This window comes from Condylostylus longicornis, unplaced genomic scaffold (genome assembly GCF_029603195.1).
Source record: "Condylostylus longicornis isolate FDR11 unplaced genomic scaffold, ASM2960319v2 ptg000084l, whole genome shotgun sequence".
Taxonomy (NCBI): Eukaryota; Metazoa; Arthropoda; class Insecta; order Diptera; family Dolichopodidae; genus Condylostylus; species Condylostylus longicornis.
The window spans coordinates 4,960,255-5,032,343 of NW_026578052.1; the positions used below are offsets into that span (position 1 = coordinate 4,960,255).

General features: G+C 23.7%; 1 protein-coding gene across 1 annotated transcript; it reads left to right on the forward strand.

The window, feature by feature from the left end:
* Positions 1–2,738: 2,738 nt before the first annotated feature.
* LOC129613592 (probable serine/threonine-protein kinase fhkB) lies at positions 2,739–56,195 on the forward strand. The gene is made up of 4 exons (XM_055527723.1): positions 2,739–3,448; positions 3,509–4,253; positions 52,412–52,692; positions 56,126–56,195. Exons 1-4 carry the CDS (start codon positions 2,739–2,741, stop codon positions 56,193–56,195), a joined length of 1,806 nt encoding a protein of 601 aa, XP_055383698.1.
* Positions 56,196–72,089: the final 15,894 nt, after the last annotated feature.

The window sequence follows — 72,089 nt, forward strand, 5'->3', positions numbered from 1 at the left end:
CGATCTATAATTTTTTTGTTAAAATACGCACAGTATACATATATGTACATATAGTAAAGTTAATTTGCAAATATATTTGTATTACAAAGACATTTTGATTTTATATTCTGAGTTATAATTCATAATTACTTTCTATGCACGATAATAAAATTACAAGTCTAATGAAATCTATTCAAAATTTTTTTGTGATTATCTGTGATTTCATGTGATTACTCAGATTTTTGATAAATTTTCAATAATTTAATTTCCATGTTCATAATTTAGCACCTATTTGAGCCCGAGAAGCTTAATCAAACTAATTTTCTGAAAACATTTTGAAGCTAACTAGTAAAGTTTCACCTTCGTAACTACTTAAAATATATGCCGTTTAGGAGTATTCAATACCTTTTTAGTACTTATTTTAGAACATAAAATTTTTCTCAATTTTAAGTGTATTCTTAGTAGTTACAATGATATTACAATATTTAGGAATGTTTCATTCAGCAAAAACTATTTTGGACGCGGGAATTAGAATTGTTTTTGGAATCGCCTCAATAAAAACTTCCAAACGAATTCTCTTTTAAGATTTGTATAGATTTGTATCTTTCATTCCACTTTCATAGCCAGCAGGGAAAAACTTATATTTCGTTTTTAATTCCTAAAAAAAAATGTATGTTAGTTTGCAATTCGTTAAATATATTTCGAAAAAAAGAAAGAAAAAATTGTTTTCTTTTTTAAAGTTTCTGTTTTAAATTTTCTATTTTGTGAAAGAAAATTAAAAAAATTTCTTATGTTTCTGCATCCTTCTCACTTACAAAAATTTAATGCGATGTTAAACACATTCTTACAAGAAATAAACTTATTGTTTCTCAATATTTTTGCAAGACTTAGGAATTGTATTTTGTTGAATTAAATGCTTAGTTTCTAGATTAGTGTCTAAGATTTTTCTTTTTTCCTTTTTTTTAAAATTGTGAAGACTTTATACATATTGCTTATTTATATGAGAATAGTTTTTTGTAAAGAGAAGATTTTATCTACTTATAAAACACAAATATATAGTGAGCACAGGAATTATAAGGATTTACTCTTACTTATTTCAAGAACTTGAGAATGAAAATGTAAATGTGCGGATGTATTGTTTTTAATACTATTGATTTAACATAAATTTACAATACATAAATTTTTTTATAAAATTTTTTGATATGAAGAAAGTAAAAGTGAAATTTGTATAATTACGGTAAAGATCGGTATACGGTAAAGATAGGTATACTTCGCTTCAAGATATCCCAAGTCATATTGAAATTAATATGTTAGATATCCCTATTTTTTTATTCACTTCTACCTTTATTAATATTACAAATTTTTGTTTTATTTTTTTCTACTTTTTTGATGACATAACCTTGTCATAATTCTGTTAATTTGCAATATTCTAAAGTTACCTAGTACTCATGTTATATTGTCATGTTAAATATCTTGTATTTACATTCTTTACATACAGTATTTATGTGAAAAAAAAATTTAAAATATATTTTAACTTTATTGAAAAATGATAGATTAGTTTGAATTGACAACATGTTGAATGAGTACATGACGTAATTTAAGTATCTTGTTAAAACAACTTTAATACATTTAGCAGAGTAGGTATAGAAGATTTACTACAGAGCTTTGAAAAATTGAAGAAAATAAAGTAATAAATTATCATAAGTTCACATATTACCAGAATATTCCATTCATATTACAACAAGCGCTCTCTAAATTGACGCTTAAACAAAAATCCACTACAAACATGTTGCACACCTTTCGTTACTAGCACATTTTCATTGAAATAATATTTGACTTGTAAGATCGTAAAAATCTACATAACCATCGTTGAGCTTTTCAAGGATACGATAAAAAAAAAAAATAAAAATTTAAATAAACTTAACGGAAATCAAATAGAAATTTATTTTACACTATTATAGAACGCCTAGCGGAAAATTATTTAAACTTTATATGAAACAAACTTAATTATTTAGAAAAGCTTAATTTTATTTTTAAAAGCTTTTATATTTTGAAGCTTTACATATGAAAGCTTTCATTTAATGTTTCAAAAAATTGCACATGCTCTGGAATATAAAAATATGAAATGTCAAAATATATATTTGTAGTTATGTAGTATTATTTTCTACAAAACAAAACAAAAAAGTTTACTGGAACAAAATTTTCCAACCGACTGATGCTGTGCAGCATCTATCAACCATCCAATAAAAGGAAGATAAGAGAAATTTCCAATCAGTGTTTCATTTTCCATTTGTTTCCCATGTTATCATTCCTTTAAGGATGTTTTCAAAAAATTTAGTTCATGTTTCACCTTTTTGTTACAAAGTAATCAAGAACGGTCGTGCCCACATTTTAAAATACGATAATGGATTTTTTTGTTTTTTCTTTTTTCGATTTTGAACTATGCGCGATCTTAATGGTAATTTAATTTTCATTGAAATTATGATGAAAATGAAGTGAAAGGGAGTTTTGAAATTTTTTTTAATATTTATAAGAAGAAAGTTTTGTAATATCAAAAGTAAATAAAAAATTAAAAATGTCAACAAAATGTAAAGAGTTTATATGATAAGAGAAAAAGATTAATTTTCAATTTTTACAAAATATTTTAATTTTAATAAGTGTAAAATTATACGTATAATCCATTAGAGAAAAGTGAAAATATCAATAAAATTAGATTAAGATTTCATAGCTTATAGGAATATTAAAAACAAAATTTCAAAATGAATATTCAACCTTTAGATATCTTCGAAGCCGAAGATTTAATTAAATATGAAATGTTTGGTTTATCAAACGCTACTATGGTACCAGTTATGATTACAATGACCCCAGCTGGTATTACACCATTGACGCCGCAACCGGCTTCATCAGCTTCAATCGGTAATCAATCAGTAACAGTATCAACACCATCAGTAGCTAGTATTGGTAATCCTATATTAAATACATTAACTGGTACCTCAATGGAAACACAATATGACGCCAGCACAAATACGATTAGTAATAATTTAGGAAGTCTTGTTAGCAATTTCAATGATCAAACTTTAACACAAACAGCACCATCATCAACAGCATCAACACCTTTACAATTACAACAACAACAACAAATTCATCAATTTCATACTTTACAATTACATCCCCCAGGGAATACAACTCCATTAGGGGTGCAACCCCAATTAATACCACCCGGGAGTATCATAGTTCCGGCATCACAAACAGCAAAATTAACACCTGAACAATTACAGCAACTTGAGTTGGCAGCAGCAAATGGTCTAATAGGTAGTGGTATTGTTTATCAAACATTACCATTACCGGCAATAACACCACCCCAACAACAACCACCTCCAATATTTTCTACAACACAACAATCACAATTAACCCAAACCCCAGTTGAATCACAACAATTCATAGATGAGCAATCCCAAGAACAACAACAGCAACAACAACAACAATTCGAAAAACAAATACAACAACAATATAATACAAATTGTCCTAGGCATTGTCATATTTTACAAACGCAACAACAACAAAATAATATAAGTACAGCAACAAAAATAACCCAGACTACAAAACCAGTAACAACAAAAAATGCTGCCACTATAACAACAGCTACAATGACAATATTAGAAGATGAAAATGAAAATGAAGATGAAGATGATGGTGAAGCAGATGATTTAGATGATGATGATAATGATGATGATGATATGGAATCAAATCATGGAAACGATTCATATACAACATCATGTATTCCAAAGAATTTCTCAATGAATGGAAGAAATAATAATAATTTTGTAACAAATTTTGGACGGATAACAGCTGGTGATTTTTTTAGTAGTCAATATGAACCTGGCTGTAATGTTGGTTGTAATGCTCTTATGATAATGGGTATTGGAAGTAGCAGTAGTAGCGGGAATCGTAATGGGAATATTGAAATGAATGGTAATACATTATTAACAAATCGTAATAGAAGACAATCACAACAACAGCAATTGCAACAACAGCAGCAACAATATTCAGAGCTACAACGGCAAAGTTCTATAATTGGAAATCCAATTGGAAATTTATTAGATAATAATATTGTAACATCTGGAATATGTAGTAATGGTATTGGAAGCGATATAATAGGTGATGATAATGGAACATATAAAAATGAAACAAATAACACGAACAATGACCAAGTGAAACAGCAGTTACCTTGCAATTGCACTTATATGAGCTTTGATAACTTTACGGATTATCAAGTAATTATTTTTAATTCATCCTTTTTTTTTATAAATTATTTACCTGCTAGACACAATTTATTCTACGTTAATTTTCAATTGAGTTAAATGATAAGGACCTATAAAAAGTGTGAAATATTGTGTTAGAAATATTTTATGGTTATTTAAACGTTAGGATCATAAAATAAAATTATTTAAGTATGTATCTCTGATTTAATGAACAATTCAAGCTACCATTCTAACCATGTTTTTTAAATTTGGCCATAAAAATTCAAATATTTTCTACAGAAATTGCAAAGAAAGCACTTAACGTGAATATTTTTTAATCGTAAAATTTTTTGAATGTTGTTTAATACTATATTATTGTCATAATTAATTAATTTCATTTTGATGATGGAACTTTTAGGTCGTAAAGTTTAAATTGATTTCTCTCTAAAACAATTTTCACCATTACTGCATATTCTAAAAGAATTCTTGTTATCTTTTTATTACGCCTTTAATTTTATAATCTTATGAAATGAGATTTTAAAAATATCATTGTTTGTAGTTAAATCTAAGAACCTTTTAATTCTGTGAATTTTAGCATAATTTAAAAAACAAATTTAAACAAGAAAATTTCTAAATTTTCTTTCATGTTTATCAGAATTTTTTCACGTTAAATTTGAACTATACACTCTTAACATATCAGTCGAAAAATAAAATTTCTTTTGATACTTTTAAAGCAATTCATGAAAATACTTAGATTATTTTCATGTAATTAACTTTACTTCCATGTAAATTGGAAATTTTATGACAATCTACGACACTAGCACATACACAAATTCTTGCAAAAGTTATTGTATAAGAAATTTTAAATTATAAATTGTAAATAAAATATAAAAACAATAAAATATCTTGAAATTGGAGGAAAAGAAGCTTCTATTTACAAGCTGCTTTTAATTATAAGCCAATTAAGAAATGAATTTTCAAGAAAATACATTTGATATTATCGTATTCCGAAGAATACCGATGAAAATAATTGTTTTAAAAAATAATATCAATGGGATATTTTAACCATTACAGAGTAAAGTGCTATTATAAATGCATAAAATGCCAAAATTATTAATTTTTCCAGGAGAACATATTACAGTCTTTTGTATTAAACTATGATTAGCAGAATTTTTAACAGTTGATATTCCTCCATTTACCTGTACCTGTCAAACTCTTCCAAGAGCTAAATTAGCATTATGTAGTATTCTTTATGAATGCAGAAACGTTACTATAATTTAATCCAATAAAAATCTAAAAAAAAAAATCATAACATAGAAAACTTTACAAATTACTCCATTAAAGGAAATTTTGTATTTTTTTCACTCTCGGTCTGAAAAAAAAATCTTAAGAAACTAAATATCCTGGAGATTTTATTTAAATTATTATTGGAATATCATTTGTTATTGGAAAATTTTGTAAAATTGAATTTTTTTGTAGAGAAAATACCTAATTTTTAATTTAAATTCCAAAAGGTCAATTTTATAGCATTAGAATTGAACGTATTTCTTTTTTTCCATTTAGCTTTGTTACTTTGTTTCTATTCTTCGTTTTATCACATTAGTTTTCTATTTATTTTCTAATATAACTTTTTTCTTTTTCTAAATTTTCAATACTCTATCCATGTGACATTACACAGAATAAGGCAACATTTTTTACATTCCTTAAACATACGGTTTTAAGTGACAGAATTTTACTCCAATATTTTAAGGATGCTATGTACAAATCGGCTCGTGACCAAAAACCGTAACAGACTAACTAAACCGTAATAAGAATTTTTCATTGTAACATTCAGTGTAGCAATTCTATGAAGTTTAATACAGCACAGGAATTTGGACTATTATTTTCATTCTACTAAATCGAAAAATAACAGAATTACACAAACTGGTTCTTAAGTCTAAAGTTTTTCATAAGGCTGGAATCTTTTGTTCCGCAAATTATCAACAACAGATTACATTATTTAAGATTATTTACACTAGCTGACACCACTCACTACAACTCCTGATGTCATGAATCCGACTCTGAATAGTAATAAAATTTGAATATAAATGAATGATTTTTATTTTTTACTTCTCCTTTTTTTGTAATTCTCATGTCTATATTACAGATATATGCGTATTTGCTCAATAACATTAAATTCAAAATATTTCGGATGTTATATCTAAAAAACATAAACATAAATATGTGATAAAAACTCATTAAAAAAAAATTCATTTAAAAAACAGTTTAAAAAAACTCCGAAAAATAAAAAACTATAAAATAAAAACATAAATGAAAATAAAATTTTATAATCCTTAAAATCAGTAAAATAAAAGAGACATGTGTAAAAAATGTTTCTCTCTTATTTTATAATAAGTTTTTGAAATTAAAGATGGACAAGGGACTTCATTGATTATATATTTGGGGCAACTATACAACAACTTGAATTTTTGTGAGCAAAATAATAAAATAATTGTATTAGAAAATGATCATTGTAAATGAATGGGATGGAGGCAAATTAATTTTGAAAATTTTATAATTGAATTGAAAGTTTATTGGTTTCGTAATGGGAATTAGGAACCCAAATTAAAACCAATGGGTAAAAAATTTTTTATTTTCTGAATTTTTTTATTTAAATGTATTTATTTGAGGTTTTAACATATTCTCTTAAAGTAAAAAAGGGCTCAAAAACTCTGAATTAAAATGTTTCTTTAACTTTGTATTAAAAGTAAATTTCTTAAAAGAATATTTCAAATTTATTAAATTAAATATTTAAAATAATTATAAAACATATATATTACAGGTTCAATTCTAAATTATTTTCATTACCGTAGAGCATTAAAGGGTCTCCGTAAGCCTAAAATACATCATACCACAATGAAATAAAATTAAATTGAATAAATTCTTAGAATTTTTAAAATGTTCAATAAAATTTGGAATGTAAATAAGTTTATAAACGGCTACATTGAATTATTTTAAAATTTCAAAGGAAAAATAAAAAAATACATACAATATAGATATAGAGTATTTTTAATTCAACGTTACAAGTACATACTTTGCAAAAATTCAAACATAACACTCATACCACTCGTACATTTTATTAATAATTTTTATACAAAATGGCTCCAGCTTTATTTTAGGTCGTAATAATTAATTTAATTCCCGTTTTTTTTTATTATTAATTCTTTTATAAATTTTCATTTCTCATAATTGATTCATCCGCTTCATTGACTTAATGTTATTAATATTTCATTTGGAACTTAATAATGTTAATGGCCTGTTGAACTTAATACCATTCAAAAATCATTTAAGAACCATAGGGCCAATAAAATATTTTTTTATAGTCTGCTATTTTAACAAAAAAATTAAGTGGAAATTTTTATTTCTTTTTTATTTTTTCTATTTTTAATTTTTAATTTCTCTAACCAAAAATCAATAAAAACTTAAGAGCAAATATTTACAATCATTTAGGTTGAAAAGAAAAGTGATTTTATAATTACTATCTTAGTCAATTATAGGATACGCGAACAAAACTGTAATGAAAACTGCATGGTGGCTAATTTATAAAATAACTTGGATTGTTACATCATAATTTCCTTAAACAGAGTGAATTTAATCGACTCGAATTAGAAGATAAAGTTTAAAACTTTTTCACATCCTAGCTTCAACATGTATTTTTGAAAGTAACGTTTTAGGCGGCAAAATAGCTAAAAAAATTTAATGCATATTTAAAAAACCAGTGAGAAACGGTTGTATAATCACCGGTTTTGGACGCCAAAATATTTTTGGTTTTTGATATTTGGTATCATCTAAGAGAGTCCAACATATTACTCTACACATAGAATTCGTTAAATTCATTTTTAATTTATTTCACTTATAGTGTTATAAATTTAATATTAGAATTTTATTAAATCTTCAAATTTAAAAGTATTTCGTAGAAAACCGAATGGAAAATTTCTTTTTCTTTCAATATGAATATATTATTTTTGCTTTAAATATCCTTATTATCCTCATTCAAAAAAGAGAAAAAAAACAAGAATCTTATGGCCTCTTTTGATACGAAAAAATCTATTTAAAAAAATAAAAAAAAAAAATTCAATGTGTACATTCGCTTAAATAAAATTGTGTGGGTACAATAGGGCGAGCCATTTAATTTTTTTTTTTTTTTTTTTGCATTTATAATTATTGCGAAGACCTTGAGATTTTTTTTATGTGGAAATTCTTTGAAAACAGCTGGTATTTTTGTTTAATTCTCTTAACTTAAAATTTTATTTGATTTCACTTGGCTTTACTATTCAAATCATTAAAATTGATAACAACTTGCTCAAAACTACTAAAATATTGAACTGATCGCTCCAAATCAAATAAATTTTCATAAGAAGTTTTCGCAACTATAATCTTTTACTACTTTTACTACTGAAATATAATATTTTGCAGAAAGCAAAAAGTTTATGAACAATAAATTGTTAGAGTCAGTTGCGAATTGTAGAAAGGCTGTAAATATATTCTTCAAAATTTTCAAATTACTTTAATTTCACATCACACCAAGATTATTATAAGGAGTGAGAGTGATAGGAAATGTACAATGAGGCGTATCATTCGTTATAGACCTATTTATCCCCAATTGTTAATCTTTTTTATGTGCTTCACATATTGAACCGTAAAATACTGCGAAGACTCTCTTCTTTACTCCTAAAGTCTTAAAATTTGGATACTAAAATAAAATTACAAAATTAATTAATTCACATTCAAATTGGTGATAATTTTAGTAATATCAAAATATATATTACTTAAAATAAATTTTTTTTAAGGCTGACACTTTAATACAAGTCGATCTAAAAATTTAATTAAGTATGTCCGCTATTATGCTCTATTAATTTCAATAGTAAAAATTGATTTTTAAGTAGGAAGGCTGACCAATAGGATTTCCAAAAACAATACATATTCCTACAAAAATTCGTAAATTTTCTAACGATCCATCCTAATAAAATACTTATACATTCTGCGCCTATTTCTTGTATTACACATAAAGTACAATAAAGGAGGCGAAAACATACAAAAAGAAGTCAAAAAGAAAAATACAATACAAAAAATAAAAAAAATAAGGGAAGAAAACACCAAAATAACCCAACAAATTGCACAACATTATGCTTGTCTTGTCGTCATATCATTATGACAATAACATTTCAAAGGACTCTTGGCGCAAATAACATTTTTGTTTCGTACTTTTTATTTTATTTTCATTTATGTTTTCTTGTTTTTTTTTTTTACATTTTTATTTTGTTTTTATTAATATAATTTTTATGTTTTTATATTATTTTCTATCATAAAAAAAATAAGAATGGATTCTGAATGGTAGTTTGCGTTCTCTTAAAAAGTTCGAACAATAACAAAATTTTAATCATAATAACGTATATAGTCACCATTTTATAAAATATATAATAAGTCTATATACGCAACGATAATAATGAATAAAAAATATTGCAATAACAAAATTTCAAGACTAAAAAGTAATATTAAAGAATAAAGGACATTACCCATTTGATATTATAATATGAGCTCTTGTATATTTTTCATAATTTTTCTTATTATTATTATTATTTTTCGTTTCGATCTTTTTTTCTTAAGCTCTATGTATGTTTACTCATAAGTTCATAGTATGTACTTTCATAACACATATAAGACAACAATATAGAGATTCGAAATTCAAGGATAATAATTTATAGGGTATTCACACCCGATTGATATCTCATTTTTGCTTCGTAGACATGTTATTCCAGCTTGAACTTATCTTAAAAAAAGTTAAAAAGTTAGCTATTTCTAATTGAATAAAAAACGTTTAAAAGTTTTGAAAATTATTTTGAAAATTTCATCTACACACTTAGAATTCGCAAACTAAAAAAATATTTGATACCGATAATTCTTGGCTAAAAGGAAAAAAATTATAAGCTGCAAAACAAGTACATACATCAAGTTAGTTTTGTCCCCCATATTTCCCAAATTATAACAAAGATTGAAAAAGCAAAAGGTTTTCAAGAAACACCAATTCAGTGTTTTTATAACTTGGGAAGGAAGGTCGGCCTACTTCGGGAACACAATCAAGTCTAGTACACTTTGTATCCATAATATTAATATTATATACAGAGAAAATCGGAAAACATTTTTGAATAAAACAATGAATATTATAATTATATTATCATTTTATACTTACATGTACATGTATATAATATTATATATGTACGTATATAAAATAGTTAAGAGGAAATGTTCAATTATATTATATGAATATATATTATATGAATGGTATTGATACTGAATTAGTCGTTATTATGAATACTCTCCAATTAGGTTACAATTATTAAAGGTCCCTTTTAAATTTATGTTATCGATATTGTCTTTCGCATATTAAAGATTAAAGAAAAATTAAGTTTTGTATATTTGATAGAAGAAACTGTGAGACAGAGTCAGGGTAGAGAGAAAAAGAAAGTAGGATATATTTATGTATAAAATAGGCTTGTATTTAGTTAAATCTTTTGAATTTCCTTTTAATATTAATTCGTGTATGTTCAATAAGCATACATATATATAAATATTATACTTAGAAAAGAATATAAAAATATAAACTGTAATAAAGAAAACATTTTAAATACATAAGAATATTAAAAAAAAATGTTAAAACATGTTGGAGTACTGTTGATATTGTCTATAAGGTACCGAAGAGGGATGTTTTGTTATATCGTTTGCATTAAAATATCCGCACCTAAAATTTTGTATAAAAGTTTTATGAACAATTTTTTATTATTGTTTTTGTTTTTAAGTACTATCGTTTCAACTAATTTTTATTTCATTATATTGGGTACCTATTATCAGGTTTAGCTTTTAACTTGCTACTTTTGCTTATTCTTCTATAATAATATTATACATCCTATATATCAACTTATTTTAGAGTAATTTTCATAATGATGAAGGAGTCATCATCATCATCATCTAGCTAGGGTAATTTTTTTTTTTATTAAAGTACGTGAGTTGGATTTTGAATTGATTTTGTAATAAAATATACAAATATATTTTAGTAAATGTGTAATAGTATATATTTATAGTTATATATGCGACAATATACATTCACGTAAATATATAAAAGCAAAAATATTTATACATATCTAAATATATAGGATGAAAATGAATATACGCATATTTTGTGAAACAATTCAATAATTCTTGAATCTGTTGTTATCATTTTTTTATATTCATATCCACGATATAAGGACAAAAAATAAAATAAAAAATATCATGAAATTTTATTGTAAGGATATTAAGTTGAGTTGAGAGCCAAAAAAATAACAATAAGAGGAAAAAAATTTGAAAAGATTTCTGGATGGGCACGTAGATTTGATTTAAAAATACTTTTGAAATCTGTCATATAATCATTTTTTTGTTTTTGTTTTATTATTTTTCTTTTTTGTCATTCTTTTTGATTAAAATAATATTTTCATTTCTCTAAAAAAATAAAACAAGACAAAAAAGAAACAAAATAATAGTAAAATCACAAAAATCAATAATGATAATAATTTTGTCGTGTGTCGGAGGACAATTTCCTCTCAAAAATATTTTAATATTATCTTTACATATGTATTATCATTGTTCACACAAACATACTTATTCGAAAATTATTATAAAATCTGATATAAAAAAAAGGATTTATTTTACACTTTGAAAATATATAAAATGAAATAAATTTTAAAAAGGATATTTTTATTGATTGATTTCAAAAAAATGTATAAAAATGGAATTATGGTTACCATTTTATATTTTCGATTTGATTGTATTGAAATTTTAAAAAGTACATGGAGCTCTTAATAAGGATTAAATATTAATTTTTAAAGCTTGCAACATATTGGAAAATTTTCTAGCAAAAAAGGATTCATATAACCTTTAAAAATAACTTCAATAAATTTGAAATTAGGAACACAAAAAGTGTAAAAGCATTATGAAAAATATTTTCTTTTTCATTTTTAATTTTAATGAATATTTAGAAATTTTAAATTGAAAATTGGATTTAGAATTTGTAATAAATTTCGTAATTCTATAATTTAATAAAAATATTGAAAATCGATTCTGGGTATTAAATAACATTGATAATTATATAAACGTATTTATGTTGCGAACAGATTTTTTAATTAAAATTGCAAAGAAAAAATTTTTAATCTTTTTTTTTGCTAATTAAACAAAATAAATTGCTACAAATTTGTAAAATATGTTACTGTCGTAAATTATTACTCTTAGTCCTTTTTGTAAAGAATATCTTTTTGGGTAACTTGTTGTATTAGCACTACATATTATCGGTAATGTAATTTAAAGGAAAAATTCCAATTTCATTTTAGCATACATTATAGTTTTTGAAAAGACAATAAAATTATTCGAATTATGAGATGATCCGTTAAATGAGACAAAGTTGCTTTTTCTTCCGGACTCTGGTCTGGATTTGAACTCAAAATTCAAAATTAAAAACAAGAAATTTGTTCTTTATGTGAACAGAGTTTAATTTTAAAATTATTAAAATGTCAATTAAAATATTATAAACAAAGCTTTATTTCGTAGACCCTTTGTTTGGATCAGAGAAATCAAGATATAAATGTATATTAGTCGTGTTTATCTGAAATTCTATAGTTCTTTTTAATTTTAGAACAGAACAGAAATTACAAAAAAAATATCCTTAATAAGCTTAACAAGCAAATAAAATATACTTAATAAGCATTGGGTCGAGCTTTAAAATAAAAATTCTCAATTAGAAAACTAGTTTTCGCCATATTTTGCAATATTTTAAATAATATTAACAAAAACAACTTTTTCATAAAAAAAATAATCACTTAGGACCTTCAGATGTAAGATGAAATATTTTTTAACTGCAATGTTTGAAGGCACATACATATTTCTGGATATTATAAATTATAATGCTACGAAACTACTTTATCGCTGTTCTATAGAAACAGAAATCCAAATAACATTGGAAAAATAATTACTATAAATAATTTATATCAACTGTTCTAACATTTAAAAAAAAAATATTAACTTAGAATTAAATTTTTAGCTTAAAATAAAACTTTACTTACTTACGTTACATTAAAAAAATCTGCCCAGAATTTAAGCGATCTTATTTTTGGTTGAGTTGATATTAAAATTTGCCTATTTTTCTCGACACACCAATGATATTAAGAATGTCCTTCCCTAAAATTATGCAATATATTAACAAAATTTCTTTAATTAAATATGTATGTATATTCAATAGTACTGTAATGAAACTTATGTAAAAATGAATAAATATTTTTTAGTGTAAACATACGAAAAAATATAATGGAATCAAGATAACCCTAATGAAAGTTTACTCGTAGCTCAATTTTATATTTAAATATTTTTGGTTTCTTTCCTTCATCTTTGAAAAATTTATTTCGTCTAATTTACCTGAAAGTTTTCCTTTTTTTTTTGCTCGTCTTTTTTTTCATTTATTTCCGCAAACATAATTTACCATTATTCACATTTCTTAAAATTACAATTTTTTTTTTAGCGCTTTGAATAAATTTTATTTTAACCCACGATTTTTTCATTTTCGTTAAGGGGATTTCCTATACATTTTGTGTTTAGAATATTTAAATTCATCTATCAAAAGAAAGAAAATGAAAAAAAAAAATCTATGTACACTTAGTTGGTATTAAAATATACCTACATTATGTATATGTATATGCATATAGTTAAAATATGTATATTGTTCGATAATTTGTATGACATAGAATACATGAAAAGTGTGTCGTGAGACGAGAGTATGTTTACAAAAGTGTGAGGTATAAAATATGTATAAAGGTTTGCTAGTATGTGTTATTATTTAGGAAAAAGTTGAAGCAGGGTAGAACAAGCAAAATATATACAAAAAAATAACTTCAATCAGAAGTAAGGATTGAGTTTATTTTGAGAATGTATAACAATTCAAACCTATGACAGTCACAATTTATACCAATTTTCACTTTTAATTACATAATATCGCATATTATAAAGTATTTTAGAATACCTCCTAAAAGTATGCATATTTGTTCAGATAGATTGCTTTATCCTTTTGCATTCAAAATACATGTCAGTTCTTCAATATTTTAATTATTACATTTATGACAAGACATTTACAAAAAAAAAAAATATTTCATTAAAAGAGGATAAAAAATATTAAAATATTTCATTCCCTACAATAACCCTTAGAAGTAGGGTGTGTAATTCAAAAAATTTAACTCAATTATTTGAAACATTTTGTTTCTTAAATCAAACTAATATCAGAAAAATGTTGTTTTTAACGTCAACCCAATTTCAAAAAGGGAAACTTAAAACTGAAGAAAAATTGGAAAACAAAATATAAAAAGAAAGCAACAGCAACAAAAAAAAAAAGAAGAATTAGAAAAAAAACTCATTTTACATCATATTAACAGAAATTCCATCAATTTTACCAAAATTTTTGAATTTCTTCTAAAATAGATGTATGTATATACTTATATTCAGAAAAGATGAATGAAATTTATTCAAGCTCATCATTATATTACACAAAATTTTAAACACATTCAAATATACATACATATATATATATTTAGTAATATTGTATTAAATATATATGTACACATTTACACTAACAAAATATCATTATGAACAATGCATAGTATATTTTCTATCACATAGGATTAATATCAGTTTATTCCATGGGAATTCATATAGAAAAAAAAAAGTAAAATAAATAATATATTCTCTTTGGGAGAGAAAAGGAGACAGAATCATGATTACTTTTAAATATTTTTTTTTTTTTGTTATAGTAGTAGAAATTTGTAAAAAGGAAAAAAATTCTTTGCTCTTATTTTTTAGTTTTTTTTTTTTTTGTATTTTGAATCTTATTAAAGATTAATAAAGATTGGTAAAGAGGGAATGAAATGGGATGTATAGTATTTTCTTTTTCATCTCTTTTTCGACACAAATACAAAAATATTTTTCGATTAGGGAAAATGTTCCTCGTTTTGAATATTTTTTGATAGCAGATGGAAAGAATTTCTATTTTTTTCAAATTCAGAAGAAGAGAAGAAATTTTTTTTTTGCAATTTTACAAGGATCTTTAATTTGAATTTTTTTCTTTTTTATAAAAAAAAAATAACATGTATGTAACATACTATCAATATATATATCATAACATATATATGTAAGTTATATATGTAAAAAAAAATGCTACTTAAAGATCATTATTCTGATATAGAGTAAAGTGTTCTTTTTATGTTGTCAAAATCTTATTTTAGCATATTATTAGGCGATATATTTTCAATGTTAAAACTTCCACAGAAACTGTTTTATTATTCTGAAAATAAGGTTTTAAATTAATTTGGTTTATTTAATTTATTACAATGTTATCGAAATTTTCTTTTTTCATTTCTTTGATGATCCGCCTTTAATTTTTTAGAAAATTTTCAGAAAAAAAAAAAAATAGCAACAAAAGAAAGTGGAATATAAATGAATTGTTAATGAGTTTTTAGAATTTTCTCTAAATAAATAAATTATTTAAAATGCTCAATAATTCAAAGTCAATATTTTTGTAAATATATCATGTAGTTAGTTGCTAACTTATTATCAGTTAAATTCTATCAAATTATTTTTGCTCTTTATTATTATTGGGTTACTGCTACTGCTTTTTGTATATGTTCATTATATTCAAATGAGGGATTTAATGAAATAATTTTGTATGTACAAGGATAATAAAATTTACAAATAAAAATTTATATTAATGGGTTTCTATATAGTATAATTTTTGTTTGTTACTTAAAATATGGGAAACTGAAATAAAATGATATACACAATTATAATAATCAGATTATTTACCATGGTATTACCTAAAATTTTCTATTTTCTTACTATCAATGTAAAGTCTTTTTCGAGTTTAAATTAGATAGCAGAAATTTATTAAAGAGCATTGTTTGCTTTTTGGGTTAATCTTTATAAAATTAAGATGAATTATTTTTGAAAAATAGTTATTCTTGTATTACAAAATTCAATTCTGTTCCAAATTCAAAAAAATTCAAAAAAAAATTTATGCAAATATGAATTCAAAATGCTTTATACGACCCTATAACAAAAATGTTTCATGATGGGGTGTTATAGGTTCATTTTTATGAGTTGTAAAAATATTAAGTACTAATGACGTACAAATTTAAATTAACTAACCTGATCTTAAAAGCTTAATCTGGTTTCGCTTTTTTGTAAACAAAATTTCAATAACAATCCCAACATATTGTATGTTCCAACATTCCGCAACTTCCAGCATTTTCAATGCGACTTGAGCAAAATTGTATACGTTAATTCATTTCATTTTAAGAAACAAAAGGAAAACTTATTTCTTTGCATTCCAAAAGTAATAAATCCTCTTTTGAATTTCGGTAATACTAAAAAGTTAAAAGAACTTGATTAAATCTACAGATCATTTTTGTTTGCAATACAATTTTAAAAATAGATTTATTTATAATATTTTAAAATTATACATATGAATTTCAAAGATTTTATCATCTGAACTAAAATAAAAATCTACATAAACTAGATTTCCATATTATAAAATATAATTAAGTACACAAATGATAAAAATTGTGTTATGTAGAAGACAATCTACTCTTACAAATACCCTTTTTTAGAAATACAAAATCACTGTGTGAAACCAAAACAAAAGATTGAAAATAAAAAAAAAGTTCTCAAAATAAAATATTTTCTTTGATGTCTTATTTTAATTATTTTTTCATTATAATTTTATATAATAAAATTAAAATTAAATTTAATAAATTCTCCTCACCAGAGTTTATTTTTTTTTCACAAAACATTCATACTTTAAATAAATAATAAAATTTAAGATGAAAAACAAAATACAAATAAACAATTTAAAACAAAAATAATTAACCAAAAATCTTATTAAAATAACTGTTTATTAGATTTTCTAAAATAAACTGAATTTTGCGGTTGTTTAAAGAACTTTTTTAATATTTTAATATTGTAATAAATAATATGAATTTGAATTTAATTGTACATATTAAGCATAATAATACAATTTTCATATTATTATTTAAATATTATTATGCAAACTGTTAAAGAACTTTCTCTAAAACAACTTTCAATTTTATTATCATATACGTAAAACTTTTTAAAAGCTTAAAAATATAAATTCATATTGTATACGTATACTCAAGTTATGTAAATATGTTTTAAGTGGCACCCAAAGAAGAAGATTTTCAAAATGAGTTAAGAACAAGTTAATCAGAATAAATTGAATTTAGAAATTATTAAAAAGACTATGTGATTATTTTACGAAGTTCATCTTATGATTGAAAGTTAAATTTTGAATTTAAAAATTGTACTCAGAATTCTGGTCCTCATAATAACATGAAAGATGCTATTCTATTTCAATCTGTGAAGTATGTATCAAATGTTTTTACAATACTCTGTTAAATAATTACGAGTGATTTGCTGTAATTATTCAACTCAATCTACATTTAATTTATTAAAAAATTTCAACAAGTCCTAATTGTAAATTCATCAGTTCAATAGAACTCAGATCTCAGATAGAGTTCAATAGAATCAGTTAAGGTTCGTTCCACATTTTTAAATCACTTTCGAACTCTCATTATTTTATTGATACTCATTTTTCCAAACAAATTTAGTTATTTTTCCCAAAATGTCGAGGCAATTTGTCACATAAGACAAGCTACATAAGACAAGCATATGATTATAAATCACTTTTTTCTCATTAGACGATTTAAAATTCAAGATACATAATGAAGTCCCATTACAATGAAAGAGCTCAAAAATTTTGTTTTCTAACTTTCCTATGAAATTTTAAAAAATATTAACTAACACTCATGTGTGCAATAAATACATACATATGTATGTAGATATGGTGTGTTTCTTGTTTTTGTTTGGAATATTTTCACAAATTTTAATAAAATTATCATTTGTTTTTTATTTTATTTTTTATTTTTTGTAGCTCTTTAAAGGAAAGTAAGGAAATTGTTAAGAAAAATAATAATTTTCTCTTTAACACATAATATAATAACTGGAAAATTTTATTTTCCTCATTTTTTCCTTTTTTTTTTTCTTGTTTTTCATTTGGTTTTTGTGTGTCTTTTGTTTTTGTGAAAAAAAATTTTCTGAATAGGTTTACCATAATAAAAAATTCTTTTTTCTTTGAAAACAATGTTAAATGTTTTTTTTTCTCTGTGATCACATATAACTAAGTGTTTATATCATTAACACAATTATATGTGTGTGGAACAGAAGTGTATATATAATATTATTGTAAATTATATGAGAAAATTATTTAACTTTAATGTGTCACACAATTTAAATTTTATATAGGATTTTCGTTGTTATAATCTTGTATAAAATTGGAGAGTGTTTCAGAAAGATAAAAAAAAAATCAGTTAGTTATTTGAAAGTTTAAATTTTAAACGAAACTGAAAATTAGTCTTTTATAATATAAAAAGTAGTAAGAAATTTCAATTTACTAATAAAGATATTTTTCTCAAAAATATACTAAAAATTGTGATATAAATTGGCTATATTATAATAATTATTATATCAAATCCTGTACCAAATCATATTCAAAATTTTAAATTAAAAGATGCGTAAATATTAGACAAAGTTCGAATAATATAACGATTTCATATGTCAAGTACATTTTATAATATATTACACCAACATAAAATTTGGATAGGTAAATAAACTCAGTGAAGACTTTCAAAATATTCCAAATTCACATTCAATAATCTTATATATGTATGTAGTAAAAATTTAAAATATTTACAATTGAAATTAATATATTTGAATATTTAATAAACTTAGTTAATATTTTCAAATATTTAATAAACTTAATTAATATTTTAAAACATAAATAAATGCTAAAATTTCTATAACAAAGCTATAAAATTACGGCACATTAGAACAGATTTGCATCTATTGATTTCATTCAAGAGGAAAACCAATGACTTCATTCATTATTATTGAATCTACACATTTATTTCAACTAAAAAATAAAGTAAAATTAATAATATCTACTTTAACAAAATAGCAAAAATATTTTTATCAGTTCTTCAAATATTTGGTTGAATTAAGCACTCTGTTTAGAGTTTTCCAAGTACATGTCTATAATCATAAATACTTGCTTTCTCTAACATTCATGCGTCTTTGTGGTTAATTTCATTTTTGCAAATTTTTTTTGTTCTTTTGTTTCCACATTTTTGTTTTTTTTTTTGTGAACAATACAAAATTTCCTTAAAATTATAAACTCAATAAAAAAAATGAAACGTAAATATTATACTAGAACAAAACCACAAAAACAAAAAAGGATATTTCAAAAATACTTTTGTATACATAAAAGTAAAAGAAAAAAAAAAACAAAGAACACAAAAGAACAAACGAAAAAACTGAAAAATTTGTTATCCTTTTTCTATACAGGCTGTAGACATAGAATAGAAAAAAAATTGAATGCTATTATCAAATTTTATTTCTAGTTCATTTACCATTTGAATGAATATATTTAAAGGTTTCCGAGTAATTTGATTACAAGCCATTATATTTCATTAATTTTTATTTTATTTTTTATTCTTATGATCCCCTTTTCGCCACCGCCTCATTCTTTATTTTTTTCTTTTTTCTGTTCGAGTATAATAACTTTTAAGGGTTTATTGCTTTTATTCTACAAAATATTATATCATTATTATTTATTATATTTACATTATTACTATTATATAATATAATAGAGATATATTAAAATAAAATTATGAAAATACTATTTTATAAATGAGTTATTTGAGTAATAAAAGAGAAGTAGAAAAAAAAAAAAAAACAAAAAAAGTTAGAAATATTTTTGTTCAAGTATTTATTTTATTGCTATTAAAGTTAAGTGTAATTCTATTTTTATTTAATAACTTCTATTTTTATTTAATAGAATTTATTGTAACTAGATTAAAGAAAATATTAATAAAATTTTTGATTTGAACTAACTTTATAATTCTCCATTATAATTACACTTTTTTACAAGGCACGTCATAATATTACCAAAGATTATTCAATTAAATAATGTAAAATTAATTGGAGTTGGCATACCTAACTGAATGTTTGTGGTAGAAAAGTAATTTTCAAGCATTTAAAGTTCTTTTATTTTTTAGAAATTGTTAAAAAATTAAAAACTATAAGGAAATTTATAAAAATTTGTTCAAATTTCGTAAAGAATTTGTACAAAAATTGTTAAAAAATTAAAAACTATAAGGAAATTTATAAAAATTTGTTCAAAAAATTCCCCTACTTTAATGTTCAATCTAAGAAATCAACCAGTTTAAGTAAAAAATAATTTTATCTTCGAGTTCATTATTTTATGCATTTAGAATTTCAGATTTTTCACTCGTCTGACTGATTTTTTTACTCTTATTTTTTTACCTGTATTTATTTTCTGCATAGGGACAAGATTTTTTTATATTATGTACTTAAAATAATTGTTTAAATATAATAGTTTTACTAATTATTAAATAAAATTTTAAATTAATATTTACTAATTAAGTCAGAGCTATATGCAGTGTCTCCTAGAAATTAGAATAATGATGTTGTACACTTTTAATATTCTTATAATTTCATATAAAATGATAATAAAAAGTTGCATAATTTTATAAAAACAAAATTAAAATAAAATGTTATCATGCATTTGTTATTTTATATTCTTTTAGAAAAAAAATATTTTTTTACATAATTCCAAAATTTTTTTTGAAATTTTAGATTTTTAATTTTCAATTATTAATTGTGCAATTCCTGTCCGCCTGTTTTACAAAAATTTCACATTATATAGGTACAAAGATATTATTTAGTAAAGAAACGGATTGTAAAGAAATAATTAGAAATTTCTAAATACATATAATTTTTGCCTAGAAATCTAATCGAGAACCGTTTAATTAAGTAATTATGTTCGTACTTATATTAAAATTTTCCACCTTCCTCTTCGAATAATGCGGTGGGACGATGTATTTATCTAAAAAGTCCTAATTTTTTTAATGGAAATATGCTCTTTAACACACTATATATTTGATACGAATTTATTTTTTTCTAAATCATTCAAATATACAAAATATCAGCTTATTCTATAAATACCAAATTTTATACATTATTTGTAATTTTATTTACCATATTATTTACAAAATATAATGTAATGTTGCCTAGTCTTATTTAATAACATTGAATTAAAAAAAAAATTTCTATTTTCTTTTACATGTACAATGGATTTAAATATAAAAAATTTTATTTTACATAAATTTCAATTAAAATTTTATTATCCTTGACATAAATAAGATAAAAAGAACTATTACCATTACTATATGTATATTATTATACTGTATAGGTTTATGTAAATTCAAATGTGTGAATAATAATATCATATTTGAGCAATAAACTATATATTTTTTTGGGATAATAAATAATAAATTAAATAATTTACAAGAATAAAAATAGGAAAAACAAAAAATAGTTTTTTAAATTTTAAATTACTAATTTTACATAAAATTTATACCATAAAATGCAATATACACTATTTAAAAATCCCCAAAAGAAACAAAACAATTATAAAATATAATTAAAAAAAACAAAATTGAAAGCATAGTTGTCAAAGACACACTCACACTATAGAAGTAAATAAACATGATATGTGGTTTACGATACACAATAAAGTTATTAAAAAATAATTATGTATATTTTAAAATATTAAAATGGTTGTAATTGATTTTCAATGAATTTTGTATAATATTTAAATGGGTATTATCATCGACTTAAGCTTTATACTCATAAACTTCTGCAGATCATTTCTTTATATGGAAAATGACACAAAATTAACATTGCAATTAACTTTGCAATAAACCATAATTATTTATTAAATTGTTTAATGCCTTGAATAGGATAATTAAAGGATTGAGTAAGTAAAGAACATTAAGTTGTAGTTGGATTATTAAGTGTTCCAAATTTTCTTTCTATTAATTTGAACACTTTTTTTGGCGTAATTTTAAACCTATATGTATGCCATTTTATTAGATTTTAAATTCTCAAATTTTTCTTTGGTAAATCGTTAATTATCCAAGTACATAATTAATTTTACTATTATCTATACCACGCACAAAGCTATTATTAATTATTTATAACATTAACTAACCCTATGATGAAAGTTGAGTTGATTAAAATTTTACTATTTTATTAAATTTTAATAACATAGTTATTACGAACAATTTTATATATGTATACATATAAAATAGTTTATATTTTATAATTAGATGCAAAATGAACATTTAAAAACAAAATGAATTTAAATAACTTATTAACATATTTTAATGTTTTATGTATACAATTATAAAAAAATGGTCCTTTGCAATTTTTAATATAGTAAAGAATTGATTAAAAGCGATGGTAAAATTTAATTCTTTATATAATTAAGTTGAGGTTGTATGAAAGCAAATAAATAAATAAATATGTATAATATGTTCAATAATCAAAATCAGGTACCAATAGTTTTCCTAAAGTTAGTTTTAAAATTAAGGTTCTCGAAAATGCAGAATATAATTACTAAATAATCATTTGAATGAATGAAATGGTTATGAAGACTTATGTTTAGTAGTACACTTTGTAAATCTTATTAAAAGAATAAAAAATACACAAGTGTTAAAAAATTTTGAGTTTGGAAACAGAACGTTTTCTGAAATAGGTTTAATAACATGTGTTCTTACAAAAATTCTTATCTTACTCCATTTGATAATTATAGTATAGCAAGATAATCTATCAGTTTCTATTTAAGATCTTGAATATTACTGAAATTTTTTAATTACTTATTAATTATTATTAAATCTAAAGCTTCGAATATTTTTTTTCGGATGCAATGAGTTTATTCGGTCAAAAAAATATTATTTGCAAACTCGTATATCAAAGATTTTTAATTTAAAATTTTGATCATCAGTTTTCTAAACATCAATGCAAGTTCTAATGATCTTTTAGCTATTAGACGGCCAAAATTTAACTAAAAAGAAAAGAAAATATTAGTTATATTAAAATGAACCAAGAATTATTTAATTTTATTTCCGTGTTATATTTATTACTTAATTAACATTCGTCCTTTAATAGTAATTATCGAAATTATATTTTCTTCTATATAAACCTTTAAAATAAATGTTAAATTTATTTTGACAACCAATTAAATGTGGATTTATTAAGTTGAAAGTATAGTCTTTCATTAATTGAAATGATTGTGACTTATAATTGGAATTGTGTAGCAAAAATGAAAGTAATGAGAATAGTACGACAATAATTATCTCTTTTATATGTAATACGTACATTTTACGTACTCATCATATAAGACTATTTTTATTATGTATGTATATTGATTACATTATATTTTAAAATAAAAAATTCTTTAGAACAAATAATCATTTTGTTTTAATAAAATGAATGAATATTTACATACATACATGTATATAATTAACTTCGAAATCAGTCAAAAATTTTCAAGAGGCATAATTGAAAATAATAGTTTCGGAGGTTATAATATTCCAAAATGATAATTTGCTAGTAACAACATAATCTTTTAGAAAGTAGACATTGAATAATTAACAGACATTTACAAGTAGATATTGTAGGATGTTTTAAGAGACTTGTAATTACTTACGAAAATTTGAAGTAATTACGAATATTTTAATTTTATTCTAACATCTATTTTATATTATTTAATTTTTATTTTAATTAAGCATATTTGCAATTTTACATTAATTAAACAAATGTTCAATTTTTTTTCATTATAGGTAAGTGATCCAAACAAAACTTTAAATTATCGACTTATTTATTTGGAATTTAAGTGAGTATTAAGAATATTGAAATCATATAATTAAATTAATTGAGTCCTTTAATTAATCATTTTATTATTGAGTTTAAAAATTATAACTTGTACATCCAACTTTTTTTCTTGACCAAAACGGAAATAACCACTATTAATCAGAAAAAAATCTTTAATGACAAAATTGACTGTACAACAATATTTCGTTTACATTTATTGCTTGGTTTTCAAATAAACAATAAATGTAACAAATGAGGGCTTTATAATAAAGTTTTCACATGTACCTGAAAGATTTTCTTTTGTATAAAGAAATCAATCTTTACTAAAGTATTTTATTATCAATTTTAATAATATTTTTTTCTCAAATGTACAATACAGTGATATTTTTGTAAAATTAAGTTATTAAAACTGACAAAGATAAATGAACATGACCTGCACGTGCAGAACATCAGAGAGAAAATGGATGGCTTTCTGACATTCAAATATTTGCATAAGAAATGTCTTGTTTTTTCTTTTCATTCGTATAAGTACTATTTCTCTTTATTTTTTTATATTGCTTCGCTTGTTTGTTTGCTTATGGTTTTTGCCCTTTGGTTCTGTACACAAACGTTAAATCCAAAGTGCATTGTGACTTAACATAAAAAAATAAAATGAAAATCTGAATATAAAAAAAATTGTTTACTCTTTTTTTTTTTTAGAAGATTTTACCATCAACTTGGTTTACATTATCGTAATTTATTTCTGTCCCAATAAAAAGGTAACAATAAAATTTCCCAGTAAAATAACCGTGATGTCTTTGTTTTACTTAAAATATACTGCGAATTTTTTGGAGTATATTTTTATATTGACAGAAATATATTTTTTGCACATATTTTATATACAATTCAATTAAGTTTTTCATGAAAAGCTCCAAAGGTGTTGGTTAATATAACAATTGTAGGTACTTGGTAAACGGAGAAAGTTTAGTAAGGAACAATGGAACAGTATGATTTAAATTACTGCCATAAGATTCGTTTTTGAAATAAAGCTTTAATCAAGGCAAATTATTGTGATCACCTTCTCTTCTTCAATATTACATTTTCTATAATTACATTACTATGTTAAATTTTTATACAAAAGATTTAAAAATTTAAGAATATTCAAAGGATATTTTTTCTAATTTTTCATATAGTATTTATATTGTAAAGATTTGTGACTAAAACATATGTAAAAAAAATCTTAATTCAAAAGGAAGTCAATCGTAGATGAAAATTTTCTTAAAATATTCAAATTATCTAAAAAAAAAAATTTGTTTTTTTTTTTCTTTTTGCAGTAGGAATTATTTTCTTTACTTAATTTTTTTTAACCAGAAAACTTTTCCAATTAAATTAAGAAAGAAAATTAGAGTAAAAAGTGGTGATTACTAGAAAGCCAGGATTTTTGATGAAAAGGGAAAGAAATTTTTGACAAAAACTTTTTTTCATGACTTTTTATCATCATTAAGAAATTATTTTTTTTTTAACTTTAGTAAAGAAAGGTCCTAGTAATTTTATATAATAAGTAAAAGAAAAAGAAAAAAAAAGATTTCTAAATATGATGCTAAGCACATTTAAATCCATTCATACAAATGAAAAATTTTAAAGTAAAAAATTTAATGGAAAGTTAAAAAGAATTTGCAAATTTCACAAATTTACAAAGTGATACGGAAAACCTGAATTCTAAATAAATGTTGATATATTTCAGAACGATTCCGATATTGAGATCTATTTAAATTATAAAGGATTAAAACAATTTTAAGTAGCCGCAGTAATATACAGAAAATCTACAGCTTTAAGATTTAACAGCAAGCCTTGTCATTTTACATTAATCATCCTTTTCTTCTTTCATTCTTATTGGGCAAATACCACTTTTACGATGTGAAATCAAGACTTTATTTGAATTTCACTTTTAGTCTCCTCCAATTTTTAATTTCATTGGCATTAAAACCTCTTTATCACTCAAAACCAAAAGTATGAAAATACCCGTTTCAGGACACTCTACTTAGGTGAAATAAAAATTATTTTTTATACTTTGTTTTTTTTTTTTTCCTTTTTATGAAAAAGGATTTAATGAGATATCAAATGATTTCTTTTTTTTATCTTTTTTTTTTCTCTGTTATTTTTTCCATCTTTCATAGAATATTATTATATTTTTAACGCCTTATTAAATAAGGTTAAAACTGTAATGTTTTCCTCAGTTGTTTTAATGATTACTACTGCTTTCAACTTTTTTATAATATTATAGAAGGTAAAGCTCTTTTTTTTCTTTGTTACTCTTCCAAAAATATACAAAGAATAAGGGTTCCGAAAATTTATATTTCTTGGCTAGAATATTGTTATTATCATTATTATATGCAAGGTAAATTATTCCCTTTATGAAATAGAAATTTGTCTGAAGGCTTTTTTTGTTTTTAGTATTCTTTGTTCTTCAAATGAATTTTTTTGATTTTTGAATGATTTTTTTTGTGTTGTTAAGGCTGTTATTTTCATGCATACATTCTTATTCGTTTAAGTTATGGATTCAAAGAATATTACTCTGCATTGTCGTTTAATTTGCAGGGTTTAAGAATATTCACATAATATAAAATAAAATATTATTTTATATTAATAATATAAAATATTACATAGATGAGCACTACGTATGTAATATTTTATAAAATTCTCGCTCAAAACCAGCTATTTGTGACTACTTATTCTTCTAAACACCGCACTGCAGTACATTCATCTTTAATGAGAATTCATACACAGAGTATTAAGGGAACTTAAACCTTCGGATACACAACAAAATTTAACAAAGTTAATTTTAATATCAAAAACCATTTTAGTAATTAAAAAAGTTACTATAAAACTACATCTTCCAATTTTATATTTCACCGTTTATAGCAAAATTTTTAATCTATTTTCTTTTAGGAAACTCTTAAAAAAAATATATTTTTCCTTTTCAAACTTTATAATAACATATCCTAAAGTAACTAAGATCAACTCTATTTTACCCCCATTTCAAAATAAAAACAACTAAGTATAAAGTATTCTTGAAACAAATATTCATAAAAAGTAAGTGTACATAAATATTTACGCAATAATGTTTTTATAGCACATCTACTTACATGTTATTATGGTTTGGTATAGAGTGTATACTTAACATCTTAACATTGTGTACAATACATTAAACATAGTTGTAAGATTTTGTTATTATTTCACCCAACCACCTTCGTTTATATCTTAAAAATATCAACATATCGTGCATATAAGCAGCTATACATAGAACAGTAAAGTAGTCGTTAGCGTTTAATATTAAATGCCAAGAAAATGAAAATGTGATTACTCATATAATTTATTTAATTACATCACTTTAATGTTAACCTCAATGGTTAGTTAATATATTACTTTTATTTTGTAATGACCTTATTCGTTTTGGGATGATGGGGTTTTAAAGTATGTATAAAAAGAAATGCACAAATGAGTGCTTTTTATATTAAAACGAAATTATTATGATTATTTTTATTGAAAGAAATGTTATATAAGGCGGATAATTGTTATAAAAAATCCATTATAAAGAAAAAAAAAAAGGGTTCTTAAAATTTAATATTATCCATGATTAGATTACATAGATATTAGGCTGTGTCGTTCGAGAAGTGATTTGTCTTTGAAATATCCTTTGAATAAAAATTCACAAGTATTGCGGCTATTTGGTAGAATATTCAGTTTGCGATTGTAATTGAATTTAATTAATATCTATAATGTACGTTACAAAATTAGTTCATCAAATGGACAATGATGAAAAAAAAATTTTAAGTATGACAGTTCTATTTGGACAAAATATGAAATAATATTAGAATCTCGATCTGAATTTCTTTAGATCACTGAAAATTATTGAATGTTATTAAGGTTCTGTCATTGGAGTAGTAGAATTTTCAAGATAAGAATGTCCAAGATTCAGATTGACTTGTAAGCAAGTTATTAATCAAAAATTTATATTTTCCTGTTATAGACATTTTTACAATTTAAGAATATTTTAATAAAAATTTTTGTTAGGAAAAATTCGTTATAAGCCTCTAATAAAACATAAAATTAACTGCACCATAAATTAAGATACAAAATCAACACCTTTTACATAATTATGAAATTCTTGTTTTCGAAATGTAAAATTATTGTTTTACACTCCTCTTCGCAATCTACCTTACAATCTTACTTTACAATCTTACCTTAATTTAAATGAATATTATACTTAATATAACAATACCCTTTGTTACTAACATTGCATTCTTTTGTGTATTATTCACAATTTTTCCTTTTTCTGTTTTAGTAAAATGATATTCTAATGCGTTATATTTCTTTATTAAAGAATAGTGACCTGCCCGAAGTCAAAATATAATAATGTATTAAATAAAATTTTACATAAGTTAGGAAATGTTGAATTTACTAAGTACATATACATATATTTTACTAGTTCATGTTCATTTTTTCTATAGAATGTAGATAAAATTACATTAAATGTTTTATATTTCTTTATTAAAGAATAGTGACCTGCCCGAAGTCAAAATATAATAATGTATTAAATAAAATTTTACATAAGTTAGGAAATGTTGAATTTACTAAGTACATATACATATATTTTACTAGTTCATGTTCATTTTTTCTATAGAATGTAGATAAAATTACATTAAATGAAAGGCTCAACATAATGAAAGTATTTAATTTAGATATTTTGTTTAAGATTGTTTCTAAATGAAATGGCGAGCGAAATAAGAGTAATGATAATCTTTTAATGAAAGAAAAAATAACAAAGAAGGCAAAAAAAAAAAACCTTACAATATCAGAAAATACTAAATACAACTTAATCCTGGCATTCAACTGGAATTTGAGGTATTACGTTGTTTTACTTTCTTTTAGTTTGTACTGTTCTTTATACACAAATTATATAAGATATCATAAATATACCTACATATTTAAACAAAATAATATATCTAAATACATACTAGTTATATAAGAATTTTAATTTTCATTATTCTTTCATGGTCCTTGAAACACAGGAGATTTTATTTTTAATATCTTTCTTTCTTTCATTTGGACTTTTATAAGGAAGTTTCCATTTCATTTCTGTTCCTTTTACTTTGTACTTCTTGTTAGTTTAGTTTTTCTTTCTCTCTGTTTCCTTGTCAGCTCTAAAAATTTATATTATTTTTCTGTTTTCTTATTTTTGTTGTGATCTTCTTTCATCTTATTAAGTTTCTATACATTTTACCTTTAGTTTTTACTAAACAATACATATCTATTCTAAGTATAGTTGAGTTGTTCTTTTATGAAAGAGAAAAATTTATTTGTTCAATTCAGCACGTTAGTTGTTTCTTTAAAATATTAAAAGGCATACAATTTGAGAAGTCTTATAGTTTTTAAGAATATTTTAATGTAATTCTGTAATGAAGACTAAATTTAAGTTATTAGAAAAGGACTTATTAAATACATTATTTACATTATATTTAGATAGATCTTGCCCATTATATAACATTATATTAATTCGAGTTGTATTCTTAGAGTGTTTGCAAATATTACTTTACAAACGACATTACTTCCTTATTTTGTATATTCAATACATTTTCTATTGATAAAAATATTTAATATCCAGTAAATTGTATATAATAAAAATATATGTATTCAATTTACTAGGTAATTTCACTGTATGCTTAATTTATGAACTTCTTAACAATACCAAAAATCATAAAATTTGCATACAAAAAGGAAAACACATTCATTCAGCAACAGTGCGTATTCAATTACAAGTTCGTGACATAGAATTTCTTTAAACTTTCTTAGAAAAATTTTTATTTTAAACAGAATATTGTCTTGCTTCTATACATTGTTTTGTCCGTTTCAGCCAATTGCTACAATTATGTGGAGTTCGGAAGAATTCAAGCGCATAGTGCTTGAACCTGAATTCAGCAACCTAAACTAAGTGATATGATTGAGTAAAATAAATTGCGTTGCAAATATATTTTTTTAAAACTTTATATTTGAGAACAGAGTTAATAGGTGAACAAATACAGTAATTCGAGTTTTCTTAAATATTGCAAACATTTATAAGTTTACATAAAAATTTTCAGTTTTTCCGAAATTTAATTAATAATCTCAACTTCCATAACATTTCAGTAAGATTGACTAGTTTTTGCCTAAGCAAGTAACTACAAGCAAGACTGGCTGAAAACCGTCTATGCAAAAATGTTACTTTTCAAAATAGCTACGAGTACATAATATTATGGTGTATATGGTTACGCCTATATTATATTAAACTTACACAATATTATTACGAACTTAAAAAAAAATTGTGAGTGAAAAATTAAAATGAATTTATAATTTGATTGCATTATCTTTCAACTTTTTTATTCACCATCAGAGTGGTCTCCTTCACTAACCAATGTTGGTACCTTGAGGTCTATGTATACAGTTTTAATGTTTCTACTTATGTTTACATGGTTTTTATAAATAAAATTTCTACTGTAAGATAAAACACACTTTTTCTAATCATTAATTGGATTTTATTTTTAAATGAAACAGAAAATAATATTGTTGAGCCTTTCACTGGGCATCTAAATATACGTTGTATGTATGAATTTAAAATTCTCTATCTGTTTCTATGTTACTTTTGGGAATTTGATCTTAAATGAAATTGTATAAAACAGAAATTTTTTTAAAGTGAAAATTAAAAGACAGAAATAACTGAAAAGAAAATTACATACTTTCTTAGCAATTTTTTAATATTTTTTAATTTTTTTTTATTCTAGATCTCGTTACTTCTCAATTTAGCCGGAATTAAAAAAAACATTTGAAAATTATTTTTTTTCAAAATTTTCTAAGAAAATTCATGAAATAATATTATTTATGCATGTACATATTTTTAGACTTTTAATCTACAAAGTTTTGTTCAAGAATAAAATTTGCGAATTTTCAAAAAAAAAAAACAAAATTGTGAAAACTCCGCGAATAAGAACTTGTTGAAAAAAGATGTTTCATGTCATTAGAAATACAAAATTTGCAGTAAATTTTTTTTTTTCAATTTATAAATAAAATTTGTAGGTAAAAAATTTTTATATGAAATTCTTTCGAATTTTGTACTTCATAAGGGTATATCATATAACGAATTAAGTGTCAACTTATAATTTTTGTCAACTTTCAAGTGACATGCACAACATGTTATAAGAATATAATAGAGAAGTATTTTGCATCATTTGAGAATCAATTAGCTTCATTTACAGATAACTCAAACGTAACACTTCATTCTGAAAATGAAGTTTAGAAGAATTTCTTGCGAGTACGTGGACGCGTATGTTAAAATTCACATAGAGACTGAAGTAAATTCACACCTAACCGTCTCACCAATAGCTTGATATCTAGACATCTATCTACTAAAACAACTACAGACGCACAACTCAATGTATTACTTTAAATCGAACTAGGCTGCTTACTTTCAATCCAGCTATTATTTTATTGACATTTGGCTATTTGTAGATAATGTTCTGAGCTATTTAACTGCAATGCTCCAAAAATAACATGGGTCATCATTTATTTCTGGTTATAATATTAAGCAATTTCCTTTATACTTTCGTAACCATAAAATATTTTTTTGATTTGTCATTTGAAATTATTTTCAGATACGTCAGATATTTCAGATTTCATCGGCGCAAAGTTTTAATGAGATTTACGAGTACATGTAAGATACCAAAATTATCAACATTTTCACTTTTCGGAAATATGTAACTTCTATTTTATTTTCCATCAATATTTTTAATCTTTGAGTTTTAATTTTTCTTCTACTAAAAATCATAATCTTTTAATTTGAATGTCCTCGGAGAACTTTATCTTTAATCACAAAATATTGTAGTATAGTTAAATTTAAGATTTAACTTATTTTAAAACTGCTTCTACAAAGCTTAGTACTACTAAATGTCGTATTACATGCCGAAAGTACGTGGAGAAAAAAATGTCAACAGTTATGTTGCAACAACTCTTAAAAAATAAATTTTATTTAATGTTTTAAAATACGGCAATAACCATAGACATCGTAAAATATTTATATACATTTTTATGTAGTAAAAATAAAAACTATTTACAAAAAATTTTGTTATATAGATATACATATACACATTTTGACATATAAATAAATTTATTACTCGTATTTCGGTAAACAAAAATATTAAAATGAATTGTTTCAGCATTGTAATTAGGCGAAATTTGGATAATTGGGTCACACTTGTTTAATTTTTTTTTGGCTTTTTAACTCAGGATTTAATTTGCAATGATGATTTGGCCGAAAAAAAATAACTTGTAAAAAAGTACAATGCATTTATAAAGGACGTAAGTAAATTGAAAAAAAAATCGTTTTTTAGTACGTACAATTTTGTTTTTTGCGTTGAATTGAAATTAATGAAATTTAAAACGGCAAATTAAATGATGAAAATCAAAATGGTGTAAATAATTTTTTATTTATTATACATGTATTATGGCTGCCAATTAGCGATCTCATAGAAAAAACAAAATTTTATAAAAAAATTTCTTTCTATGAAAAATAAATTTATCATAAAATTTTTTTCAAAATACTAGAGCAAATTCAATTATGGAAAAATTTTAATTTTTTAAAATAATTACTAATTTGACTTAGCGCTTTGCCTAATTATCATAAGGCAAAATATTGATTATAACAATCAGCATTCTGTTGAAAAAAAAAATGCAAGAAATGACGGATGAAACTGTAGATGCTTTACCTTTTATCAAATAAAATGCTTTTTAAATGAAACAAGGTATATTTAAAGCGTCTTTATATCACAAAATTGACTATAACATCTCTAAAATTTTAATATTTTTCATCTAAGGCAACACTAGAAAAAAATTTACAATGAAGAAGTTTGAAATGAGCAAAAAAATTTAAGTATTTTATCACTGGATTGTTTCTCCTTAAATTTCTGTTATACTTGACCCGAAAATGGAATATTAATTTTTTATGTCAATTGATAAAATATAATCACATTAACTTATATTGTATGAAAGAGAGAGAAAAAGAGCAATCAATTTAAAATTATTTTTTATACTTTTTGTTTTTAACTTATTATATTGTTGGTACTTATTTTGAAATAAAAATAATAATCAATGCTTTAAAAGAAAAAGTTCTGGATTAAATTTTATGCTTAACAAAAAAGAAAAAAAATTGACTTATTATATTTCCAAAGTTTTTAGTTATTTTCATTTCTATTCCTTTTAGCATTTTCAAAACAATGTTGAAAAAAAATGCTTAATACCTCTCCGTCCGTCTTTTGGATCTATCTCCACCTCTAAATGCTATATTCAGTAAAATTCTTAAAGAGGTAATTGTTTTATTGATTAATATAACAAAACCATGTAGAAGAAAATTTTTTCCGTCTCAACCCCGCTCTAAAGTTATCATCCATCGAAATTTGTAAAATTTAAATTTTCGACACCATATGTTTCCGAAACTTAAAACTTTTTCAAATTTCTATAAACGCAAAAAGTCAACTGTAAACGCTGTCATCAAAAAATTTAAATATTTAATATTATCAAATATATAGCTATCTTAGCTCACACAAGTACGCCTTTAAATTAGGCGATTATATTAACACCTCATTCAATTTTATTTTCTTTTTATCTAATCCGATATGCAATTATAAAATATTTTAGTATGTATATCAATGAAAATAACTTAAAAAAATGTAATATTGTAAGACTGTTTATAAAAGCAGTTGAACGGAAAAGTGCTACTTTACAAAACCATTGGTTTAATCCAACTTTACTGTTGTTACTTTCTTCAAGTATTCAAATATTCAAAATTTAAGACTTTTAAAACAAATTTTTTTTTTTTTTTCTAATGAAATTTTGAAATACTAAAATAATAATATACGAGTATAGCCTCTGCCATAACTACTCTCTGTTATTATATTTTTTTTTTCGAAACCAGAGAAAAAACATCAATAACAAACAATCTAGCAACTAGAAAGAAATCAAGAACAAAAGAAAAAACAATACTCTTATTCAAAGAAGAGTGAAAGATGAAGATGACGCCAAAAGCATTTTTACGCTCTTTTTACCACTTAAATTTATAACAATGAAGAGAAATCATAAAAACAAGTAGAAAAGAAATTTTTTCAACAAAAAAAAAATCAAAGAAATTGGATAAATTAAAAAAAATTGTAGAATTAAAAGAGTGAGAGTAAGGAGAAATTGATGTAAAGGAAGAAAAACTGTGTTTCTTTTGCTCCTTTATTTCTGGGTTTTGTGATTTTTCTCTTTTTATTTTTTGTGTATTTTATTTCAATATACATTGAAGATTTTTTCCGGCTGTTCAGCACTTAGAACAACAACAATAAGCAAACGCTTCAAATAAAAAAAAGAAACGAAATCTTTAAAGTTTTCGTATGGCTCAAAAATAAATCCAAAACAATAAATTTCTACAGGCTTTTTTCAGTATAAAAATGAAAATAAAAGAGAAATGAAAAAAAAAACACAAAAGTTATTTTTACAAAGAAAATTCTTGTTATTACAACAAATTCATAAAAATGAAAATCCTCCTCCACCTAGACGGCGGCACTATAATAGTACGAGCCTTAGATTCGTTTTTTTTTTTCTTAGATACAGGAAGTTAAAAAAATATTCAATCTTTATTTCCGATATACACAGAAGGCATTCACAAGGAAAATATTTTAAAATGTTAGCCCAAATATCATATTAAAAGAAATAAAATCTCTTTTATTACTTTTTTTAGGGATATTTTTTATTCGTGCCATGTGCCATCTATTACAATATTAAAAAATAATATAAGGTCAAAAAATGTGTTTGTGTGTATACTATCTTAATAGCTAGTTGTAACTTATTTTGAAATGGTTTCCTCATAACTTCAGTTTTATTGCATATGATTCTGGGCGATAAAATTTCAAATGAAAATACTTTTTAAAATTATTTAATATTGTTTTTTATGTGTTGTAGTTCTTGAAAAAATCATGTGGTTGTGTTATGGCAGCACTGTAGTTATATTACATACTTCTGTGTTACAAGAATAATAACTTACAATTTTACAGTATCTCACATTGTACTAACGCTATCAAAATTTTTAAACTCACTTATAAATATTTTGTATCTAATATAATTAAATTATGCTAAAAAATTTTCAATTTTTAAAGCATGAAAATTGAATTTTAATTACTCTTAAGCTCAAAATAATTGCTTATTTGATTTCCATTCAATTAGTTACATAAATACTTGACTATACAAGAAACAATAGAGTATCTTACTTTAAAAAAAAAAATTAAACAAATTTTGGGTAGTCTTTCCGTAAAAAATTAATTTACTGACAAGGAGATTATTCTCACATAATTCTAATCCGTTTTTTTTCAGTATATGAAGGTCAATAATTCAACGAAAATCTGTTTTCACCCCCAATGTATTTATTTTTAAAAATTCTTCTTATTCGGTAATCAAATTTTCAACTTTACTCGTTAATTAAACATAGTTATTCGATTTTAAAGTGTTATTGAAATAGGATGAAACTCAATTATTAAAAACAAAAACGAAATTTTTTAAGTGTCACCTTGCCATTACTTCGAAATTGTTTCCATCATCTGCACATCAAGTGTATAAAAAATTAGAAAGAACCATAGAAAAAAACCATGTAAAAATATTCCTTACTATTTTAACTACATTTGTATTTATTATATACCGTGGAATACCTACATATATACATATACATTTTTTCTTTGTAATTTTAGTTTTTCCGCACGCATACAAATGAATGTATGTACATAAGTTTTCCAAAGGAAAAATAACATTCCTTTTAAGTTAAAGTAATAAAATTTTTGTTGGGAATAGGAAGAAAACTAATAAAGTTTAAAGAACAAAGAGACAACAATATTAAATTGTTATATCATTTTGTTCGCCTATTCATTCTCTCCTATTTAAAAGTACATACATATTTTATTTATTCTGAATAATAAATCAAAATGAATTCTGAATAATAAGAGAAAATTTATACGAAAAAAAAAGTTTGTTTTGAAAATATTTTCTTAAATGAAACATTCGTTGACAGGTTTTGCTGCTTTTTTATTAAATTATTTTGTTTTTTTTTTTTTAGTATCCTTGTTTCAAAGTGTGGTAAAGGTCTTACACAAACACCGATAGTTTGTTTGTTTTCTAGGTTATTAGTATTGGATTCAAAGCTTTATTTGCTACATATTTCAATATTAATTTTTAAAGGTTAAAAACAAGCGCATGGGATTAGAATTGAATGAAAGAACATTTGGAATTTTGTTTGCTATTTTTGCAAGGATAATATAAAATTTGAAATAATATTTTGGTTGTTTTGTCAACAATCACAATTTTTTCAGCTATCCTTTTTTACAATAACTTTTATCAAAACTAACAAAACAATCTTTCTCTTTCGATTTCCAAAAAGTAAGATTACAATTACTATACAGGAATGCAATAAAATCTACAAATTTAATGGAACTGGGTGCAATACTGTTTTGTACAAGGCTATGACAATGTTGAGATGGAGAAAATTTTACCTCATTCAAACTTCAATCATAACCATAATATCTTTCCTAATAATCACAAACAAATACACTTTAAGCTCTAAAAAACATTGAAGTGAAAGAAAAAAAAATTTTTTTTTGTGGTAAGTAAATTAAAGTATAAATAAAATTTTATTAGCATTGTGAAGTTCAAAAACAGCATATTAAACACGTATTTTATAAGCTTCCAAACCCATAAAATTATCGATATAATTTACACGTAATGTTCATCAACATTTTTATATTTTCTTTTTTCTTTCATTTTTTTGTTTAGAATTTTCTTTTTATCTTGTTTTAGTATATAGATTGCCCCTTCTTACTAACTTGGGAAATATCAAAAAAGATAAATTACCCAACATTAGTAAACAAAACAAACAGGCATAAAATAAAAATGTAAAAAGAGAATCTTTGATAAATTTTTCTCTTCTTTTATTTGACAACACAATATACCAACGTCATCATCATTGGAAAATCAATTTGTGATTTTTCTTGTACATATTTTCTTATCTCTTTCTTCATTATTATATTTTCTCTTATATATTTCGATTATTAAGGTGAAAGGAAAATGAAAAAAAAAAATATAAAAACACAAAATGAGTACAAAGTTCGTATTTGTTTTACACCTGTACAATCAATAATTTTATCTAAATTTGAAAGAACGAAATTTCGTTAAATTTATAAGCATTTATAATAGTTAAGCATACAAATCATGGAACAGTTTCTATTCCTGACACAATGTTATCCAGTTACGTCTATCTAATTTTTTGAGTCTTCAGGACAATTTCAGTTTCCTCCCACCGCTCTGGAGGAGACTGAAAATAAATTTATTTCTGTTATGGAAGCGCATAACATTCTTATAAGTAATACGACACCATTACTTGTTCATTCTATTTTCTGTCCATTTTGTAAAAATGAACCTACCAAAGTTTTCATAAAATCATGCCTTTTTATGAAAATCTTTGAAAATAATATAACGAAATACATTCTGATTCCGAAAATTTGCATGAAAATTTCAAAAAATTTTCTAAAAAAAAGCCATGGTGATTACAATTTTTATAATGGTTATTGGCGCTTCATAGAAGCAATTATTTTTCTTTTTCTTAAATATTCCGATAACATATTTCAATTAATTTTCTAGTATAATTTTATTATTTACTCAATATATTCAACTATTGCCAAAAAAATAAGCTATATCTGTATATTTAATGAATTCAGTAATGTATGTATATGAGTATACAACTGCACGTGTACTTTAAATAAAAAGATCAATACAAAATTCATATTACGTAAAAATAAATTGCCAAAATGATTTTTCCGGTTTTATTTTAAACTATACGTTCAGTCTCTATATCACATCATACTTGCAAAATTTTCAATTTATTTCTATATACCAGGCGTTTCTTTTTTTGATTTTGTATTTCATTTATATAAAATTTTGTTGCCATTTTACTAAAGAAAAGAACAAAAATAAACAGAAAATTAAATATAAGGAAACTATGAAATAAAGAAACCTAAAATAAAAAAAAATTATGTATAAATGAACGTACATACATATATCGATTTAAATGTTTTTATATATTAGGAATAAATTTGTGCTTTCATAGTCTTAAAGAGCCAAAGCTTTTCTATATTGTATAAAATTGAAAAGAAATAAATTTTGGATATGTAACCACAAGGCTCTTAATATTATATAGAATAATTTATACTTTCATTTTTATTAGTTTTAGTAATGGAATTGAGTTAAAACAAAAATTTTAGACATTTAGAGTTAGACGATGAAATATTTTAGCAAACGAGATAAAATCAATAATTTATAGAACAAATGAGAATAAAAATATAGAAATTTATGTTAATATGCTGTAAATTATAATTCATGTTGCTATTTCTTTGAATAAATAAAATTGTTATTAAATTTTTCCTTCAATTTCCTTCAACTACTGATTTGATCAAAATATTTTCTTAATTTTATAATATTATTAATTTATATAGTTACTTGTTCTTCGAGTTTAAATTCCTCTTCAATTGAATTCAAACTTTATAAAGTTAATTTATTAAAAAACTAATAAATTTTAAGTGATCATCAAATGTACACACAATTTTGTAAGAGAAATACACATTGTCAGAAATAGAAGATTTTGAAATCTATATAATGAAACTTCGTTCATCTTTTATGTAACTTTAGTTTTTACATAACTCTTATTTAACTTTATTATACACTGTTTATTCAAAATATTTCGATAAACTCATATTAAATTATAAATACAAAATGTAAATGTAAATTTGTAAAAATTAATATCCTACTTTTAAGTTAAACCTCGTACATGTAGAATTCACATATGTATTTAATTCATCTAGCTAGGATAACTAATATAATAATAGATCCGTAGTAAAACATAGATGTACATACAGATTTACGGATTTAAGGTCAAAGGATCAAAGAATTACAATATTTTCGTCCTCTACCGTTATAAATATAAATGTTGATGAAATTATTTGATGAAAAAAATTTTTTTTTGCTTTATTTATTTTGTTATGTACCTATAAAAGAATTGATTTAATAAAATATAACTTTAAATCTTTTGCATAAAATTAAGAACATGTTAGTCTTTAAAAACTTTCTTTGGAAAATTTCTAAACAAAATTATTTTTTCATATTGCTAACGGACTTAATCTATTCGGAATTAATTATGTACTATAATTTTATGATTGTATGTGAGACACTTTGTTGTTGGGAAAATATTTTTGAATATGCAAAGACACAATACTACTATACATGAATAATTCAAAACTCCCCCATTTGGTTTTATATACCTACTATCCTAATAACGTTAGCTAACTTAAATAAAATTTCTAATTTTAAGTAATTAAATTGCTATAATTATATTTCAAGTTTTGTTTTTAAACATTTATTCACATTACACTAAATTAAAAAATTACACTAAAATTTATAAACTTTTTAAATTAAGTTCAACACATTAAAAAAATTGATGTGATCAGTGAGCACAAATCAATTCGAATCAAGATTAAAAGTTAAAAAAAAACAAAAATGAACTTAAAAGAATAAAATAAACGTGTGCAGATAAACAGTATCTAATTAATTATTGTTCAACGAACAAAGAATCAATGAAATTTTCAAGATTTTCCTGGAAAATTAGTATGAAGCCTTGTAATACGAGTACTATTTTTTTTTTCTTTGTTAAAAAAGGATTAAATGTTATTTTGTTTGTATACTTATATGAATCTTTTTATTCCTTAACAATTTTAAAGTATTGTGTAACATTATTTATAGTAATTAGTAAAATTTTTAATTCTATCAGTAAATGAACTAGTTGAACCCACATTAATTATTTGAACAAAATTTAAGAGCACTATAAAATAGCACTTGAAATAATAAAAATATAAAATAATTTAATCAATATCGAATATGAGTTTTAAATGTTGAAGTAAAAAAATAGTAAATATAATATAGCCCACAATAAAGTTAAAAACGTACATAACATTTGAAAGAGCTCTGCTTATCCCCTAGCTAATACCCAAATTTATTCTTTCATGATCAAAAAATTTCACACAAATAGTTCATTATACGAAAGAGTCCCAAATACGAAGCATATACGTTTATCAGAAATTTTCGATTCCTTTAAAAAACTTTTTTCTTATATTTCGACCAAAGTATAATTTAGTAACATATGGTGTTTCTTTCAGAAAGGAAATCATGAAAAGAATAATGATTGTTTCACCTATCGTGACTGCTAAATGATAACATTTGAAATGATGAATTGTCACCTGTGCACAATGAAGAAGGAGATAATACTGTTTTTTATAAAAGCGAAAATTTTTCCTTCATAAATAAGACTGAGTAGCATTTTTAGAAAAAAAAAAAAAAAAAATAAAAATAAAAATTCCATCTCATTCCTAAGCAAAAGTAGAAAACAAATACAATATGTACATAGATAAAACAGTGAGGAAAAAAATTTGCCTTTTATTTCAAAGAAAAGTAATGAAAGACTTTTATGGTCCAAAAATTTAAAAAATATTTTCCACTTTCATATTTTTTTTTGACACAGAATTTAAATTTTACGCTACATAAACTTAATTACTTGAAAACATACTGCTAGTTCTCCTTTAGTTTAGATTTAATACATTTTTCGTTTGAAACCACTTTTCATTGAAATTAGTTTTCTCTGGCAAAAAATTTTTATATAGTTTTCATTTTAATATGGTTGTTTTGGTCAATTGAAGGGCAAAACATAATAGTCAACGAAAATAAAAACGTAATAAAAACTTCTAATATAGAAATATATATATGTACATATGTACATATTATATTTTCTATATTACATATACATACATATTATTCAACTTGAAAACTTTCTTCCGGAATATTTTTGTTAAACTCGGGTAGAAATTTTTAATGAATTGCTTTTGAAATTTCTTATTCAATATTTTAATTATTGTAAAAATCTTTCAATATTTTAGAATCAATTCTCTATGAATAATTTTCTTTTGAACTTAATCAAAATGGCGTCCGAATTAGCCCTGGGCTCGTTGCCCATAATATAAAATTTAGTTTGTTTTTAAAGCTTAAACTCATTTAAGTATTATGTACTTAAATGAGTTTATTTTTATATTAAGTATTATGTACTTAAATGAGTTTATCATATACAGTTACACTACATTTCCCGATTTGAATATAAAGTAAGTAGTAATTTTTGATGTTGCACTATATAAAATTCAGTTCATTTAATTCCATTTTTTTTTCTAGTTTTAAAATTAACATATCATTCTTCCTTGTACAATACAATATTATGCTATAATTTATAGGGTGTCAGAAATCACAAATTTCTCAAACACAGTTTTTTTTATATTGAAATCAAATTGCAATTAAAAACCAAATATTACAGCTATTTTTTTTACCGTTATTCCTTACTTATGTGTAATTTAAGGAGATATTGTATCAATTTTTAAGTGACTGTATCAATTATTTCAGAATTCAAAAAAAAACCACAAAAATAACTATAAATTTTTTCTGGACTTACCTCACCTGAAACACATCGTATGAAGAAACCAGCCCATCCATTGAGTTCGCACCAATTCGTTGGTTTTCCATCTAGTTCGGATCCATTCCTGTCTCTGATGCGTGGATCCACCTAGCTCGGACCCACTTGTTGTCTTTTCATGGATCCAGCTAACTCACATTAAATTGTTTTAAGTTCCAAAGAACCACCTATGTTAATTCATAATTAGCTCTGATCCTGCAGTTGTCTGTTGTAAGGATCCACCTAGCTCGGATCCTCTCGTTGTCTGTTGCAGGGATCCACCTAGCTCGGATCAACCTGTTCTCCATCCAATCACTAAAATAAGTTCTTGCATCGAAATCCAATCAATAATCGAAAAAAAATTTTAAATTTTAAAATTCGCGTCTCTCCTCAATGTATTGCATAGTAAAATAAAGCTTACTTAGTTTGAAAAAGCGGTTAAAAGTAAATAATAACGAGTTCATACAGGCAATTCATTGAATGTCAAATTATTTGACGTATTGACGTTTTGGTATTAAATTGGCCTGTCCGTTTGTGAAACATTTACCAGCAATCGCAACGACATCTTTGTTTGTTTTTTTCTAAAACAAATTACATGTTTTTTTCCTTATTTTTCAATATGTTAAACTACTTGCTTAAATTATTGGCAACAAAGTTTTCTTGCTAGTTGAGCTGGTATTGTTGCTAGCTAATTTAATTTCAGTTAAATTGTTTGACATTTGTAGGTATGGATTTGTAGGTAGTAAAAAATCTAAATTAAAATCAAACAAGAACGGTTTTCCGCGCGCGAGTTATTAAAATGCATATAAAATACACACAATTATATGGACTGGGCAGAATTAAACAAAATCACCGCTGCGAATTTAACCGCCGGCGAGAAAATAACTGAGTTCACAACAGCCGTTGCAATTGTAGGTCATTACTGTTGTTACCGCTTTCGTTCTGCTTTTACAATTAAGTGAAATAACTTAAGCTACACAACTGTAACAAAATGAGTTACAAAAGTTGGCTAAAATAATAGCTGTGAATGTCAAATTACGAAAAAAATTGTGATATTGACAGTTAAATTATAAATAAAAAAACTGTAAATTAAAATAAAAATTTTTTAATTTGTTGAAAATTAGTTTTACTACTGGGCGGTAAGAACACAGGCTACACACGTCAAAACTGTTTTGACTGTCAGATATGTTGTCTGATATGACCGTTCAAAAATATGTGCAAAAAATCGAAAATATGTTCAATCAATATTGTAGTTAAAATTTCGAGTTGAATTTTGAATTTAAAGATAATTGAGAAATGTCATTTTGCTACAAAATCATTCGCACTTTTGTCATATATATTCACAAAGAAGAAGGTTTCTGGCCTTGATATTTTTATTATGTATCAAAGTGTTCTAATTCCCCCACATTTGAAGTCAAGTGACTTAAATCAGCTATGCGCATACGCAACGTATTGGAGTTTTCGATTTTGACAACTCGTAAGTACTTTTTTTCTTTTTCTTTCATATTTTTTTTTCTATTGCCAAATTGATCTGCTTATTGTTAATTTGCATATTATGTAAAGCGCAAACTTAAAGTTTAAAAATATAAATTTGTTTTGGAGATAATTTTAAAATTTTGAATAGCAAAAAATTTAATATTTACGTAAATTATACATAAAAAGTTTTACAACAAAATGTCAGACTACAGCGTGTTTAAATCGTTTACCTTATACGTATATGCGCACCTACGCGTTTTACGCACTACTATAAATTTATATTTTAAACTTTAGTACAAATCCAAATTAATAATTGCTTAACGACTAAGAGATATGATAACCATTTTAAAAAGGGTTTAATTCGAATCAGTACTAAGTCAATAATGGAATTATATTAAAATTTCAATAAATCAAAAATTCATGAATTTAAATACTTTTTCAGCAAATTTAAAAATTCAAAATTTACATAATGTTATATGCTAGCTTGTTGTTTACCGGTTTGAGAAATAAATTTTCTACCAGTTATTTAGATCTTTTTTTTGGCATTCGGAGCGAATTAAAAAAAAATTTCACAAATAGTTTTTAAATTTTTATTAAAAAATAAACAAAGTGGCTTTTTCAAAGATATTTTAGAAAATGAAATTGTTATAAAAACGCTTACGTCATTGTAACCAGCTATTTGGCTATTTAAAAATCTGAATGACAATTAGTGTAAAGTAAAATTGCCTGTGCGAACACTCTTGCAAACCGCTCTTGCAAAATTGATAGCAAGCTTCTATTTTATTTTAACTGTAAATTTCGCTGAGTGCTGGCGTGTGTTTAAAAATTTTTTCAAACATTGGATTACGATCTTTGAGGACTTTGCTTTTTTTAATTGGATGCAACTTAGAGATCCTAATTAAATCGATCACTGCATTTTATAACAAGGATGGGGTTCATGCTAGGTGGTTTATTACAATTTACAACTGGATCCGAGCTAGGTGGATCCCTTCAACAAAACAAATATATCCGAGATAGGTGAAAGACCAACGGCAGGATCCGAGCTAGGTGGGTCCTTGCAACAAGCATCTACAGGAGCCATATAGGTGATTTTTTTCAATTTACAATAACGGGATCCGAGCTAGGTGGATCCCTACAACAAAGAACGAGTGGATCCCATATAGGTGAAAAAAACAACGCAGGATCCGAGCTAGGTGGATCTTGGCAACAGGCCACTACAGAATCCGAGCTAGATGGATCCTTGCAGCATTTCACTAGAGGATCCGAGCTATAAAAGTGATTCTTTGTAATTTATAGCAAGTGGATCCGAGCTATAAAAGTGATTCTTTGTAATTTATATGTGCTCCATGCAACCGACAACTGGATTCGAGGGAACTGGATCGTTGCATCATTCAATGCATACTCGTATCAGGTAAGGTAAGTGTATAAAAATTTTCCTGTACCGTTGAAATTTTTGTTTTAAATGAATTCGCTGTAAAAACATTAATATGTACAGTATCTTTAAATTCAAACATAAAATTTTGATTGTGAACTTAATTTTTTATTAGTATGTAGGTATGTACATATATATACATATATATATATATCTACACATATTTGTACGTTCATTTGTCAGCAGTACATAGAATATATGAATATCCTTTATTTAGTTACGTTTATCGAAAATTCCATATTAAGAATTGAAAGTGGAACTTATTTTGTTCACTTAAAGCAATATTCTTTTATAAATTATTATTTCTTAGTCCCTACACTGACAGAACATATAAACCTCTTGCTGTTCAACAATATTTCAAACTATTTTTAATTTGTGATTTGCTCCCGGAAGACTAAAAAGAATTCATGTTACCGAATCACAATTTTGTTTTTCTTTTATTTAATTTATCATCTGAGTACCTACCTATGTAAAGAATTAATTTTAAAAAGTCAAATGAAATTTATTTTGTCCTAATTTTGATAAGACAAAATAAAATTCTTTGATTTTTCCTTATCTTTTTTTTTCAATTATTTTTGTGCCTTACGATGTTAAAAAATTCCAACATTTTTACTTTGTAACACAATGCACGCCTATGTACACAATTATACACATTCCATTTCCAAACATTTTATCCTCAGTATAGATATAAAATACAAAAAAGAAAAAAAAAGATTCATTGTTTAGCAATTAGATCACATCCGTGAACTTCATTATTCCTTCTTGTTCCTGACATTTGCTCTTAAATTACATTCAAGAAATTCCTGAAACAAAGAACTGACCTTTTATTTTTACTAAGAAAATGTAATTTTCATTTCTTTTATTAGAAATACAATTGTTTTTTCTTTTGTTTTTTTTTTTGGATTGAAAAGAAACAATAGATTTTAAGATTACTGTACAGCTCCAACATAAAAGTAATTTATAAAAGTGATGGTTTAAGGAAAAGTTTAAAGAAATACAAAAAAAAATTTGAAATTGAAGAATATTTTTTTTTTCGTTTTGTATAAAAATCATTTGTATTTCAAAGAAAAGGATTAATAAGGAAAAGTGTCAGGTGAGGACAAAAAAAAAATGAAATAGAGAAAAGATTTTTTTAATTCTTTTTTTATTCAAGAAAAATTAAAAAGAATCAAAGTTGAAAAAGCTATTTTTGAATTTTTCTAATTCATAGATAGCTTCTTCAGGCCCAAGCTTTCTCATACAACTTCGTGTTATTATAAGCAATATTTGAGACAACAATTTTTGTATTTAAATAATAGAAATTAAATAAAATTATGTAAAACGAAAAATAAAAATATATTTCCAAATTTACTATAGGTACTACACGCATTTTTTTCTAAGTACCTTAACTGTCTAGAATTTAGATCATTTTGTGTTTTAATTAAATATTTTTATAATATGGCTATTGGAAAGTTACTGTGTATTTATATTTATTAAACATAAAAAAATACATACATACATACGAAAAGAATATTTTAAGAAAAAATAAACTTATCGCTTTTTCTTTGATGAATTTGCCTTAGAAATGTGCTTATAAAATTTTCTCGTCACTTAAAATTAATTATTATTATCTTTCTTATAACAAAGCAAATACATCAAAAGATTATCATTCATTTTGTATCGCATCCAATGTCCTAATTATTTAGTCAATTTAAATAAAGTTTTTGAATGTTTTAAAAAAACTTTTGAATAATATTTTCTATGTTTCTTTCACGTAATTTTTAAATAATCGCAAAACTTTCCTTTTATATAAGGTTTTTATTTTTGCATTCTTTGTATTATTTAGATTTTCGTAAATTTAGTTTGGTTTTCAAATAAAAGTTTTGAAAATTTAAAAAAGAAAATATTTAAGAATAATTTTTACATTTTAAGTAGTTCTTATAAAGTACCAAATAGGTAATTAACAAGACGAGAAAACAAGCAGACGAGAAGACGAGAAGCTTAAATTTATAAAATGATTGTTTGATTAGATGCAAAATAATGATTGTGCAATAGATTTTTTATTAAACGGGATTTTAGTTCTAATTATTTTATTTTAAATTTTTAAAATATTTTTTGTTTAATTTGGAAATAATTATTAATTTATTTAAACTGAAAATTCTTAGACTCCCATTCGTTAACGTTTTTGAGAGTTGAGTAAAAAAAAGGCTAAAGGGTATTTTGAAGGGTGAATATTGAAAATACTAATACATTGACTCTAAGATCTTAAGAAGGAAATGCAATTTAATAGATGTACAAGCATTAGGAAAAGCAATGTAATAGATTTACAGTTTACAAATAAATATTGTAGGTAATTTGTAGTTGCATAAATCGATTAATTCCACTATTAAATACTTTGAGAACAAAATAATGGAAATATGCGAGCTTTTTGCAAGCCAGTTTTTGGTATTGTGGTAGCTTGCTCTTCTAAAGATTTTCTCTTTAAATGACAATTTTCAAAATTTTGTTGAGTTAATGATCTATTTTATCATAGAGTAATTAATTAAATTTTAGTTTTCAATTTTAAATCAAAATATTTAGTTTTAATATTTGATTAAATTTTAATTTAAAATAACAAAATTATTATATCGTTAGGGATAACATTTTACACTTCTTTAAATTTAATAACATGTAAATTATATCTGGAAGATATGCATTTTTTCGTATAGTTTATAAATTTAACCTGACTTTTTATACTTTTCAACGTAGGATCTTACCCACGTACCATAATTTATATGCATGTACATATATACACTAACAACCCATAATCAATTTGGGAACTGAACTGTAAAATAAAAATATATATGTACATATTAAATGCATGTATATAGGTATAGATGGATAATTTTTTTGTTCCTCCCGCTTTCAATCTTATCTTCAATCAAAAATTATTTTCCTTATTTATGTTCTATTTTCATCCTTTTTCATTTTATGAATGCTTACATAATACTTAACATGTACCACACAGATGTACATATAGATATTATTATATTAAGTGTATGTAAATATTTATCATAATATGTATACCTACTTCATCACATTTTCTTCTCCTTAAAAAAAATAAAAGTTTTTACTTTCTTTGCTTTATCGCATAATTTTTTTTAATATTGACATGTAAAATTCTTAAGAATATTTAAAAAAAACAAAAATGAATAACAAAAAAAAGTGAAAATATATATATATGTATTTTTTTTTTACATCTCAAGTATTATAAACATATCCACTATTAAAACTTTCGAAATACCTACACAAGTACATTTTATTCTAGATCTATAGAAATGTTATTTGTAAATGTTATTTTTAATAATATAACACAAATTGAGTGCTATTCTATAAGACCAGATACAGTAACTACAAATTATGAATCAAAACACAAATTCACAATTATTGATAGGTATACAATTCATCTTATATGAGTTATAATTGCTCAATTAATTATTACTGCAGTTTTGATGTGACGCGTGTTGATTGAGCACAAGTTGTGAGAATTAGAAATTTACACGAGTTGTTATGTTCTAAGAAAGAGAATTGCAAGTTTAAAACTGTAATTTTTATTAAGTGATAACAATTTTACCCGCTTTTCTTCTAGTTTCTATCATATTAAAAACTGATTTAATATTAAAATCTGCTCCATGTGTAGTTCAATATAATAGAAACAAAAAAAAAATAAAACGAAATGGTTCACCACAGCAATGTGCGGTTATTTGACTTTGTATAATAGTGAAGATTTTAAGAAACTCAGAATAACAATTTCCAAATAAGCATTGAGTTCGAAAAAAAATTCTAAAATGCTATAAACGCTATACTTCGATTTCTTAAGTTGAATGCAATAGCATTTTCGATCTCTTTCTTATATAATATACAAAATAAAATCGGAAATTATGTTCTAGCATCTAAAAATTGTTTCAAGCATAATTCAAGTTGCGTACAAAGTACCACTATAAAATATTTTTCTAGGATAAGCATCTAAAAATATTAAAGTTAAAAAAAAGGGTAGGCATTTCTGTTTTTTTTTAGTATCCCTTTTTTCCTTTCTTATAAAAAAAAAATTTAAAATAACAAAAGAAAGTTCCCATTTCTCATTTTATTCTATATATTTTCTATTTATATAACGTAGAACCTCACTTATATTATAATAAAACATAATAAAAGTTATTATGTATGCACACAAACAAATTTGCATATACCAACGTGTATGTAAATTTAAATTCGTATTCGCATATATGAATATGTATATAATTAAGGACATTTTTGCATACATATAGTAAGTCTATTGTTTTGTTTATTATTAAAACCTGCTCCTATTCTAATATTAATTTTTCCTACATTTCTCTACATAATGTTATCAAAACATATTTATGTATACATATAGGATCTTCTGATGTAGCACACAAGTACACAATATTAGTTATATTAAAAATGATAAAAAGAATTTTATTTTAATAAAATTTTGGAAGGATACGTAAAGGAATTTCGGACATGTGTTCTTCTGTTTTGTAGAAAATAGTACTTACTAAATAACAATAAAAACTAAAGTGTTCTTTAATACTTGTTTTCGTTAATACAAATTTTTATTTAAGTAGTTGAGTGTAGTTTAATGCAAAGATGTTTTCGCTAATTTAAGGTATTTTTTTTATGGAATAATAAATATATGTTAGAACTTATCTTGTAACCGTTAGAATTGTAAAATAAAAAAATTTCATAGTTATTTACTAAAAAAAGAATTTCATATTTTTTTTTTTTTTACATTCACTTAGCATTCGATTACTCTATTACCGCAATCATTCGAAAGCCGTGACTATTCGAGCAAATTTCTAAAACCTCAGTTTTTTTATCACTTGTACCAATTTAGACTTCTTGAAATAACCAAACACGCCTGTAACCTCTTCTATTTCATTATTTTCTCTTAATTTCGACCTGAATTTATAACATGCAAGAGCTATTTTTTCATATGGTATACGTTTATATAAGAAGTACACAATAATATAAGAAGTGGGTACGCACTTATGATGACAAAAGTAGACTAAATACGTTTTAATATAAAGAATTATAATTGTATATCAACATTTTTTTTAAGTCGCAATATTAAATTTATGGATATTTTCTTTTCATATTAATCCATATAATCTTACCTATCAATAGATGATTATATTTTTTATGTAACTAGAAATAGACAATATAGGAAAATAACATTCGATTTTTTTTCATATAGAGAGTATGTAACAACTTACACAATATTATATAAATTCATTTTATATGTGAAAAATATTGAAACATGTGATTTCAATAGTTTTAGACTACCATTTTTAATTTTTGTTTAATTCTAACTAAAATTTTATTTCCTTAAAAACTAATTTTAATTCTTTTAAAAATAGTAGGTTAATTATTCTTGAATCTTATGTCTCAAAAATTAACACATAATAAATTGAAAACCTTCTCAAGCTCCAGAGATCTCAAGCTCCATTATATTTTTGGCCTTCAGTTGCACAAGCTAACAAAAAAATAAAATTAAGATGCAAAAAAAAGAAAAATTTGAACAAATTTAAAATTTTTTTTTTTATAAATTGAAACTGATGTACAATAGTTGAGGCTTGCATTATTGAATGCATTCAATAGAGTTTGTTACAGGTCATCTCAAGCAACAGATTTTTTAATAATTCATCTCTAGTTTATTATGCTGAAAACTAAAAGTTATATAATTAGAAACAAAATTTAATTCAAGAATTAATTTTTGTTTATCTCTTATAAAGATTAGCGCGGTCATTTTTTTTAAGCAAGACCATAACTTTGTTTCCGTTTAGGGTTCAAAACCTTACCACCAAACACACTAACTCTTTTCTAACAGTTTATATTATTTATATAGAACCGAGAATAATAAAAAAACCATGAAAATCTGAAATATAATCAAAAAAAGATTTAATTTTCACATTTTTTCTTTTATAATTTTTTTTTGAATTTTAAATATTATTGAAAAACAAGAAAACGATAAAAATTACAAGAAAATTTACGAATATAAATTTTAAAAGAGCTTCCAATTTAATTCAATTCAATGTAATTTTCTTTTGTTTTTTTGTTTTTCTTGTTATCGTTATTGTTTTTTATTCAGAGTACGTTTTCTGAAAATTGTTTAATTAAGGACTTTCAATTAAAATAAAAAATTGAAAAACGGATACGCTTTAATATCCTTGAGAATTTAATTTTGTGGATTTCAAAATAACTAAAAAAAAAAAACATTATTTTTTTTTTTTTATTTGATTTTAACATTTTGATATTGTAGGTAGATACCAAAGATTCTACAGGTACACGTACATAAAAACAAATTTAGTTTTCATTTGTTATGTTTCTAATTTGTTGTGATTATTTTTTTTTGCTTTTTTTTGTAGCTTACCTTCCTTTTAAAATAATAAAATTGCGATACCACTGGGATATAGACTAGGGACCTTAAAAACTAACAGAAAATAAAAACGAAAAACATCTTTTTAAAGGTATTCAATTATTCCATTTTCTTCTTGTTTTTTTTTTTTTTACTGTTTGCTAATGAAAATATATGTATGTTATTTTAAAATACATTTTGGTGTGTTGGTTTATAATCAATTACATTTACATTTATATTATACATACATACAATATATAAAGTAATAGGAAAATAAGAATGAAATTTTCTTGCTTTAATAAAACTTTGTAATCTTGTTCGACTATTTGAGAAGCGCAACTAAAAGATGTTTCTTAGTTTCTAACACATTGAGTAACGAATAGGATTACATTAATTTTGAATACTTTTAAAAATATCAGTTTATTTATTAGATCATGTTTGGTTTATTAATTATGAATTTATAATTTAAATTTAAATGTGGCTTAAACGAATATGGTGATAAGCGTACTTAAAACACTAAAATTTTTGCTAAATCAAAGAGTATACAATGTGAGAATTGGGGGTAAAGTCGAACCACGTTATTATTGTGTCCTAATTTTTTCTCTTATACAATAAAATTTATCTTGTCAAAAATATTTTACTTGCTCCTTTCCTAAAAACATCCGATTCTATAATATTAATTTCATTCGACGACAATTTTATCCTAGAATTAACTGGGAAAGAATTTGAAATTTTTATTCAAACGTTTTATTCTTGTTTTTTTTTTTTCTCTATATTTTTCTCTTGGTTTTATTTAAAATTCATGCGTTTATTTTCTACAAATTACCGGTTTTATTCCGATTAGGTTAGTTAATTTACAGCACTTTTAAAGTATAATTAAGTCGTTAAAGAAAAATATCTATATACAAAAATAAAAGATTTTAAATAAATTAGTGGAATCTCAGTTACTATAATAGTAGCTATTATATAGTAGAATATATTTGTGTTTTTAAATTAAATTCATGAATATATTCTATTCTGATTGTTTAAGAATAAAGGTGAAATGGGAAGCAGGTGTATTAACATAAAGTAATGTAGATCGTTCTTTCCTATTTAAGAGGAAAGATTTAAATTTTTAAAAAAACATTGGTTTTTAATCAGAAAAATTGTTTATACATATAAGTTAGGGGCAAAAATTTTTACTGGATAATAGAGAAATTTTTCTTTTTAGATAATGGACTTCATACACATAGGGGATCAAATGAGAAAATATTTGCATGCATTTGCAAATGAAAATTAATTTCAAAAATCTTTTCAATGTATAAGACTACTTTTAAAGATGTAATAGAACGCACTAAAAGTATGGCTTCATGATTCAGATAGTAAGACCATTAGTTTATAGTTATACACTCACAAAAAGAATAGCTTACTTACAAGTAGCTTCTTTACTAGCGACTAAACCAAATCAGCCAACAATAAGTCGGGCCCCAGTTGATACTAATAACGATGAAATAATAAAAAAGGAAAATAAGTTTAAATTAATTATGATGGTTAAAGTAAGTTTTAGGTACTCCATCACAACACTTGCAGATCAAAATTATGTCTATGTACGTAAACTTGAAATTAAAGCGATTGATTTACATACAGTAGCCATTTTTGAGTAACAATGAATTATTTAAACAAGTTGAACATACCCTTTAATCATATCACTTAAGTAAATTACTTCACTTAAATATTACAACGTACTATTTATATAGTCGTAAAAAATATCATGGGCATTACATTTTTCAATTAAATTGAATATATTTTTAAAATCATTAAAGAAAATGAGAAACGGAAAAACTTTTAATTCCATTAAAAATTTAAAATTTTAAATACAAAGATACCACACCATCCATAAAATCTAATATATTCTATATATTAATGCAATATGTATTCAAACATACAAACATACTTTCGATAATGTAATAACAAGGTCATTCCATACTATTGATACCTTTCTAAAAAAGATTAAGGATGTATATCCTTTATAAAAAATTCATTAAACCAGAAATACGGTTAATACAAAATAAACGCATTAAAAAAAAGGAAATTATGTAACTTGAAAAATAGTCTTACAAATAATAAGATAAAGTTAAAATATTAAGGTTCCCGCATGAGTGTTAGGATAATATCTAAAATGTATGTATCTAGAAAATTTGTTAATTTTTCAATGAAAAATTACTTTTAATATAAGCGTACCGAACGAGAAATCATTTTGTGAGTCAACGAGGTCTGTTAAAAATCTTAAAAAGACTGAAAATAATTATTATGTGAATTCCTTCATTGTTTATGAATGGAAAATTAAAAATAGAATCTACGAATTAGATTTTCATGAAATATTAAAATGTGTAAGCTACGGAGGAAAATGAAGGGCAGTTCTACTTGTAATTTATCAGTTATTTATAGCCACCGCAGCTGGTAATGGTCAGAATTGATGTTTTTTTTTTTAAATTTATTTTTTTTTGTGCTTTATTGGAAATTTAAAAATTAAAAATTTATTACCAACATCCAACTTCGTTTTTTCTTCGTTCTTTTTTATATTTTTCTTCGAGAATTACCATAGAAATCATTCTTTATTTTTTGTATTGTAATCCTTGTATACATTTTTCTTGGAGTTGTAAGATCTTGAAGCTTTAAATTTTTATAAAAAAAAAAAAATAAAAAATTGGTACATATACAATTTTTATTACATTAGTCTGGGAATATAAAATCAAAAAATGAAAAATCAACTGTACAATACAAGAGAATTGGAAAAAATTAAGGATAATGCTTCAAGGATTCCATTTTTTTTTTATTATTTCGTTCTTTTTTTTATAGGAAAATGTAATAAATTGTAATAAAATTTAGAAAGTGAACAATACTAAAAATATTTTTTATTTATTTTTCTATTTTCTTGGTAGAAAGTTTTAAAAAAATTTCATTTTAAAGCAAAATTTTATTATTTTGATTGACAATAGATAAAGTATTTTGAGTGAAAAATGGTTGTATCTATGGAAAATTGAAATGTTTTTATCTTATCAACTGAAATTAAGTGTGTGGATAAGGATTTGTTTGAATTTGTTTCGAAAATCGATTTTGAACTTTGAGTAATTCATTGAAATATTAAATTCAAGATTGAATTTTTTCTCACTTTCACTATTATTCGAATCAAGACTATGATTAGATTCACTTATACATTTACCTATATTATGTTTAGTACGTATGCTCAATGAACAACAAGATATTCTGTAATTAAATTCCTCTTCAATAAATTCTGACTTTTTTCTTTCTAATAGTAAAACTGAATGTTGATTTCTTTTGACTTGCTTAACCCATTCAAATTAAAATTTCTTAAAAGTTAATGCTATTTAGTTATTAGAAAATTTATAAATTATTTCCAATTATTTATTAACTACAATTTTTTTATTAAATCACAAGTGGATGGTTCCTTTTTTATGTTGAAGATATGTATATGATTTCAAGAACGAATTAATTTTTAATCGAATTAAAGTTTGTTGAAAATATGTACGTATGTGTTTAAAATTGCTCTTTTTGTATAGATACATATATAAAAAAAAAGAAATAGATTGGAAGAAGCTCGTTGTGCTTACGTTTAACTATAAAATATGTCAAGGTTGAAAATAACATGCTAACATTTTCATTTATAAGAACAATTTATTTAAAAACTATATACATATGTAAATACGATAACTATAAAAGAAAATTAAGGTTGCGTAGCAAATAATGTTCTTTGAAAGCTGAAACAAGAAACAGAACGAAAAACAAATCAGTTATGAATGCGAGGGAAACTAAAATTACAAAATAAATATTCTCTACATAGCAATACGATCCATATATATATTTTAATCTTAGCAATAACAATTCGAAAATTCTTTAAATATTACAATATACCCGCACATATTGTTCAACATAACAAGTATTATATACATTTTTTACTTAATATATTATATATTAAGACCTTATATACCTAACAATATTATACTTGAATGAAATTTATATAATATATGGTTCATACCAATATTATAGAATTTATGCATAAAATTGTATACACACATTACGTAAGTACGTATAGCTCAATGTGAACCATCGGGTTTATTATTGTAAAAATCCCATATCACTTCGGAAACGGCAACAAAAAAATATCTCTTTATCTCCTCAACATTTTCTAATATATGAGCGCATGCATAACAATATTGAAAGGTAAATACACTTGAGAAATTTCTTTTGTTTGAAAATCAGAGAAAAAAAAGGAAAAATATTGTAGGGAACAAAAAAAAAATTACAATGACATCAGCCACAATAATATTCTTAAACCACCCATACATTTGTAATACCTACCATAACCTATCTAAAGGGAAAAAGAAGAAGAAACAAATAAAATAAACTACCAACATTTTTGTATGAATAACTTAATAAAATAAAATTAATGTATTTTTTTTTTTAAATGTAGAAGAATGTTTATGTATAAGGTGATTCATTTTTGATTCCCCTGCGAAAGTAAAGGATGGGAGAAAATTTAAAATCTATATTGAATAGATAACGCTTTATTGTATGGAAAATGCCCCAACAACTAAATTGCAAGTTCTTGTTCATGATGATATCATAATATTAAAAACGCGTGTGCAAGGAAAGTTTCTCCGAGATACCACAATATACTATTTGTTGCTCCAGAAATTCCAAGGACTCATTATTTTGCGCAATTTGGACTAATCTGTAAAATTATTTTTCTAAAATGAAAGATTTTTCATAAGACAAATAACTCTTCAATCAAATTTGAGAAAATAAAAACGTGAGCAATGGAATTTAAAATGTAGAAATGATGTAATTGTAATGAATCGATGTGTTTATGTTAATCACCGTGGAAAAAATGTATATGATTTGATGACCAAGAAGGGAAAGGTTTTCTTATTCCTCAAGAAATTGGAATGTGAATTCTACAAAATTATACAAAAGCTCTGTCCAAAACATTTGATCGTGCCGGGAGCTTTTTTTATCCCTATTACAGGCTGAATCTTCAAGTAATCACTTTTTTTTTTTTTTTTTTTCTTAAGTTACATTTGTCTTTTTGAAGATATTTCAATATTTGAACCTGATCTTGTGCAGCAACAACAGAATTCATAGATATTATTCTCTAGAATCAACATCTGGTTTTGTGATTCCTACTGTTGAAGTCTCATTTCTTCGTTTTGGTTTTCTAACATTGCACCTAAAAAAGGTTTAGAAAGACAGTATCCTAGGCTTCATAACAGCGCTTTTATTCCTGTCTCCTTACTTGTCAGTTTGTTTGAATAAACACGAAATTTAGCTTGTTTAGCTTGAACGTAATACGCAACTATTTTAACAAACCAAAAACAAACACGTATTTAATATTGATCTTAACTATTTTTAAAAATAGCGCTAACATTATTTATATTTTAGATATTCACGTTTAAAATATTGAATATATTTACTTAAAATATCTTTCATCCTACCGTAGTAAAATAAACTTTTCATTTATCATATCGCGAAATTGACATAAAAAAATACATTTTTCTTTTTTGAAAATCCTCTATTTAAATTCTACTTTTTTTTATTTTCGTACTGAATGGAGAACATCCTACATATCCACGCATACATTATAACTGTATACTAGTACATCGTAATTTATGTCAAACAAAAGAATTAGAAGTAAATATAATATTTTATCCTTTACAAAACAAAAAAAGGACCTTTTTTTTTTGAAAGATTACTTTTTCGTTTCCATATATTTTACAATACAGTTAAATAAAATGTGAAATAAATAGGTAAATGGATGTTTATATTCATGTAGGTGTGTACAAATGCGAGGGAATGAATTAAAATTTTATGACATATTAAAAATATATCAACTTATTCATCAGAAACATTATCAATATCATAAGATCAGTATCCTTACTATATTGTTATTCATGATGTTATCATTATCATCTCGTATTTTTTTTAAGTCAATTTTATTAATATCTTTTCCAGAACAAATAAATTTTCTACTGTTGTTGATGTCCTTGATCAAATATTAGAGTAACTGTTTTTAATTTTTAATACTTTTGTAATGTATTTTACTACATTATTTCACCTTCTTTCGATATTGATTAGTTCTCCAACAAAAATAATAACAAAAAAACCTTATTAAACTTGATGACTTTAATGGTATTTCTATGTATGCATTTGAATTTAATTAAAGACAATATTTTTATGGTGCATTCACATATTTTAAGATTATTAATTATTTAATGTAGTCTTTAACAAAATTCCAATAATTGTTAAAACTTAATAATTTAAATTTTAAATAAGGAACTGTAATTCATCTTAAATATACATATATTCAATTAAAATTATTCGTCTCCGTTATAAGTGCAGTTCCACTATCCATTTACTATTGTCAGTATCTATAAGCATCATAATTTTTTGAATCAGAATTTTATTTTATATAAAATATTAAAATCTTAGATAAAACTGTGGTTGCCTATTAATTCACATTCCATTATTTATTCAAATACTCATAATGTTTTCTCTATACACATACGTACCTTTATTAAATATGATAAAAAAAATATAAATGATGTCAATACATAACTATATACAAGTAGAATAGCATAATCCCTGTTCAGAGCTAAAGTCACACAAAAAAATAATCAAATCTTCTAATTTCAAATAATATTGTGTTCTATATTTTGCTTTCATGCTTATATTGCTCTTATTGTATCCTCTATAATGACTCTTATAAAAGGACATTGTGCTGAAAGAAAAGAAAAAATAAAGTACAGAAATGAAAATATTTTTTTTTCGTCAGAAAATTTTTTTTCTTATTGATAACAGAATCCAATAAAAAAATATGTATATAGAACGGGAAGAATAATATTTTGATTCTTATTTTCACTACCCATAGAACCTATAGCAGCATCCTTGTTCGATGCTTTGAATTAAGTATAACATTTTTCTTTTCTATAATAGATAAGAACGGCAACGGATAATCCAAAATATTGGAATATTGTGGAAAGGTATTTAAGAAAAGGACATTAATAATGAATAATAATAATTTTATTTGATTTGGTTCATAAAAATTGATTTGATTTTCACACGGGAATTTCATTATGAATTCAGATTTAAAAGAAGTATTATTGATAAAATTTTATTTTTGTTATAAAAGCGTTCTATTCCAATAAATTATGATCATTGTGAAATTTCATTGATGAATATTATTGGGAAAGAGTTAAATATATTAAAACGGTATAAATATACTATGTAATAAACGACCGCATTTAGAAATTGCAATTAGCCTATTTTCATAGCGCAAGATTATGAAAATTATCTTTCTACTAATTCTTTCAAGAATTCTTTTAGAAAAACTAGTAAGTCTAAATATACCTTCAAATATGTAAATTTTGTTCATAAATGCAGCTCAATTGCAAAAACTTGATTTTCCTTAACTATTTTCTTTACTAACCAAAGCCCTGACACTTAAAGCTTGAAGAAAACCCGTTCATTAATTTTTTTACGTATGACAAAAATAAAGTTTGTTAGTTATTGATTTCGAGGAATAACTTGGTAGTATTATATATATGTACATAATGATGGTACTCATTATGTATACATGAAATTCTGAGGAAATGGGTTAACAAGTACCAAATTCTTAGAAAATCTGCATATTTGAAACTGTCTACATGTCTTTATCTACATGTCTTTTAAATATTGGGCGATATGCTTGTAGAGTATTTTAGAGTATACCAAAATTTTAATAATAAACATAGGAAAAAAGTAATACATACATGCATACATTTTTAAATTTGACAAGAATTTAATTACAATGAAAGTAAAATAATTTTCCACCAATGTAAATTATTCTGTATACTTGGCACTAATATTATTTTTTAACAATTATTTTGCATCGAAACAGCCTTACATACATACATGATGCCTGCACAAAACTTCCTTTACCACCCACCGTGGCATGGTTTCCATATTATATAGAAAAAAAGGGTCACCTACATAAAAATAATACTTTTTTTCAACAACGAACGCAATTTAAAACCATAACTTTTGAATTTTTTTTTCTTTTTAGTTTTGATTCAGGTGTTATTACAAAGGAAAAAAGAGTTGAAAGGTAAAGGAAGGACATCATGCCATTGAGGAAAAAATATATACATATGTATATGTACATATAGTTTACAAAATATTTTAAATATTTTCGTCAGATTTTTTTTATTAAAATTTATAGTGGAAAATCTGTATAAACGTATAAAGTATGCAATAAGACGCATATTGTTACTATGAAAAACAAAATGGAAATATTCGAAAAATGACAAATTCAGAATGAAAAAATATTATTTTTGTTGAAAATTTTATTCAATTCAAGGCTATGTAAGGATTTTTGTTATATTGGATGAACTATTTTTTATGACGTTAGTATGTTCCTATTTTTTTTTTGTATTTATTAAAGGAAAATTAAAATCGAATTTTTTGACTGTTGTGAATTTCTGAAAATTGCTATCATAAAAATTTTTACATACAAAATATTTGAAATTTATGTGATCTAAATCTATGAGCCATCAAAATTATTAAGTTTTTCCATTATTTCTAGGTAAAAATACCATTTGAGATTTTTTTCCTATCACTTTAGTTAGTTAGGCACTCAAATTATTCAATTTAGATTGAAATATTTTAATGAAAATGGTTTTTCTTCATAAGAATTATTGAAAACATTTTGATAAAAGTCAAAACATTCACTTTGCCACTTTTTTTTAATTAAAAAAGACTGTAAATTATTCTAAAACACATGCTGTATTTTAAAATACTTGAATATTTTGAAAATAACAACGGATTAGACTAGATGTAAAGCTGAAACTCTTATTGACTAGCAGAAAACGTTACTCTGTCGATATTGTATCGTTTTAGAATTTTTTCGAAAAAACAAAAAAAATAATAAATTTTCTTAATTAATTAATTCAGTATCAAGTTATGTGACATTTTGAATTTTTCAATTCCACGAAATCCATTTAAATTTATAACATTCTACTGGAATATCATCAGAAACTTAAAAGAGTCCTGAAAAAATTATAAATTTGTTTTAACTTTAAATTAATTAAAATAAATGTCAATTCCTGCATTGTTAATCTAATTTCTTTAATAATTTCCATAATAGCTTAAGAGTTATTGTAATTTTCAAACGAACTATGTTGCCCTTTTCATAGAAAATTGGATAATTTTTAAATAGAAATTATTATGGATTTGATTAATAAAGCGAAACATCCAAATAATTCATGAAAGAAAAAGAATTTGGGTCCTTTAACGGGTAATTTGATTTATTCTTTTTAGGAAGTTTTCATGTTCTATCAATTTTTTTTGTGAACAAGTTATTCTTTTAATATTATTAATTAATCATTTAAATTTAAATTTACCTAAATTATTAACTTTATTCAAATTTAAATATTCTTATTTTATCTTGAAACAAAGCTTTAAACTTAAAATTTAAAATATTAAACCCAATTAGTGAAAAATGTCTTACCCATTTAGATTTTTTTTTTCTGGAAATTTTCTTAATAACTGAATACTGTCTATAATGAGAACCCAAATTAATAAATATTCAAGTAAAGGAATAAAAAAAAACAACTAAAATAAACAAGAGTTAAAATAAACGACATTTTATAAGTTATTTTTTTTTATTTTTGTCTTTTCTTTCTTCCATTTTTGTTTTAGTCCTTTTTATTTTACTGAATATTCTTTGTATGCCTCAATATTATTGTGTTGTATTGCCTTCCTTTATGATTGTATTTTCGTTATCTGTTGTTACTATCTTAACATACTCACACTCCTGCACATTATTATATTTATTATAGACTTAAATAAATATTTTGTGCTTTAAAAATGAAAAAAAAATTCACAAATTACATTATATGTGAGTATGTACGAGTAATATAATTTTTCAGAATTAAGGACAAAATATTAAGTATTTGATGTAATAAAGATCTTAATAAGATTATAATAATAATTGGCTAGAAAATCATTATATTATAATAAAAAAAAGTAAGCAAGTAATTTGATGAAAATGATTGCTTCATCAAAATCAAATCAAATATTTTTGTGGCTTGAAAAAAAAATGCGACAATAATGAGAGAATTGTGATCATTTCCTCCTCCTGAAATAATCCTCCTGTGATCATTTCATTTTTCAACTTTGATATTACGCCGAAAGCGTGTCAGTGTGGACAAGCAAATATAATCAAATATAGATGAATGCAAATCATAATTTAAGTTAATTGTAAATTGTTGAATTTTTTTTGCACATTTATTCGCTGGCTGGACACTGGACAGAATAATATTTTTCACTTTCATCGACTGATGTTCACCATCATAGTGAAATATTCACTTTTTTTTTTGTAAGAAAAAAACTTAATTCGTACAAAACCAAAAAAAAAATAATGAAATTTCTTTTTGACTTTGTTTAATTTTCATGGAACACAAAACACATATCTTTTTGACTCTTGAAATATTTTTTTTCCCTTTGTTTTGTTTGAAACTTCAAGCTGTTACAATACGTATTCAATCATTTTTTATTTTATATTATTATAACCATACTCAAATATAAATATAACATTGGTCTAGAGGGTAATACTCGTATATGTAAATAAAACTTTCATATTAAATTTATTATAAAGCAGATGTATAGACATTCATGTAGATAATAGATTGATGGGAGGCAGCAGTTTTCTACGAATCAATTTAATTAAAAAACCTCAACCATTGCAAAACGTAGAGAAAAGAAAATTTGGTTAAAAAACACAAACGCACAAATACTATGCATATTATAAATGTATGGCAGCATTTGAACTGGTGTAGCAGCAGCTAAATTTTCATTATAAGAACTGAAATCCTTCTATACTGTATAAAATTTCATATAATATGAAATTTCGTATTTCAGAAAATAAAAAATCAGTCAGGTGATGTAAAATTAAGAGGATATTATGGAATAAGCGAAAGAAAATAATTTGGGAAGAGTTTTTGGTTTAATTTACAAAATGGTTTGATTTATAACCCCATATATATTATATCGAGACTTACATATATGAAATAAGGAAAATAGATAATAAAAAGAGAAATAAGATGATAAAATACTGTAGACATATTCAAAGGAAATCAAAGAGAATGATATATTGGAATCGTATATAAAATGAATCGGATAAAAATCAGAATGAAACGTCAAAACATGATGATGCGAGGCTCCCCGAAAATAAAATTCGCTTAATTTATTTTGTTATTTTGTTTATTTTCTTGTTGTTTCAGAATTTTTTCGTCTTTTATTTTTTTTTAATTTTTTTGTATGTATGTGTATTTTTAGGGTCGTAGGACTTAGCATTTTGTAATAAGGAGTAAGGGGGAAGACATTATGATCGTTGGCATCCATTTATCATGCTATAGACTTTTATTTGATCAAAAATTTTGTAATGATGTTGTGAACTGTTAAACTTATTAGAGATGCTTACTATAAATGCTGTTTATCAAAACTAGTTTATAAAATTTAAAAAAATTTCAATATTATTTAAGTAGAGAATGCTCTACTTGAATATACTTAAGTACTCAAGTACTTATTAGGTATTTAGTAAATTAAAAAATTAATATTAACAAAATTTCAACAATTTAAAGTTCACTTTCATTATTTGTATACCTAGCAATTTAAAAAATTATCTATGATTTGAATTTTTTGTTGTTAATTTTGTTTTTCGAAATTCTTGTTCGTTTGTAAAATTTTTATGTTTTATTTGATCAATTTTTTCAACCGAATTTCTTTCCGGTATAGCTATAAAAGCAATGTTTTCGGGTGTGGTTATATTTAGTATGTCGATTTTTTTTATAATAATGTCACGTATAATTCGGCACGTGATTTTACTTTACCTACATTTTAAATAAAATAAAAATAATTTCAAAGAATTTCGTGCTTTTTTACCTTCTTTTTATTTAGGCGAACAATTTCTGAAATTTTCACTTCATGATGGAATTCAATTAAAATTATGTATAACTTACGTATAGATAATGCAAGATAGTGTATACTTTTCATATACGATGTTGGAAGTTGTATTTTATTTTATATCCTTTTAAAGGAATATTTTTTTATAAAATTCATATTTTAGCATTAAAGTAATTATAATTTAATTTCAGGTTTAAAAAAATCGTGTGTAGTATATGATATTTTCATATTTCTATTTTGTTCGTAATGTAAAAAATTTGATTTTAAAATTGAAAATCTCTCTGAATCAAAGTTAATGCCATGAAATATTCTATTACATATTTTATTATTATAACTACATAATTTAATTCATTTTTATTTCATTATGAATAAAAAATAATTCATTTGAAAATAATTCATTGATATTTTATAACATATCAATATAAAATATAACATATCAATTCATTTGTTATAAAAACAAGACTTTTATATGAGAAATGAGAAGTTTGAATGTTTAATTACAATAATTGTGATTAAAATTAAAATTTCAGGAATTGCCATTTTACTTTAACAATTTTTTTACTAATTTTAAGAAAAATATTTTCATATTGTGTATTTTAGAAGAATGAACAATGATTGATGAATTGATTTCAAGATTAATCAAAAAAAAATTACTGTTTCCAATATGCAGTTAATCCTGTTATGCATGAGCTTGATGTTATGCATGAACAAAATTTGGAAACTTGCTTCATAATAAAAATTTTCAAAAAACAAATTCTTAAGAAATTAATTTGTTCCAAGGCGGTGAATTTATTCTCATTTTTCATTGTATAACAGTTCTAATCATCATAATTATTGTGATATTGGATTACTTTTATCAAAAACCAAATATTTGGATATTTAATATTTTCTCAAAATTAAAATTCAACAACAACCTATAATTAAAAGTACAGTTTTCCAACAATATTTTTATTTCCTTTGTTTCGAAAATAAATTTTTTTGTTTTCACTTTAATACAAAATAATTCAGTTTATAAATAAATTTATAGCAATATACCATATGCACAAAAATGATGAACAGTACATCAAACGTGACATAAGAAAATAAAATAAAAAAAAAAGACAAAAAAAGAAATCAAAAATCCTACATAATGATTTTGCAACGGGCGAAAAAAAAATCAAAGCTACAAAAAATAACATACATAGAATATGTATAATATTATATGAAAAAGATTCGATGTACTCATGACATGACACTCTTGAAAAAAAATAACAATAATAAAAATAATAAAGGATATTTCTGGGAAGCGAATGCCGTTGTCACATGATGGATGAATTACATTGTACACATACTTATACAGTACTTTATTCGACTTTATTGTGTACATCATGAATTGCTATCAAAATATAAAACAGAAAAGATATCTTTTAAAAGATAAAAAATAAAAACCAAAATAAAAGGAAAGAAAAACCAAGCTACCCAGAAATTCTTTGTGCCTTTTTGACTTCCTTATTGCGATTTACAAAGATTTTATAATGGTTAGAGATTTTTTTATGTACATACATAATATATAATTATATTGTATTTATGTGTACATACATTAAACATTAAAATTATACAAAAGAGAAGAAAGACACGGTCTTTCAATGTTACTATCAAGTGGTTATACAAAAATATTGTAACCAATTGTATAAAGAAAATATTTATTAAGCCTTATACATATAGTTATATAGAATTAAGTCAACTTCCTTCATTATTTCAATTTCAATTACAATGTTTATTCGAATCTTATATAATATTCATATTATGTATGTACATAATTAAAAATATATTTTGCACATATATTATAAGTGCATATTATCTATATCATGGATATTTAAGCTGGCTTAATGTTAAATACATTTCAAAAGTACTACATCAGAATAGAAAACAACAGTCTCCGTAATTTCGGTATAATAATGGGTCCGATATATAATTAAATTTTTATGTAGATGGATGTTAAATCTGTACATATATGTATAGTGATGCAATTTAAGTAAATATCAACTTTTATTTTTTGTATTATCCTTATTTTTTGTAGTCTAGATGTTTAACATCATTACGTAAGCATATATGTGAAAATATTACTTCTATATTTACATATATTACAACATTTTTAAAGATTTTCTTTTATTTTTTCTTGGTTTTTGCTTATTTCTGTTCACAAACCTCTGCGTGAACACAAAACCAATGAATAAAGAATACATATTAAAGGACATTCAAAAGATTTTATTCTTTTCACTCTTCTTTCTTTTGAAAATTTAATTTTTTTATTTGGTCTTCTTTTGTTTTTTTATATGCATTATATAATTTTCTTATAATATTCTAATCCGCTTTTATATTTTCTCTTTAAATAATTTTTTCTCATCTCTTTATATTATATATTTATAACAAGCGACATAGTTTTAGTAGTCTTTACATTTTTTAAGAAAGAAATTTTCCTCTTATTTTTGTACTTTTACTACTATAAAATGTAAAAAAAGAAGTTATGTACCTATGTACATATATATTTTTTTTAATTTCATCTTATTTACCGTTGGTTTTATTAGTAGATTTCTTTTTATTTTAAATTCCCTTGGAATATTTTTACGTAAGTTTAATAAATATATTAGAATATACACAGTGAGACTAAAGAAAATGAGAACGTAAATTAGAATACATATTAAAATACATATTATTGGACTTAGTAGAATTTTTCGTTTAACTTTTGGCAAAAAATTAAATTAAACTTTGATAATTTGACCCTTTAAGTATGATTAGCATTAGTGTTATAACAATTTTTTACCAACCTCAACTACATATGGTTACTTTCGGTATTTAATCTATAATCTAACTCCTATAATCTCTAATATGAAAAAATTTGTAAATTTTCCAATTAAATTATCAAAAAAATGCATGTCTCATCTTGTATCAGCGTGTTTCCTATGGAAGGGGTAATCTTTGCCTGAGCTGTGAATATATAATTCTAGCTTAAAATTGAAGCCCAAGAAGTACATGAATTTTTCACTTTTTGAATTATACAAGAATTATATTCAAATAAATTTTGTTTATCCCCTCTATATTTACTGAGAAAGATTTGGAATTTGATCAATTGGGGTGTCATAAATTATTTAAAATATTTTGAAATGAACTTCCACAAAATATGATGAATTAAATGAAGAGCTAAATAAAATAAGCGTTTTTTTAAATAAAAAAAAATTCTATATAATAAATTATGTAGGTCTTAACTATCTTATTAAATTAAAATTTTACTAAAACATTAATTATTTGAAACTTCTAAAAAAGTGGAGCTGCCACTTGGGCTTATTCGGGTATCGAATCATCCATCACTAAGTAATAGTTATAATTATCGCAAAAGTTTCGATATTCTTATTGTAAACACAAACCAATTCATACAAATGATTCGTGGCTATTAAAAAATTCTTGAAATTTTTACGATAAATATCACTATCACTTAATGATTCAACATTTAGAGTAAGCTCCACTGTATATATCAAAATAGTAAAAATTCTTTATATTTTTTATTTTTGTAATAATTTTACTTTCTATGTTGAAGTACTTAATATTTTTAGTCATTTAATATTTTTTTTCAACATTTCCTATTGTTTAGGTACACCTTTCTCAAAAGAATTGGTTATGATGCCTCAGCATTTTGAAGTACCTACTTGAGCAGCAATTTTTTAAGTCTATATTTTATTTTTTTTATTTTTTTTTGACTATTATAGACCTCGACTATTATTAGTTTCTACTTTTTCTTCTTTTAAATTTTTATGTTCTCAATGCAAACAAAAATAAAATTTCGTAATATAAAAATTATTCTATTTTCTCTTTTTATTTTTATATTGTACAATTTTACTGTACAAGAGCTATAGAAGGACTTTATTTTTTGGTTTCTTTTTGGAACCAAATATAGATATAAAAGTCAGTAAAAAAAAAAACAGAATAAAAATTAACAAGAACTAAAAGAAAAAACAAAAAAAAAATGAAATTTGTAACATTAGAGGAGCCCAGAAGATCACAATAAAAACATTCAAAAAGATTTAAAGAATAAAAATTCAACCATTACGTTGTGTTATGTCAAATTCAACAACATTAACAACTCAACTTTTACAACACAAACGAAACGAGCGAACGACTAAAATGCGAATTGTGTATCCACATCACTTAATAAAAAACAACAAAAAAGCAAAAACAAGAAAAAAGAAAATGAAAAATCTAAAAAAATTAAAATAAAAACTGAAAGACAAGAAAACTTTTCAAGGATACTATTTTCATCTCAATGAATTCTAGTTTCTATATATCTGTCTCTTTTCTACTTTTTAAATTTTATTACTTTTCTTCTCTCATTTTTCCTCTTCTATGAATACATTTATTTTTCCACCCCATCCCTTTACATTTTAGTTTTTCCTTCCAAGTATTTTTGTAGTATTAATAAATGGGAAAATTTAGAGGGGAAAAGAGTTGAAATATTACGAGCATTTTTTATTCATTATCCCTATAAAAAATACGAGGAATTTGTTTTCAAAATGGAAAATAAAAAAAAAAAGAAAAAAGTCAAAAAAGTTTAAAACAAGAATTTGAAACGGTGGATTGTGGGTGGTGGAGCGAGTATGTATTTTCTAAACGAGAGAAATTTTTGTTGTAAATTGTTAAGGTTTTAAATGTATAATGATTGATTGGCTTTCTCTTGTTTTTATTATATTATTTATTTTGATTATTGTTGTTGTTATTTTTATTTTTGATCAATGAAAATAAAGATGATAATAGGGGTAAAGTTTAGAGCCATTTATTTAAATTGATGAACAGAAAAAGAAGAGAAAAAATAAGTAAATAAGTAAATAAAAAAAAAGGTTAAGAATTTTTTTTTATATTGAATATTTGCCAGTTGCTTGTCTAGGTTTCAAACTAATTTTATTAAAAAAATTTTTTCGTAATTTAAAAATATTTAGTAATTTTGTTAAGGTTTCGACATTGAGAAAAAATTTTAAGACCAATTATATGCAAATTTAAATCAATTTATACCGATTACTAAAAGTAAATTAATGGAATTCTGAACAACTATATATTTTATAAAATTAATTTCCGGAAACGAATTTACTAATGATATAATAAATTTTAGCAATACATATATAGGAGTAATCGAAACATTTAGGTTTTTAAAACAATTGGAGTGCAAAATACAATTAACCAAAAGTGACAAATACACAGCTATTAGCGAAATATTCGAATAACAGCCTATTAGAACCAAATACACAGTTATTAGAGAAATATAACCTTAAGAGAGCCAAATATTCAAAAAGGACCTTATATAGTGCCTCTAAGAAGATTACTATTGAATTAAAAACGTAATATATGAGGCAAATCCTTGATTTTAGTCGTAATCTTTCATAATTGAGCTTTAAGAATGTAAACATTGCATGGGATTTGAAACAGTAAGAAAGTGTTTCAAAATTTCCTTATTTTTGATAAATATTCTGATATACATTATGGCTAAATTTCACACGAAACTGTAGCATAAATTTAATAAATCTAAAGTAATTGTATGAAGAACTTGATTTAAATCAAAAAACAATATTAAAACAGAGATTAAATTCAAAAATTTCTTAATATCCTTTTGAACACTATATTATTTTCTCAATAATAAATCCATTTAATCTAATAAAACCAAACATTTTATAGTAATTTTTTAAAGATATCTTTATAATTTAAAGTTCAATAATGGGATTTGATAAACTTTTAAGTTAAAAATTTTACAAACCCATATACTTTAATCAACGATACACAGAAAAATATAACAACAAAAAGTAGAAAAAAAAAATAAAACCATTATCCTTACATCTTTTCCATGTATACAAGCATTATATGTATGTATATGTACATAAAATCATCTTAATTTATTCGAACTTTATGTTTTATAAAAATAAAATTGATTAGTTTTATTGAAAAACAATTAATTAAAAAGTTACAAAATACATATGGTCTTTTATATTTATATATATGTAAAAATAAAATAAATAAATAAAATAAAAGAAAAATAGATAATTAATTATTATCCTTATATTATATAAAGCATATGTAAACCAAAGAACCACAATAAAACCAAAACCTAAAAGTCTTATTATTATTAAAAATTGAGTGGCAAATTTTCCTGTTATTTACACACTCGTGTCTTCTGGATCAATTTTTCTGTTCTTTTAACAAAAACTTTACGTCTATAAATAAACTGTTTTTTTTCTTTGTTCTGTTTTTTCTCTTCCTGTATTTTGTTCTTCAATAGTTTTCCTTTCAATCTAAAATAATTGATTACCATGTTCCTGTCATTATCCTTCTCAACCAACAAAAAAATACTAAAAGATAAAAAACAAAATCAAAATCTATTAAAAAAAAAAAAATATAAAAAAATTTCAACATTCATACATGATTTTACCACACCATTATATAACGAAAATTATTCTATTGAACTTGATATCGATTCGCAATATTGGTAAAAGAAAACCAACCAGAAAAATCATTTCTTTTGTTCTCATTGTATGAAAAATTTCTTTTTTTGGTAAAACGTACTAGGAAGTAGATAATACACCTATATATCATTTAAAATCAATGAAAACTTCCATGATAATTAAAATTGTTCGGGTTTCATATGCTGAAATAACTTATATATTTACGTAGGATTCTTTTTAATTACCTCTAAATATAAAAGGATATTTTAGAAATTCTTTTCAAATTCAAGAGAATTTGAATGTTATCTCCATATACATTATCTATTTTTTGTATAGCTTTTTTTGTGTAATTTTATAGACTTTTGTTCTCAGTTTAAATTTATTCAAAAATTCAAAAGTATGAAATGAGGAATTTGTGTTTTGATACTGTCAGGATTGATTTGTATATATGAGATGTCATCATAAAATTTTTTCATTATTCTCGTATTGCCATGAATACTTATAGACTTGTTACATTATTGTATTTAAGCATTCAAATAATAGAAGATTATAAAAGTTTTCATTTTGAATTTTAAATTCTTTTTCAATTTGAAATTATTTTAAGCATATCAGAAATTATACTTATATACGCTAATTTCATTTCATATAATACTTATTTCTTTGGAAAAAAGTTCACTGTAACTGAATATACATAATATAATGTTGTTACATTTATAAAAATAAATATGAATATTTTGCGATGCATTGTTCTATAGAAAATATAGAAAATAGAATCTTAGATTTTAGTTAACTTTGAGTGATTTAGAATTTTTAAAAGTTTTTTTAATTTCGAATTTCAATTTTGTTTTTATTTTAGATTTTATAATTATTATCTTTGCTGTTAACCGGATATAATAGAAGCTTTAGAGAAATGCCGGCCAAAATTTTGAAGAAATATCGTCCAAAAATATACCGTCTTGATTTTGGAGAAATATCGTTCTTTTAATGTATTGTTAAATAATTCATTACTACCATTATTTAATTGAAACAAAATTTAAAATTATTAAATATCCTTTAAACCTGTTATTAAATAGAAAATTAAATACATTTGTAGAAATGATCTATTGCCACAAAAATAATAAAAATAGAGATTATCTGAATTGTACTTAAAAGAAGTGAAGAACGAGAAAGATTGAATGAACTGGATCAATGAAATAAATTTATTGAATATGTTTTCTCTTGATTTGGAAATTGTAAAGAGTTGGAAAGTAAAATGAACAAAATTCATTTACAGAAAGTTAGAGTTAACATTTTGAATTATACTAAATTTATTGTAAAGTAAGACCCATTTAAAATTATATCTTTACTTATACGCAATCTGATTTTTGTATAAGAATTGTGTTTAAAGCAAAAAATAATCCTTAAAATTTATTTTAAAATTATTGTAATACTTGCGCATTAATTACAGTATTTAAATTTCTAATGCGATTTTGAAATTTTATTTGTAATTCATAGAGACTCCTATAAGGATTTCATGTAATAAAAACGCAATGTATACATATTATATAGGTATGGAAAATAAGGATAAATTTTAATTTATTATAAAAAGGATAACTTTTTTTTTTTTTTTGTAGTAAGTACACAAAGTTTAACCATAACGTTTACACGCAAATTAAATTCTAATCTGAGATGAATTTTCATTATGTTTTTGCTTTTCTCTTTTCAACACTCTAGTTTTAACATAAAAATGAATGTATTTTTATTATTTTTTTTTTAATCTTTTTATATATTAAAAAAATGCTTAAAATTATTTCCTTTTTTTCTCTAAAAATTTTCATTTTTAACTTCTGATTTCTCATAATTGATACGTCAGTTAAGCTCTGAATGTAATATTAAATTTTTTTATTTTACCTTCATCACTTTTTTCTTATCTACCTTTTAGCACAAACATCAAAAACCCCAATTTTAAATAAAACAAATTACAGAATAACTTAAAAAGTAAAAAAAAAAATGAGTAAAAATACAAAAAATAGAAAGTGAACTTTTTACCAACCATTTTTTAAAAAAAAAGAGAAGTCGCTTAAACCCCAAAGTAACAACTTGCGTCTTCTGTTTCAACTTTTCAGTATCATTTTTTTTTTTTACCCTTATAGTCGTTACAATCGTTTTTCTTAATCAATTGTCCTAAAAAGTAAAATGATGAAAACAAACAAAACATCCTCTTTTCGTTGTCCTAACCAAAATATGAACGGTTTTAGTACTTTTTACCTAGTATAGACTAAACACTATTATTATATTTCATTGTATATAAGCAAGAATTTTAAAACACCAATTGACTTCTTAATGATATTCTGTCTTTTTAGGTTTATACTGGAAAAAAAAAAGTGAAAAAAAAAAATGCAAAAGTGACATAAAGAGAAAAAATAAATTTTTTTCTAAAATTAATACATGATAAGTGGGCAGAATGAGCGAAATAAAGAAAAAGAGGAATTCGAATGAAGCTGAAAAAGAAAGGACAAAATAAGAGAGAAATGGTTATTATTCTACCATAATGGCGACAAATAGTAAAAAAACCCTTGAAAAAAAAGGATATGTTTCTGCT

Excerpts from the sequence above, each read along its gene's own strand:
- LOC129613592 (XM_055527723.1), top strand. The coding sequence starts at position 2,739 with ATGAATATTCAACCTTTAGATATCTTCGAAGCCGAAGATTTAATTAAA. Across the intron at positions 3,449-3,508 it reads CAATCCCAAGAACAACAACA|GCATTGTCATATTTTACAAA; the intron begins GCAACAACAACA and ends AAATTGTCCTAG. Across the intron at positions 52,693-56,125 it reads CATACAGTAGCCATTTTTGA|TTACATTTGTCTTTTTGAAG; the intron begins GTAACAATGAAT and ends TTTTTTCTTAAG.